The sequence below is a fragment of the Peromyscus maniculatus genome, chromosome 16 (genome assembly GCF_049852395.1).
Source record: "Peromyscus maniculatus bairdii isolate BWxNUB_F1_BW_parent chromosome 16, HU_Pman_BW_mat_3.1, whole genome shotgun sequence".
NCBI classification, from domain to species: domain Eukaryota; kingdom Metazoa; phylum Chordata; class Mammalia; order Rodentia; family Cricetidae; genus Peromyscus; species Peromyscus maniculatus.
Window position 1 is genome coordinate 62,489,422 of NC_134867.1, and position 72,089 is coordinate 62,561,510.

At 46.1% G+C, this 72,089-nt stretch overlaps 2 long non-coding RNA genes across 2 annotated transcripts; one reads left to right on the forward strand and one right to left on the reverse strand.

The window, feature by feature from the left end:
* Positions 1 to 20,156: 20,156 nt before the first annotated feature.
* LOC121823102 (uncharacterized) lies at positions 20,157 to 35,772 on the forward strand. The gene is made up of 4 exons (XR_006064417.2): positions 20,157 to 21,898; positions 25,607 to 25,747; positions 28,733 to 28,939; positions 34,304 to 35,772. It is a non-coding gene; the product is annotated as an uncharacterized LOC121823102 (long non-coding RNA).
* Positions 34,567 to 39,615, reverse strand: LOC143268926 (uncharacterized). The gene is made up of 3 exons (XR_013045153.1): positions 39,089 to 39,615; positions 37,161 to 37,320; positions 34,567 to 34,704 (listed from the first exon to the last, which is right to left on the reverse strand). It is a non-coding gene; the product is annotated as an uncharacterized LOC143268926 (long non-coding RNA).
* Between the last annotated feature and the right edge of the window lie 32,474 nt (positions 39,616 to 72,089).

Sequence of the window (72,089 nt, forward strand, 5' to 3'; positions counted from 1 at the left end):
AGCCACTGGTGAAGGGGGTCTTTAGAATCCGGTCTCTAACTAGTCATCCCTGCATGCCCCAGTCAGGGAACTCCTGAGCTGGTGGGGTTGCTTCCTACGTTGCTGAAAGCCTCCAACGTCTCTCTGTTCCCCCACAGTGTGAATCCTAAGCCAACTGTGTGTGTAAAGTGTTTCTCAGGTAACCAGGAGCTACCATTCCAGCCGTGTGTCTCCCACATCTCTTTCTGACGTACTGCCTCTGAGATGATGAGCTCATCAGCCAAAAGTGACGTCACAATGTCCTAAAGCAGAGCCTGTATCCGCTGCCGGGCTTGTCTGAATTGACTAGCCCCGAGGAGGCTTTGTGTCACTCATAGATTTTTTTAGGATCGATGTTGTGTATGTGAATAAGGAGGAAATTTTTAGTGATTTTTGTCCAGTCTTCTAGCTTTCCAGATGAAAGAGCTGACATCCACGGATGAAGTGTGGATTAGCCCAGACACCCAGACATCAGCTGTGGAAGCAGCTACCACACACTGACTGCTTTTATGTAGTCACGACACAGTGTGAAAAACATTTCAGTGAGAAAAACATTCTATCCAAACATCCTGGTGCTGTTAGCATCGACCTTTAAACGCAGAGCCACTGAGGGACCCACTGTAGCTTTTCTAGATGGTAGGAGCTGAGACAGGAGTCCCACTCTACCAGGCCATTGCCCGAGTCTCCACCCAGCCCTTCCTTGAATTACAGCTGACTTTCGACCTTTGCCAAATTTCTCGTCTGTTTGTGATGTTTTTTAGTTGCCTAACTATATTTATAAACATCTGGTTGGTGGAGACCGTACCTCACAAGCCCTTGACCCTGCAGGATGGACATTCAACTGTCTATGTTTGTGCTGCCTCTGTAGTTGGGATGCCCAGGAGCTAGATGATGCTGTAAAAGGCCGGGTCCATGCTTCCCCACATGCCTTCCCTAGTAGGCAGTGGGCACTCCGTTTCTTCCATACACACCACTGTAGCCCACTGCTATTCCGCCACATCTGAAACACTTGCCTGTTTCAGCGCCTTAAGCTTGCTCCACATAGAGATCTGCAGAATTCTGCCTTCATTAATACCAAGCTCAGATCTGGCCCTTTACTAACACCAAGTCCATGGTATTAAATATTGCAACCTGCTCCCCCTCCCCGGGTAGTTCACACTCCGTGGTTGAGATGAAGGAGCCCAGGGTACAGCAGGGAGGGTAAACTGGCCCTGCAGCCTCACCAGCACTGCCCTTTTGGTTAAACCTTAGGACTTAAGGTCGTTCCATAATGTGAGTAGATCTGTTGGAAAATGGTTAGTTTCAGAAATGTGGGTAGGTTCATGCACTCACAGAACCGATGAAGGCCATGGAAGTTAAGGGAGAAGGCCTGGGGTGTAAAATGACTTTTAAAATAGTAATACCCAAGACACTGAGAGCACTTATTCATGCAATCACTTTAATGCTAACCCAGAAAAACAGAAAAGCACACTCTAAGCCATGCAGGCCCATGAAGCTGGAGAACAGACAGAGCTTTGTCCTAAGCCAGGGATGTCTAATACCACGGGACTTGCTGGAGTCTATGATCTGGTTTAAAGGAAACCCATGGAGGGATTCATAAGGAGGAACATTCTGGGCAGCTACATCCAAGAGGAAAACAGGAAGCGGGTAGGTGACAGAAGCAGGGAATGTGGCAGGAACTGTGAGTTCAGAATTCTTCGTAAGGGCTGGATTCTGTTTAGTTAGAAGCCACAGTCCACTTGACAGAGCGGTGGGAGTTTCAGCTGAGATGGGACGCATGCCCAGGATGGAGAAGAGGCAAGCATTGCAGGAAAGCAGCTCTTCTGAGGAGTGCAGAGGACATGAGATTTTTTTTTTTTTTTTTTTTGGAATGAGTTTGTCAGGCAGACTGTCAGTCCTCTGCATAAGATGAAGAAGACACATTTGTGAATGTGATGTAGGACTCAACAGCATGAGGTGGGGCCTATTCAAAGTCTGCATTCAGCCTGGCCTGGGTCACAGATGCTGTATTAGTTACTTTTCTGTTCCTGTAATAAAAAAAAAAAAATACCATGCCCCAAAACACTTAAAGAAGAGAGGGTTTATTTCAGCTTATGTTTCCAGAGGGGCTGAGTCTTCACAGTAGAGAAGGCGTGCCATAGCAACAGTGACAGGAAGCTGGCTGATCACATTTCCATCCATGCAGAGGAAGCAGAGAGAGTGGTGGCAGGAAGTAGGGTGAGGTTGAAAACCCTCAAAACTGGCTCCTGTCAAGGCTCTACCCCCTAGAGATTCCGTCACCTCTCTAAACAGCATCACCAACTGGCACCAAGCGTTCAAATACATGAGCCTACGTAGGACGTTTTTGATTCAAGCTACAACACAGGATGCTCTCTTCAGGGCTCACTGAGTCTTTGGGGATAGACATTTGGAATTTATATAAGAATCATGATAGGCAGCCAGACCTTTGATGGTGAGAGATGATAGATTGATAGTTCATCATTCATCAGTCTATCATCTGATAGCTTGATGATAGATCGCTGATAGATGAATAGTAGTGGATAATAGAAAATAGATCGGCCGATTGATGATAGATAGCTGAGAGGGTGTGTGTTGCGGATTATTATTTTAAGGTGTGTTGTTTTGTTTATGCATTTGTTTAACTCTGTGAAGCTGTGTTACTTTGCCTGTCTAAAGCACCTGATGGTCTAATAAAGAACTGAATGGCCAATAGTGAGGCAGGAGAGAGAGCTAGGTGGGGCTGGCAGGCAGAGAGTATAAATGAAAGAAGGAAGGAGATGGGGGGAGAAGAGATCTAGGAGCTAGAGAAGGAGGAGGACTCCAGGGGCCAACCAGCTACACAGCAAGCCATGGAATAAAAGTAAGATTTACAGAAGTAAGAGAACGGGAAAAGCCCAGAGGAAAAAGGTAGATGGGATAATTTAAAGTTAAGAAAAGAAGGCAAGAAAAAAAAAGCTAAGTCTAGGCATTCATAATTAAGAATAAGCCTCCGTGTGTGATTTATTGGGGAGGTGGGTGGAGGGTCCCCCAAAAGAACAAACCCCCCCTCAAGAAAAGGTGTGCATACAGATATTTGTGTTCATGTAAATATAAAACAGGCCTTCAATTCATTGTTTAAGAAGGTGTGCATGGCTCCTACTTCATATTTTGGCTCAGCATTTTTCAGTTTTTGCATGTATTTTACAGAGAAATGTCTAACTTTGTTACTGAATTAGAATTCAAAGGTAAATTATTTCAATGTCTTGATCCTAACTAATCTGAGTGAGGCAGGCTGCAGCAAGACAGCCGCAGACCAATGGAAAACATGACAGTGGGCAGCAAATGGCATTTAAATAATTACAAAAAGCATAATGGAAGAAATATTTTTATTTTACAGATTCATTTTGAATTATAGATTTTTTTCTTTTTTCTTTTTTTGTTTTGTTTTCTTCAAGACAGGGTTTCTCTGTGTAGTTTTGGTGCCTGTCCTGGATCTTTCTCTGTGGACCAGGCTGGCCTGGAACTCACAGAGATCCACCTGGGTCTGCCTCTTGAGTGCTAGGATTAAAGGCATCTGCCGCCACTGCCGCCACCACCAGCGAATTATAGAATTTTATATTGTGAGATTTTGTTGTTATTTTTGAGGTATTTTTTATATTTTGAGACAGGATCTTTGTAGATAGCCCAGCCTGTCCTTGATCTCATGATCCTCCAGCCTTCGACCACTAAGTGCTGGGATTCCAGGTGCGCACAACCCATGGGCATCTTGAGTTTATTATTGTCTTAGTCAGTGTTTGATTGCTGTGAAGAGACACTGTGACCACAGCAACTCTTATAAAGGAAAACATTTAACGGAGGCTGGCTTACAGTTCCAGAGGTTTAGTCCACTTTCATCATGGTGGGGAGCATGGTAGTAAGCAGGCAGATGTGGTATCTGAGAGTTCTACATCTGGATCCACAGGCAGCAGGAAGACTGAAGTAGCTGAGCTTGGCATGGCCCTCCTGAAACCTCAAAGCCTGTTCTGAGTGACATACCTCTCCCCACAAGGCCAACCTCCTAATTCTTTCAGATAGTGCCACTTTCTAAGCATTCAAATATATGAACCTCAGGGGGCCATTTTTATTGAAACCATCACAAATATGAACTTTGTCTCTATGCTGTGCTATGCTGCAGTCATCCCCATGCATCCTGGGTTGGTAGCAACACTTTAACAATGAATGCCTGGCACCTTGTGTAAGAGAACGCACCTTCAGGAAGTATAGCACTTTATGCAGCTTTACAGTGAAAAGGATCAAGCAGCTCTCCGCTCTGTGCACTTGTAGGTTCAGCATGCACACGCACGTTCACAGGCTGAGTGGATGCATGCAGAGAAGAATGTCGCCCAAATCCATGGCTGGAAGACAGCTTCCCTCCAGCACTGATACAACGTCTGTTTCATCTGGTACAGGATGTCCACAGTCACCCTGATGGCCTCGGTCATCCCACCTGTCTCTTGATAACCATATTTGCCAGGGTCGGGAGGACACTGATTTTCATGTTTATTATTTAACCTTTCCTTTCCCCACATTACAACTCCACCAACATGAATTCCAGAACCATTCAATATTGGATAAAGTAAAAACAGCCCGGAGAGCGACTGAAGCTGACAGGAAATATTTGTTCTTTGCCTTCGTTATACATCCCAAGTTTCCCTGTGTTCACCACATGGTCTAGTTTTCCTTGAACTAAAAGAAATCCTGCTGCCTCTGCCTCTCTGGGATTATAGGTGTTCACTATCACACTTGGATGCTGAATGTAAAAACTTCCTTCTTTCATGATCTGTAGAAAGGTGCACTAATTCCAAAGAGGGACGGCAGTGAACTCTTGAAGTGGGTCTGCTTTTTCACAGCCCATACCTACAAATGAAACCCTCCTGGTGCCACAGAGAGTTCTTCCCTGTGTGGCTCTCAGTTGTTGTCACCACCCCATGGTGACGACCGTCCTCCTAAAACTGGGTTTGTTTCCCTGTGTGTGAACTTCACAGAAACAGAATCATACAGGACTTCGTGATTTCATCCATTGTCTTTTTCAAAGTTTTCTGAGACTCATTCACATCGCTGAGTACCCGTGTGTTTCATTTGCTTCGCTGTAACGTATCTCATGTGGAGGCCATACCACCAACTCAAGTACATGTTTGAGCCTTGAAGACAGATTCTTGGTTGCAGTCTAGTTTTGAGCTGTTGTCAAGTAATACGGATATGAAGATTCCTGTGTGGATCTCTGGATGCACAGAAGTGCACATTTGTACTCGTGTGTGGAAGTATCATTTCTGGGTGGCCGGCTAATCACATACTGCCAGACAGTTTTCCAAAGTTGAGTACATCCCCATGTCTGCTGTTTCAGGGTTAAGTTGTTCCACCTCTCTGCCAGTCCTTGATATAGTATTTTTAATTTTAGGTCTTGAGGTAGTTATACAGTGATGTCTTCTCTTTTCAATGCATTTCTTCAGAGACTTAATGCCTGTGTCTATTTTGTGTATTTGTGGGCCATTTAGAGGGCCTCCTCTGAGAAGTCTCTTGTTTAGTTTCTAGTCTGATGGTCTGCTTTTTTCAACTGATAAGAGGACTTTACATTATGTTTAAGCCTTGGTTTACAAGGATGAAGGGTTCAGGAAGCATCTTATGAGAACCCACCAAGTCTTTGGTGATCCTGAAGTCTCACTGGAAGCTTCGGCGATAGTGGTTTAAGCATTCCCCTGGTTGTGGTGTGCTTCCTGACAGTCCCAAGACAAGAATGAGATGAGAAAGGAGAGTCTCAGAGAGATGTTGCGTGTTGACATCTTGCCTCTTTCATAAGTGGGAGGGGTTTAGAGTGAATCTGTTTGTTTAATTAAGAATGTTTGTCCTGGACCTGGAGACATGATTAAGCAGCTTACATACAGCACGCGCTAATCTTGCAAAGGACCTGAGTTTGGCTCCTATCGCCCACATCAGGCTCCTCACAACCACCTGTAAACTCCAGCTCCACGGAAATCTGATACCTCTAGTCTGCTTGGACAGTCATGCTCATATACACACCCCTTTGCCCCACATATAAATAATTAAACGTTTTCTAATCTTAAAAAATGTAAAAAAGACTATTTATCCCCTGGGGATGGAGAGATTACTGCTGGACTGAAAGCATTTGCTGTCCTTGCAGAGAACTTGTGTTCGGTTCTTGTCACCGACATGGTGGCTTATAACCATCCGTAATTCCAGTGAAGGGGGTCTGATACCCTGCTCTGGCTTCCACAGGCTCCAAGCATGTGTGTAGTACACAGACATACATGCAGGCAAACGTTCATACACATAAAAAAATAAAAATAAAAAAGTTTGTTTCAGTGATAAGACAGGATCAGTGACTCCCTGAAACAGCATTCACCAAATGTCCTCTATTTGGGTAGCAAGACTGGAGTGTCGAAAATCCAGGGTCTGTCGGTAAAGAGACAGAGATAGCCAGAGGTTAGAGGGCATTTGGATGGACACTGGTCTAGATGAAAGTTTGCCCTCATCAACACCCGAGAGTTGGTTGGTCCTCTACTCACCCTCTTCCTGTCCCAGCCCAAACACTATCAGTGATGAGGACTCCAGCTCTGCCTTCCAGTTCTCGCTGTGGGAAGCTTCTCTCTGGTTGTAATGGCGAGCCCCTGTGTGACTTCCACTCACTGCTCTTAGATCCCTGTGGGGACACAAGGTACTTGGCCTCCTTTCCAACAAACGTTCTTTCGGATCTTTGGGGACAGCCACCATGCGGTGGTGTCTTCTCTCGCTGTTCCCTTTAGACTGGAAATGAAACGAGCTTCCTTGGGATAAGCATCTTCAAACAGAACGGGAGAGCGCACCACCGTCAAAGAACGCACTAACGTTGGAGATGAGTCATTTACCAAGGACATCTTCTGCTGCCGCCGCTTCCATCATCCCCAATCCTGTTTGTGTCTCCTCTTCTTAAATAGGGATTATCGAGTGGCTCCCAGCAGACTCACTGACACCCTCCTCCGCCTCACTTCAGGAAACACCGCCTCACTTGTGGACCCAGCTCCTGACTGCCATGCCAGCACCCACTGCCGCCCTTCTCTAGCATGTGGGTTAACAGGATCGTTTTGCAGTGAGAACTTTCACATGTGATCCCAGGGAGCAGCAAGGGTCTGCTCAGACTTCACCTGTGTGTTCATTGTTCAAGACAATTTCAGACCTCCGTAGTGTGTCGTTTATGAGAGATGTCATTGATGGGAGGGCCCCATTATGCATCATTTGGTTTCCTGGAATTCAAGAACTTTCTCGGTGTCTGAGCATAGATCGCAGGGTCCAGTTCTAAGTTTAAGGAAGTGGAAAGAACTAGAGAAGAGTTTGTTAATCCATGATTAGCACAGGGACAGTTCATTTTAGTCTTGTAGTTCCTGGAGCATAAGCATTTAGTCATTCAACAGGTGATAACTATTTATGGGTTGTTTCCTTGGTGCCAGGGACCCTGATAAGCAGAGCTGGGCATGGCTTCTGGGTGACAGCTTTGTTCTTAAATGCACACCAAGCACCAGGGTCCTAGTCCCATCCCGAGAACCTACATTTAAAAAGCCAGGTGTGATGGCGCCTTCTTGCAATCCCAGTGCCGGGGGTGGGGGTGGGGTGGGGGTGGGGTGGGGTAGGGTGGGGTGGGGTGGGGGGTTGGGGGTGTGTGCTGCCCATGCTGTCGCTGGTCAGGCAGTTTAGCAGAATGGGCAAGCTGCAGGCCAAAGTGAAAAACTGCCTCAAAAAACAAAACAAAACAACAACAGCAAAAACAAAAACAAAATGGAGAGCAACTGAGGACCACACTGAGGACTGACTTCTGGCCTACACACCCACCCACCGCCACCCCACTCTCACCCCGTCCTCACCCCCACCCCACAGAAGTCCTGAGGACACAGTGTTGAAATTGCCTCCGCTGAAGTCAGGGAGGCAATGTGGTTTTCGGATCTGTTAAAGCCAGCCTGGTGGGAAAGGCTCAACAGAGGGAGGTCATTGTCACTGTGACCGTGACCCCGGTGTGACTTTGACCCCTGGTGTGACCGTGACCCCTGGTGTGACCGTGACCCCTGTGGTGACTGCGGCCCCTGGTGTGACCGCGACCCCTGCTGTGACTGTGACCCTTATTGTGACTGTGACCCCTGTTGTGACTGTGACCCCTGCTGTGACCATGACCCCTGCTGTGACCGTGACCCCTGTTGTGACTGTGACCCCTGCTGTGACTGTGACCCTTATTGTGACTGTGACCCCTGTTGTGACTGTGACCCCTGTTGTGACTGTGACCCCTGTTGTGACTGTGACCACTGTTGTGACTGTGACCCCTGGTGTGACCGCGACCCCTGCTGTGACCGCGACCCCTGCTGTGACCGCGACCCCTGGTGTGACCGCGACCCCTGGTGTGACCTCGACCCCTGGTGTGACCGTGACCCCTGCTGTGACCGCGACCCCTGCTGTGACCGTGACCTCTGCTGTGACCGCGACCCCTGCTGTGACCGTGACCTCTGCTGTGACCGTGACCCCTGGTGTGCTGTGACCTCTGCTGTGACCGTGACCCCTGTTGTGACCGTGACCCCTGTTGTGACTGTGACCCCTGCTGTGACCGTGACCCCTGCTGTGACCGTGACCCCTGCTGTGACCGTGACCGCTGCTGTGACTGACCGTGACCCCTGCTGTGACTGTGACCCCTGGTGTGCTGTGACCCCTGGTGTGACTTCGACCCCTGGTGTGACTGTGACCCCTGTTGTGACTGTGACCCCTTTTGTGACCGCGACCCATGTTGTGACCGTGACCCCTGCTGTGACCGTGACCCCTGCTGTGACCATGACCCCTGTTGTGACCGTGACCCTGTTGTGACCGTGACCCTGCTGTGACCGTGACCTCTGCTGTGACCGTGACCTCTGCTGTGACTGTGACCCCTGTTGTGACCGTGACCCCTGCTGTGACCTGTCCCCATGGCACCACTGTTGAGGCTGCTATTGTCACCACCCTCAGAGCCGTCACTTGACTCTCCCGTCACTATTTTAGTCCTGCTTCCCGGAAAGCCTCAGACAGACAGATTGCCTCATCTACCCAGGTCTCCTTGGGCTCACAAAATTAGGACATGTCATTAGGTAACTGTTTCCGTCTGCAAGATGGTGGTGAGCATATTACCCTCAGCAACCAACAACTAAGTACAAGCGGTGGATGGCTCTACAGAGATTTGGAAATGTTAGCTAAAGCAGAGTTTACGTGCAGAATATTTGCTCTTAATGTATTAATATGCACCATGAACCCCTCAGAGTAATATGGCAACTTGGCGGGGTGGGGGGCGCTGGTATTTTTCATTATTAATAAAATTAATTCCTCAAAAGTGGTGCCTTTTATCTCAGGAAATGGAGTTCTCTTTGTTGATTTTCCAGGTCCCTTCCAACACAGCTCTTCTACTGTGTTGAAAGACCCCTGCCTCTAGTTGAGTGTGCATCTGTGTAAGAGGTAGATTAATAATAACCCAGTTCTGACTGTCTTTACAAGTTTTCCATTTTGAACTATAAGATACCTCCTCATCTTACCGGTGCAGTGATCTTAACTCATGGATATTACTCTGGTGACCTAGAGTGCCTCTACCCAAACATTACTCATTGAACATGGGTGACAAGAATATTCTCCCTTCCCTAACACCGTTCTTTCAACTGACCACCACCAATTTCTTTTATGTGAGTCTCGGCATAAACAGAAGATGACAAACAGGGTTAAATTTCTTTAGCCACATGCAGAGCAGTATTTACTGAGCACCTATGGGGCATCCAGAAAGTCCTGGGATAATGGTGCAGTATGCTATTAGCAAATGGTGTGAGGCATGCTATCTTTGTGTTCCCCAAAATATTGTGCACTCTAATAAACTTATCTGGAGTCAGAGAACAGAACAGCCACAATATTATACATAGAGGTTAGGCAGTGGTAGCACACGCCTTTAATCCTAGCATTCAGGAGGCAGAGATCCACCTGGATCTCTGTGAGTTCAAGGCCACACTGGAAACAGCCAAGCATGGTGACTCACGCCTTTAATCCCAGGAAGTGATGGCAGGAGGCAGAAAGGTATTTAAGGCGTTAGGATGAGGAACTATAGCCTGATTAAGCTTTTAGGCTTTTGAGCAACAGTTCAGCTGAGATCCATTTGGATGAGGACTCAGAGGCTTCCAGTCTGAGGAAACAGGATCAGCTGAGGAACTGGCGAGGTGAGGTAGCTGTGGCTTGTAGCTTCTGCTTCTCTGATCTTCCAGCTTTCACCCCAATACCTGGCTCCAGGTTTGTTTATATTAATAAGACCTTCTAACAATTCGTGCTACATCATGCTACACAGTAGCTTAATGTACAAAAATTTTTACAATGTCATAAATGTACACAATAGCAAACAATCCTCATAGTGCCTAGAAAGACAAGTTCATTTATCTTTGTCACCGCTGCTTTGAGAGCAACATTTTCTTTTCTTTTCCTCCTCCTCCTCCTCCTCCTCCTCCTCCTCGTCCTCGTCCTCCTCCTCCTTTTCCTCCTCCTCCTCCTCCTCCTCCTCCTCCTCCTCCTCCTCCTCTTGGCTGCACACATCAACAGCCCAGAGGAGAGCATGGGAGCTGCATGGTGACTCATTGGCTCCCAGATGCCCAGATTTAATTTGTGACGTTGATTTGATATCAAATTGTTAGTTTTTCCATCCTTTTCACCCCTTGTTTTAAGTGGCAATGGTGTGTGCTGGTCTCAGCGGGAGGGGAATGGAGAAAGAACAAGGAGGAAATCCAGTTCTGGGTGGGTTTCTTAAACAAGTGATCATGAGCAGTAGCCCGAGGAAGAGGAGGAAGGGTCCAGAGCAGAGGGAGGAGGGTTGGGCCGCTGGGAAGGAGTGAACACAGTAGAGGGCTGGGAGGCGCGCGTGTGTGTGTGTGTGTGTGTGTGTGTGTGTGTGTGTGTGTGTGTGTGTGTGTGTGTGTGAAAACATCACGGTAAACTCCACGTTTTCACACACATCTGCCCAGCGCCAGCTCTAGCCAGGCAACATCTGGAAATCTTTTCTAGAATCTTCTCTTCAAATCCATTGACCTCAGGAAATGACCTTTCTCTACTGTCAGGTTTTTAAGGAGCAGGAAGTGGGTTTCTCCTGAGTCTTTAGTTTTTTTGCTTTGGTCGGAAAAGCTCAGGGTCCTCCTAATACTGGGAAACATATCTCATCTCACTTCACCAGTCTCAGATGGGAACCACTACTGCTGTAATGTTACCGTCTGTACAGAGCGAGAACAAGACTCATCCAAGCTGGTCTGGGCTGTCTGTACGACACCCCCATCCTGAGTGCCCTGAGGTTCATGGTGCGGCTGGTACTTCTCCAGGGTTCTCCATGCTTCTTGATTTGGATCTGAATTAGGTGACAGGTCACAGACCTGGAGACTTGTGAGAAAGCCAGTGAAAGCTCAGTTGGAAATGTACCTTCCAATAAGCGCATTGTCCTATTGAGGGGTTTGAAATTTACCCATGTTTTCTTAGGGAGTCGGGAAAAGTGCTTGGTAGATGAAAGAAATGGCAGACACATTAGGGAATCAGAGTGCATTCTCCGTGTTTCTGTTTTTCTTCTTTCTTTCCTCCCCGGGGGCGGCATCCACAGGAGTTAGGTCCAGCCGGTCTTGCCTTCATTTACTGGAGCGACTTTTGTGATGCACCTTAGTTATTATCCGTAGAAGCTGGTGCAAACATCGCCTTGTACTTAGCCATTTTGGCCACAAGCCTTGATCTCACGACATCTAAGAGAAAAGCAAGCCAGGTGCTTAGAGAAAAGAGGCGCGCGCCTTAGCAAAGCAAGCCTGATTACTGTGGAGGAAACGAGAGAGAAGAGGGGCAAATGGAGACAGGGTAGAAATGATCCCTCATTTGAGGGGGGTGGGCTGGGAGGAAGGGGAGGAGGTGGGAGGGGGGAGAACAGGGGAACCTGTGGCTGATATGTAGAACTGAATGGTATTGTAAAATAAAATAAAAGGAAAAAAAATCAGTTTAGATGTTAAAAAAAAAAAAAAAAGAAATGATCCCTCATTTGGGAAGGAAATGAAGAAACATTCTTAGTCACCTGAGGTGTAAACTGAGGCAAAGGAACCAGGAGCACAGAGTTATCTCCGTTCATGTGCAAGGACCGGAAGGAGACAGGTCATAGGGTGCACTCGGTCAGGGTTGATTGTGTGGCCACTAGCTGGGAGTCCTCGGGACACCTGAGTCCCCAACCTAATTTGGGCACAGAGAGGCTCAGTCTTGTTTGGTGTTGCTATTCTGCTTTCAAATACTGCCTGCCTTGAAGCAAGGGAGTTTTCCCTTCCTATTCCTGTTTCCCTCACTTCCTCTCCACCTCCTTCTCCCTCTTCCTTCCCTTCCCCTCCTCCCCTTCCTGTTCTTTTCCTCTTCCCCCCTTTCTTTCTCTTCCTTCCCTCCCTCCCTTACATCTTTTTTTTCTTAAGACATGTCAGCACCATTATGCTGAGAAAGGACCCGGAGATCTGTCTTCTCTGTCACTCCATCTATCAGCTTTATCGATACATATTTAAATCTCGCTTTTATTGTATCCTAGGGTGGTAGGAGATACTAAATTATCCAGGTTGTATCTATGCAGCTGTTGCATAATTGTCCATGCCCCATCACTTTTTATTGCCAGACAATTGGCTGTGCGGGGAGAGCAGTACCTGGAAAGTGTCAAAGAAATGCAAACTAAGGGTAGTAATGGTTTGTGGGGTACGGGCTCAATATCATTTTTTTTTTCCAAACAAACTCTGTGCCTCTATTGTATTTGTTTGATGGGCTGAGGTTCTGTCTGGGTTTTGTACAGCTAGGTAACTGTGTGCAATGCCAGGAGAGTCTATGAAGCCTCATTACAGTGTTTCTCTCCCACTCGTGAGTGATGTGCATTTATGTGGCCATTAAAACCCTCAGATAGGCCCTTGGAGGCCTGGATCACAGGGAGTTCAGGCTGCCTGCAAATGCCTTTCAGGTGGCCTCAGCCATATTTGAATGAGATGCGTTTTTGTCCTTTTCCAGAGCAGAAAGGAAGGTACAAGGTACTGAATTATGCCACAGCTGAATGCAGATACCCGCTCCCCCCCCAAATTATTATGTTAAAATCCACACCTCCAAGACAATGGTACCAGAAGAGGGGCCTTGGGAGGAGGGGATGGGCTGTTAGGACAAATTTGCTTTATGGAGCTGACTGAGCAGAAACACCCAGATTCTTCCTCCCTGTGAGGCTAGTGTTCACAGACAGCCATCTGTGAGGAACACCGGACTTGATGGAGTCTTGATCTTGGCTGTTCGGCCTCCAGAATTTGGCAAGGAAAGTCTGCTGTTCACAAACTACCCAGGCCTGGATGAAGGGAGACAGCCAATAATTCCACGATCAAGCATTTTGCATCATAAAAGCTTTTTAAAAAAAGAATGCCTATGTCTGCTTTCATAGTACTTACATGAATTTAACAGAATCACTTTAGCGGTTTATTTAGAAATGGTCCTATCCTCACTCAGAGGGTTTTGTGAGTTCTTCGGTGATCTGTGAGTGGTTGGGAGTTGGACTAACAGCCTCAGGAGGCTCCAGACGACGCCTAGCTGGTCCACTGTGTAGCTGTGTGACTTTGAGCAAGTCATTAGCCTGACTGAGCCCCTGTCTTTTTCTGTGCAAGGCCAAGCTGGCCCTTGCTGTCCTTGTATGTGGCATGATGGGCTAATGGCTTTGAACTGTCCATCCTGGGACCAAAGTCAGGACTCCACTGTTCCTGCCTGAACTAAACTGGGTTAGATGCACAATATGATTATTTTTAATAGAGGCCATTAGCTGTCAACTGTTCCTAACAAAATATTGAAACTTAAATTGAAAGAAACATTGATGCATCTCATTTTTTAAAATGGTTCCTTTCTTCGTCCTGGGAGAGATTCCCCCATAAGCTGAGCTGGTTCTGCACGTTCAAGCCATAGTTTCTTCTGTAATAATTCTGTCTTTTAAAACTATTTCACGAGTTTTCTTTGAGCCTAAATATATCTGGTTTTGGCACCTCAGAAAGTGCAAGCAGGCAGTATTTTATTATTGATTCAGAGGCTGAAACCTCTCCTAAGAGAAAGTCAATGAATTTGTTGCAGGTAAAGGAGACATCCTGTGTGTGCCCCATCCATGAGGCAGAATTGTGGGGTGTGGTAGGGGCTCAGCTGGGAACTGTCTGAATGGACCTGGTGGGGTTCTCTTGTTCATGAGAGAAGCCTCCTTTTGGAAGTATGTACTCTCTTCTGGCCCCAGAGCTGTTTTTGCTGGGCTCTGTAGGTCATTGCTGGCTGGTAGGAGACTCGGCCCTGGAGTGCTCTCAGTTGGCAGCTGCCGTCTCATTGAGTCAGTTGGCACTCACCCCAGTTGCCTTTGCAGGAGAAAGCGCTGTCTCCACAGCACATTAAACATGGTGGTGGGGGCTGGAGAGATGGCTCAGAGGACCTGAGTTCAATTCCCAGCACCCACATGGTGGCTCACAACCATCCATAATGAGATCTGATGCCTTCCTCTGGGCTGCAGACATACATGCAGGCAGACCACTGTATACATAATGAATAAACAAATTAAAAACAAACAAACAAACAAACAAAAAAACATGGCATCAGAGCTTGGCTGGTCCCGAGACTGGCTCTACAGGGTCACAGTAAGTCTGCTAAACGACTATTTGCTCATAGCTCAGTACAGTCTATCTGTTGACCACCTGCATCCTGGATTCTCCACTGGGCGTTACTTTCAGATGGATCTTGTATTTGTCTGTACTCCAAGGCAGTGCTCAGTCCTCCGCAGTGGCACCCAGGTGGCGAGCCTCACCTCTGTGCTGTGGTTTAGACAGGAGCAGTTGGCTTCTTTGTTTATAAACTTGTCCACACAATCAGACCAAACAGTAAACATTAGGACTTCCAGATGCGAAGCCCTAATGCCTGATCCTTGCATTAGGGGCAGCTGCACACATCAGGATTGGCTATATGTGTTAAGGCCAGAGATGTCCTTCAGGATCCACCATGTGCCTTAGGGTCAGTCATATGTGTTAGGATCAGCCATGTACATTAGGGACAGGTACATACCTAGGACCAATTCCATACATTTAGGCCCCACGCTCACAAATCTTTTCTTCCTTTGTCTCCTCTTCTCCAGTCAATGATCTAGTAAACTTGAAAAGTAACATTCTCTCACGGAGGAACCGAAGTTTCTGCTACTCCTTCTATATTGTTTGAAACAGAGTTACATATATAGTTCATTTTTAAGAACATATAGTGCATATAAGCCCAATTTGGGAATTCTTCCCGTTGAAAGACCCGCAGTTCACTACTCTGGGTATACAATTAAATACCAAGTTTTATGTAGCGTTCAAGTTTATTCTTTTAAAGCTCCAGAAATACTTTCAAACAAGACACCAACAGAGACAAAAAGGGAAAAGAAAGTTTCATAATAAGTGGGGGAAAAACATAAAAGAAAACCATGAAAGAAAAAAAAATGGGTAAACAGCACATTGAAAAGACATGAACTCTTCCCGAAAAGCAAATCTGATTCCTTTATTCAATGATGTATCCTAAGTGAAAACAGCAGCATAAGAATTAACCAGACAAGAAGTCAATTTAGAAAGGAAACATTAAGAACAAAGTACAGCCAACCAGCCAACCACCACCAGCAAAACCCAGCAGGATATAAAGTTGCTCAGAGCTCACTCTGGGTGCAGAGTGGGGTGTCTGTGCTGAAGACAGTTCATTTGAATGGCGACCAAGTCAACATCAAGGCCTCCTGTGCCCCTAACATGTCAGGCCCTGGAGGTGTGGTTATGACATTGGAGTATAATGTTGAAAGGCTTCAGTGTTGATGTCTGATTTATTTGAAATATATGAACATAGCTGAGCAAAGAGAGAGACAGAGACAGAGAGAGACAGAGACACAGAGAGAGACAGAGAGAAAAAGATGGAGACAGAGACAGAGACAGGCAGAGAAACAAGAGACACAAAGAGACATAGACAGAGAGGCAGAGAGAATGAGAACGTTTTCCTTCTTTGCACACCGAGCTTTGGTGTAATCTCTCAGGACCTTTGAACTCCCAGGAGGGCCCAGCCATGATTTCCCGCCTCATTCAGAGCCATCTAGAGCTGCCTCTGAGGGGCTCTGGCTCCTTCGAAGCAAACCCACCGGTGCTCAGGGAGGCTGCGGAGGGCTTGGAGGACATGGCCTCCTGAGCCAGGTCCTAGAAGTTCCAGGTGTTCATTGGCATCTTACGGCTCCATTCATTCCTCCCATTGGTTCATATATATGGTGTTCCTGACCTGGACAAGAGCCCATACTACCAGGATGGCAGGGATGCTGCCTGAGGCTCCTGGGGACCCTCTAGCATGACCCCAGATTATAAAACGATGATGGCGATGAAGATGGAAGCTTGAGGCTGTGTCCTCTGTGTCCTCTGTCCTCTGATGCCTGTGTCCCTCTCTCCCAGGCAGTCCCTGTCAGCAGACCGGATTGGCTGAGTGCTGAGCACATGGAATCTCCCTTGATATTTATGGAGGGATGACCTGTGCCTGGATTTTTGTACTCTGGGTTTTTGACTTATTAGCAGATTTCAAGTGATGAATCTAAGGTCTGACTGTATGAACCTATGACGCCTGAGCAGTATTTGCTTTTCAAGCTTATTTGTTTAGTCAGCCAATGCTCCTTAAGCACCTGCTCACTCTCAGGAACTGGGGACAGAGCAGTCACTCAGACACAAGCACCCAGGGGTTCGTTGGCACAGCTTTTATTTTAGTTGGGGTGGGGGAGGAGTCAGCAATGAAGAAATAACCTGTACAGATAGTGCCATCAGAAGAGCTCCACAACACCAGCTGTCTGTAACACGACACACTATGGTGGTGGCAGGTGGGCGTCTGGTCTAGGGGCCTTAGAGAAATTGGTGATGTAAAGGAGGGGGCAGGCGAGAGAATGAGGCATTGGTGCTCAGCCTTCATATAGATTGAGTGTGTCAAGTGTGAAGAGAGGCAACAGGCCGCGGTGGCTGGGAGTGGGGTGAGAGAGAGGAACATAAGCAGTGAACCCCATGGGAAGTCTCCGAGGTCAGTTATAAAAATAGGTTTGCAGGCAGTCAATAACGGGAGCTGTAACAAAGCCCCTGAGAAGGATCGGCAGGCATTTTGCAGTGAGTGCCAGGGACAGTCCCAGGCCCTGGTACATTTATGTTCATGTTCCCCGGTATTCCAACCAGTCCTGGTCGGCGTTACAATCCTCACTCTGTGGAGGGAAGAATTGTTTCTTGGAGGTTTCATTGCTACGGTACCTCATCTAGATATTAATTACATGCCAGGATGGAATTCAGACTTGGACTTGACCCAGACGAAACCTTAGCTCAGAACCCTGCAGGGTCAGCTACCTGCACAATTGGTCATGACTGCCCCTGCTACGGGACTCTTCTTCCAGGCATTCTGATTTAGTAGGTCTGAGTGGGGCCTAGAGATAAAGGCATTTTCCAGAATGTCCCCTAATGCATGCAGACATCAGCTAGGGTTTGTAGAACTACAGCCTACCCTGCAGATAAAAAACAAACAAATAAACCAACAAGCAAAACATAAATAATCAGGAGATTGATTAAACACACAAACTGACAGCAATGGACAAAACACAGACATCTGAGAGGCCAGGTCTGGAGCTGAACACAGCATGGGGCCCATCTTCCCCATCTAGTCTGCCATGGCTGACAGATGCCCCATGCCATGATCCTTATCTGCTGCCTGTTTAAAACCCGTGTGTGTGTGTGTGTGTGTGTGTGTGTGTGTGTGTGTGTGTGTACACTGTGCATTCAGGCAGTAACAGATTTTCAGGACCTCGTAAAAACAATATCTAATTTTCATTAATGGAAGATTTTGTGCAAAAATACGTACATGGAACTATCACCATAAGATGGCAGTGGTCAGGGCTTCTGCGTGGGTTACCTGTTCTTCCTTGGACAGTCACATATACTATTAGCAAAGCCAGTCTTAGAGATCTGAAGGCACAGCTGTCGACATTGTTTTTAGCTTCTGCAGCTCACCTTCTGACCTGTAATCGCTCTGAAAATATGTCGTCTTCATCATCCAGCTGAAGACCCAGAGCTGCTATGACGGAGTCCTTAGCACTGAGGTCGAAAATGGATTGCTTCCCTGACAAAATCCATAACCACAGATTCTCACTGGAGATGAGAGATGGTGCTGAGCCTCAGAGAACTGTAAGAGGTACTAATACAGCTGCTGCTATGAGGAGACACATGGAGAGTAGAAGTTTGGGGCTGTCTTTTCACACCGGCTTGAAGAGTCTAGGAAGCAGCTCTCCTCTGTGGTCTCTGCTTCTGCTCCTGCCTGCAGGTTCCTGCTTGGGCTCCATCCTGCCTTGGCTTCTCTTGATGGTGGACTGTAACTTGTGAGATGAAAGAGACCCTTTCCTCCCCAAGTAGCTTTTAGACAATGCTTTTATTTATTTATTTAGTCATTCATTCATTCATTTACTTATCTATTCATCTATTTATTTGCTTACTTATTTATCTATCAATTTACTTATTTATTTGTTTATTTATTTACTTATTTATTCATAGCAACAGACAACACAGGAGGACACGGTTCTATCAACTTTTATTGTGCGAAGTAGTGTGCTCAGAGGCGAGCAGAGGTGTGTGCCGCGATGGAAGGCAGACTCCATGACAGAACCGAGAGGGGGTCATGTTGGAGCTGGGTCCTTGTCAAGGTTGTATAGGAAGCGTCTTCTCTCAAAAACTCATGGATTGAAGGCTTAGTTCCCAGTTGGTGGCACTACTGAGAGACGATTGGGTCACGAAGATGCTGACATCATCAGTGGGCTGATCTTTTGGGGAGTCTACAGCGGCGAGGCTGTAGGAGGAAGGGCCTTGTGGTGGGAAGTGGGACCTGGGGGCACGCGTTCGAAGGATGTCGCTTATCCCTAGTCCCTTGCCGCTTTTCCCTCTGCTTCCAGACCTTGGTGAGGTGAGTCGCTTCCCTGTGTCCTGGAATCTCTCCTTTCACCGTGGTCTTCTGTCTCACCGTGGGCAGGCCTCAAAGCAGAAGCCACAGGGCATGAACTGGTGCTTCTGAACCCAGGAGCCGCGGGGGACGCTTCTCTTGAGTTGTCTTAGCAGGTGTCCTGTCACAGCAACGAGAGTCCGACGAACATGGACCCGAAGGGGGTGCCTTCGTAGACCCAGCAGCCATGCGGCTTTCTCTTCCTGTTGCTGTGCGTTCTGCGTCCCAGGAAGAAGGAACTCCAGGGAGGAGGAGTTTGTTTGGGCTCACAGTTCAAGGGTCCGAGTCCACCGCGGCCCAGGAAGTCCCAGAAGCAGCAGCCTGGCCCTGCTGGTCACACGGCACCCACAGTCAGGAGGTAGACAAAGATGGATGCTGGTCTTTGGTGGCTGCTGCTCTGTTATGCAGTTCAGGATCCAAGTCCCAAGAATGGTGTTGCCCATTTTAGGGTGGGTCTTCCCAACTCAGTTAGCCAAACAAGAATAACCCCTCACAGGCACGGCCATGGGCTAACCAAATCTAGACAGTTCTCTCCGGTGTGCCTGTGGGCTTGCATTCTAAGTGGTTCTGGAACCTGTGCCGTTGACAGCGCCGGCCTTTGCACTGGATTTCCTGGTTTTCAGGCTCCTCCGAGAGGTGGGCTCCACCTTCAGGAGCGCCAGGCTGCTTCCGGGACTGTCCCTATCATGCTCATGATGAGCTGTTCCTAAGATTTAAGAACCTTCTGGAAAGGACTGCTTTCTGAGGTGGAGAAGAAAGACCCTAGGGCCGAGGCTCTGTTCTGCTCTTGACTGCAGCTGTTGTAGCCTGGACTGCTGGGGAAAGGCGCTGGGCCATTGTCTCCTGCTGACCATGCGGGAAGGGTTCCTCTGTCCTCTCTCCTAGCCCTGCCTGGTTAGCACCATGGTGGCCCTTGTCCTCTGTGTCTGTGCCCTGCATGGGGAAGCGACAGCTGCCTTATTATAGCCTCTGCTGTCCCAGCGGGAATTAGGGTTAACAACACTCACAGGGAAGACTTAGGCTGTGAAAGGAAGTAAGTGTAGGGAAGTTGGTGTGGAGGGGAGGGAAAAGGGGAGGGGAGGGAAGTGGAGGGAGGAAGGAGGGGAGCAGGTTATGAACTGGCCACCCAGGAAGGGACCACAGGAACAGAGTTTTCATTCTGATTTTGAGGGCTGGTGTTCTGAGTGACTGCAGGTGATGCTGTGGAAGAAGACAGAACCGACCGACAAGGTGGCACGGATGAGAAGATCCACAGAGACTGGCCACGTTTACCAACTCTGCGATCACGTGGCTTGATACTCATGAATAAACGAATGAGGGAAAGAGAGATTGAAAGATAGTTTCTGGCTTTTATGAACAGACCCCGTCTTTCTGACTCACCAATGCTAGAATTGGCTCTAAATCTTTAATAACTCCTTTCATGGCATATATCCCAAAACATCTTTTAAAGCTGAGATTGCAACTTGGTAACACATAAATGGGTTAAACTGTTTTTTTTTTTAAAGCAAGTTTGAATTTAAATGATGAAAATTGACATTTTTTTTATTCTGCAAAAGAAAATGAATTGTAGATCTCCTAAGAAAATACATATAAAATTGCAAAATGTCTTTAGATTTGGAAGTTTGCCCACAAACATCAGGGGCTTGGCCAGGGTTAGACCCTGAGGCCTTTATTAAGTTTTAGAAGAAAGGCATTGTTGAAATTTGAGAAATCTATAGCCCTAGATATTTGAGTTGTGATTTATGCACAGTATTAGGAATATGCATTTTCTTTTATAAAATGAAGTCCTGATAGTCAAGTGATGATAAGAATTAATGTGCTGAGATGTTTTTCATGGCAGCTTCCGAGTAATACATTCACAAATATTTCTGTTTTAAAATTTAAAAGTCAAAATAAATTAGTTTGTTGTTTTGTTTTGTTTTCTTTTTGTTCTTCTTCTTTTTTTTTAAGCACCAAATTAAAGATACCTTGCCAAACAGAGAAGTCGGACTTCACAGCTTGCTTGACCCCCCAGTCTTTGAACACTGAACTCCCTGATTCATCAAAGGTACCATAATGGCTTCTGGAACATTCTCTCTCCCATGTGTTCATGCGTATGCATGTGGGCATACGCATTTTAAACATTTAAAGTTTGAATTGACACTGACTGTTTATCATTTATTGTTACTTCTAAGTAACAATATCCGATGTGTCCATCGAGTTTTTATACACTTGGAAACGTAATTTAAAGCTGAGTATGATGTGTGCTAGGCATGAAAAGAGTTCGGGAATTGAAGTTCTGGGTGGCTTGGGGAAGGGAATAAGAAATGAGGCAAGAGAGAACAGAATGATGGGCATGGCTCTCCTGGGCAGTCCGCTGGCTCCCAGTTGCCTGGATACCTTTGTGTGGTGCCTTAATTCGGCCCAGAGGCTGTGAGTTCTCTTTTCTTTCCGTGTCTGTGGTGATGGGTGTTGTTGCTGGGGATAGTCAGGGGCAGGAGGAGTGAATAAGACCGAAGAAAAGTTGACCACACAAATACAATGCTGGGATGCTGGAACTGGTCCCGCCGAGGGCGGGGGAGTGGGAAGTCCCCGCACAAAGCCCATCTTGTTCCCATAGAAACCAGTGCTCAGCGCTGAATGACGAGCTTGACTCCGCACAGCCCCCTTCCTCTTCTTTTTAAAATCTCTGTTGGAGCTTCATTGTCTTCTTGCTATTCTTGTTTTAATAAAACGAAGGACCCGGGGGAGAGAAAACACGACCCCGCCCGCCCAACCTCAAGGCATCCTGTGAACAAACCCATGGCGTGGATTCTGGGCAGCCTGAGGTCTGGCTGGATGGCCCTGGATCAGAGATCCGGTACTTTCATTTTTCAAGTCATGGATGGATGGGCAGTCTACACAGAGAGCTGCCCACAGAGATTGGCAGCCTAATTTGAATACCAATGCTAGCCCCGGCTGGCTTCCAGAGACAAGGAGGAGCCACCAGGGCTCGAAGAGTGTTGGTGGCCAGACTCACTGGGGGTTTGGGGGTGGGGGTGAGATAGAGGGCGGTTTTTCCCGCCCACTCCTGTGGGTTTCCTTCCTCTCACTCCCATGCCCTCCTCTGCTGGGTTATTGGCAATCTGGCTTTCTATTCTTCAAGGATTAATGTCTCAGCGCAAGGGGTAAAATTGGCAATTAGAAAGCATAGTCTCAGAGCCTGGGATTTTTATCTCCTTATCATTTCCCAGTTAGATTTCATTAGGGTGCCGCGGGAGGGAAAGGTCTAGGGCTTTTGTTGTGTGGTCAGAGAGTTTAAAGATACTAACAGGACGTTTTATATTTACCTGGAAAAGACAAGCGGCCTTTTGTGCTAATAGAGCCCGGCTCACATGTATAATTGGGAGGGGGGGCGGGGGGCGGGTGTTTCTAAACTGAGTTTTCACAAGTCTCAAGCAGGATTACCCATCAAAACTAAGACCCATGCCTGTCACAACTATGAAGTTATTTGGTAATTTTTAAAAATCAGAAATGGTTTTTTCCAACTCCCCCCCTCCCTCCAATAACATGTTTTAAGTAAAAAGGATTCTAAGACTTGCCTCTTTGCACTGCAAAAGACCCTCTTTAAATAATTCCTTATCTTCTGAAAGTCTAATTAAATGCCCTAGCTGAGTGAAGCTGCAATTTGTCTGGTGTAAAAGCCCCTGAGACATCTTCCTCCAGCTCCTCCCTGGCAGGCTGCAGTAGCAGTAACTCAGGAAGGGCAGGGCCCTGCAGGATGCTTTTCCTGAGGTCCCACATGCTCCTTCTGATGCTCCCAGTACCCACCTGCTGCTTGCATTTGTGACTTGGGTGGCACCGTGCCAGTGACATCAGACAGGCAGGGTATTGTCCCAGGCAGAGAGAAGTTGTCACCATGAGTGAATGTTTCTTACGTGTTCATGGGCGTAGTGTGTTCTGCCAGGAAGATCAATAGGAGACCGTGAACACAGATGAGGGAAAGCCATTCTTGTGGGACAAGATGGCCCATGTTAGCTGTCACGAGCTTGTCAGTTTTATTTCTTTGTTAAGTGTGAAAAATGTGGCCTCAGATTTCCGTGCCATTATTCCATCAAGTCCCAGCCTTTGATACTGAGCCAAGATCTCTTCCGGGGTTCGTGTATGTATGTGAGGACTCTGGCCATTATTCATTATACCCAGGGCATTGTTACCTCCCCAAACACGGCCCTCAGCCAATGAGCGTTTACCACAGCACTAGTACAATAGCATAGACATGATTTAATTCCCAGCTAGTTATAGATGGTGACTTTACCTAGTGTTTGAAAACACACCGGGGAGTTGGGAAAGCCTAGAAGAAATTGCTCACTATTGGAGGCAACCTTTTCTGGGGCCATGACTGACTTTGCCTTGTCAGTATGCTTGGAACTCTTCATCTTTGCCCAGACAATCAATTAATTATTTAATAGAGAAGCAAAGGCTCAATCTTCAAATTTAAGTCTTTAGACTGATAGATGCACAAGGCCCTCCAGCAACTCACCTCTGGCCAGCAGCAAAGCGGACCCTACCGTCCCTGGGAAGGACCGTGACCACAGCGTGGCTGGCTGAGCGGCAAGGGTCCGAGTCAGACTAGTCTTTCCAGCTGCAGGCAGAGGCATTTCAGTGCTTAGGACCATGCAAAGAAGACAGGGGCAGTTTGCTTCCGGGCAGTGGTGGGAGTTCCAGTCTCTTGGAGGCACTATTTTAATTCATCCCCCTGTGGGCTGTGAAGGAGAATTTGACTCCCAGTCACCTCTAGCAGACAACCCACCTTGTACAAGTTCATCTGCAAAAGTTATACCATGCAAGTCTCTAGGGATGAGGCCAATACGGACTGTTTTGCATAGATTTATTTCCCTCAAGTTGTCATCCTGTCTGATACACGGGGGTTGATAAAGTCTGGAAAGTGAAGAAAAGAACAAAGACCTTTATAGGGTTTAGTTGCAGGGATAAGAAGGGGATCCACACTTACTTTCATTTTTTAAATTTTGACTTTAAGCCTTGTTCTTGAAGGCTGCCTTATATTTCTAGTGGCGGGAGAGCTGAGGGGACCCAGGTCCTTTCTCATCATGGTACACGCTGCTGGATTGGAGCGGCGTCCCTGCAAAGTCCACACCATGCTGGATGTACTGCTTTATTTCTCAACTTTTTGAGGTCCTGGGATTGTGCAAAACCTTGGATCAGTGATGCTCATTCCTCAGCGTGACTTGGAGCTGCTCCTCGGAGATGGGAGCCTTCCCTAGGGCTTTGTTAATGAATATAATTTTACAGCAACAAAAGAGGCTATGAGAACTGAAGTTCCTAGAGGAGAAAACAGCACTTTCTTTTTTTTTTCCTTCCAAATCAAATTTTCTGAAGTCACTGCTGTTTTTTTTTTTTTTTTCCAACAGACACACAGTTATGAGGGCCCTGATATACTGAATGTCCAGCTCTCTCCTTGGAGCTCTGGAATTACCTGCCTATTAGGATGTTTGTGTAGGTTCAACGGCTCAGCATCCCCATTTAGGATTCTTTCCAGTCATGATCTCTCTCTCTCTCTCCATTACATGTGAGACTTCTAAATTGTATCCCACTACAATAATGAGTAACTAAAAATGACCACCATGATCTCAGAAAACAGGACTCCAGAAAAGTTGGCAGGTTGAGAGAAATACAGTTCCAGGAGCCCGACTCTGCTCTTGTCCTCTCTTCATTGTTAACAGTCCCTCCTTCTGACCATGAGCCTCCAGTGCATCAGAGCACCAAGACCCTGAGAGGGCAAGCAAGCAGCAGCTGGCCTCTCTCTTCGGTTGTTTATGTGTTCCGCTGTCCACGAGTTCCAGCAAACGAGGCAGCTCACTGGCTGGGACACACTGGACACTAACTTGTATGAACTCACTATTGTGACACTTTCTGTATTTTCAAACAGGCTGTTAAGGATGAGCAGACTTAGTAGTGTCCCTTGAATTGTCCCCTTCCTATCCGTATGGGGCAAGTTTGGTAACTTCGCTATCTATCCGATCAGGATTTTTCATGGATGGGTCATCCATCCCCAAGGACTTCTGCTGAAGTGTGGCTTGTGAGTGTGTGGAGGAACAGCTGTAAACTCTCAGGAGTCTGTGTTCAATCCGTTACTGGTCCAGGTGCTCACTAGTCTGTGTATGAAACACAGACAGATCTAAAAGGTAAAGCCTATGAGCTCAGGCTCCAAGGATGCTCACGGCCCTGTGAAGGCAATGGGGAGCTGGTGGTGTCAGCAGAGTAATGGTTGCAGTTGTGCTATGGGGACAGAGAAAGGTGAGGTCTTGATTGTGCGGTTGATAACTCTGAAGAAAGGAAGTCATATCGTTCATTTTAAAGAGTAGAGAAAAGCAGAGGTGTCGCCAGGTCTTAGAAGAGAGGAAAATGGGATTTCATCACAACCTCTGGGGTCCTGTAAAGTCCTTTTGTAAATACAAAGGATCCACCTACAGTTACATTTTATAGTTCTGTGACTTAAATTAAAAATTCCATTTGGCCTAAGGTTTTGTTTTTGTTTTTATAATGTTAAAAAAATTGAAATATTTTGCAGGCCTTTAAATGTATTCTGGATCCTCAAACTGCCCCTGTGGTTGCCGGAGACGGCACAGAATGAATGGGACAAGAAGGTGAAAGACAAAATCCTGAAAGATGACAATGGAAGAGGCTCCGGGGGAGAGAAAACAAGTGTGAGGTGAAGAGAGATCACAAAAAAGTTCACAAACAAAAGATAACAATGAGATTAAGAAATGGGCAGGTGGTATAAGTTAGACAGTGGTCATTGAGAACAAGATGTCAGCCTGGTTTGAAAGCCCTTCCTTGAGTCCTTTCCACAGATGAAGACGGTATTTTGTCCCTCCGAGGACTGTTCAGTAGTATCAGGGAAGCAGAGCAGGTAGGGAGGTGAGCACCTTAGGGCAGGTAGAACTCAGGCTGAGAGCCTTAGGGGAGCTTGTCAGGTTGGACAGCCTGCAGCAGACTGTGTGTAACAGAATGATGGGGAGTCCCAGTCCCAGTCAGAAAGTGGAAACATGTTCAGAAGCATCAACTGAGGTGGGCCATTCACACCTGCGTGAGGTGGGCCATTCATACCCGTGTGCCCTCTGCCTTTTCTACACTTCAGAGACTTGTGTTCTGCTTCATTTTATTGCCTGTCTCCAAGGAAAGCTTTTCTTAGAGATAGCAGATTTTCATGAATTTATTTGGGTATGCGTATGTATGCAGTTGGCTGTATACAGTTGTATACATGTGTGTTTGTAGAGGGCAGAGGACAGCCTCTGTGTCATTCCTCAGGTGCTATCTACCTTAATTTTGCCTGGAGCTTGTCACATTGTCTGAGTGTCCATAGAGCCCAGGAACCATCTCTCTGCCTTCCCAAGCACTTGATTAAAAGTCTCCACCATGGTACCTCACTTCTGTATGGGTCCTGGGGAGCAAACCCAGCTCATGCTTGGAAGGCAGACACTTTACCAACTGAGCAATCCCCCCAGCCCTGTTCTTACTGATTTTAATACTCATCATCCTTATGCGGGGGTGGGGGGGTGTAATTTTGAGAATAGAAATCTCTATTCTCAAAATTAATCAAGTCAGGCTCAGAGCATACAAGTGGCCTAAAGTCAGTTATGTTTCCTTTCATTCCTTCCTTCTCTCCTCCCTCCGCCCCTCCCTGTTTTTGTTTGTTTGTTTTGTTTTAATGTTTTTAAGTTTTATTATTTTGTTTTATGTGTATGAGTATTTTACCTACATGCATATCTATGCACCACATCCACGCCTGGTGCCCTGAGAGGCCAGAAGAAAGCACTGGGTCACTTGGAACTGGAGTTACAGATGGTTGTGAGCCACCATGAGGGTGCTGAGAATCAAACCTGGGTCCTCTGGAAGAGAAGCCAGTGCCCTTAACTGCTGAGCCATCTCTCCTGCCCCTTGTTTTAATGTTTTGAATCGGGTCTTGCTTATGTAGCTCAGGCTACCTTGGAATTGAGAGCAAAGCTTCAGTTTTCCTTCCCCAGCTTCCCTAGAACTATAGGCATGCCGCCATGCCTAGTTAGTTATGTCATATCTGAGGAAGACATTAACACAAGGGACATCTGTATATATGCATTTGTTCACACATGTGTAGGTATGTTTGATTAATAATACTTCCTATTTATGTTGTATTAAGCTTAAAAGAGAACCGATTTCCCACTGATTAGGGCGTTCTGACACAGTTCCACCATCTCCCCACTTCATTTGGTTATTTATGCATTCCAAAATGTACCTGACATCATGACTCTTCTTCACAAAGTCACCTGTGCTGACCTGGCCCAGATGATGCCTGAAACACAGAGCCTCGACAGAGCTGCTCCTCTGATGCCCTGAATAGGATCTGACACACCAAATGCTTATAATGTCTTTTGAACACGGTTTAAGATTTTCATGTATCCATTGATGACATACAATTTTTTTCCTGAGTATGCAGAAAGCCAAATATAACTTAGGAGGCCTCTCTTAGGTGCATGGAAATATCCCGAGGACTGTCCCGTTCAGTGCATAACTTGGCAGGTTTTATTTATTTTATTTACCCTGGAAAATGTAACTTTTAAGGGATCTAGATCTCAGGAAAGATCCAGATGTGCTCGGGCTAAGCAGTTTTACAGAGTTCAGCCCTTGGCAACTTTAACCCTACAACTACTGTCTTCACCCTGTTTCATGGCCCAAAGTCTCTCCAGATGTGAAACAAGCACACGACCAACTGCCGTGTGCTTGTTTCACATCTGGAGAGACGCTTGTTGCTGTCACTCTCTTGCTCGTGTAGGAAAACAGCTGGTTCAGACCCTGCCCTACGCTAGCCACTGGGATGGAGGGTGCTGCCCCATCCCTACTCTGCCTCATGGGGCTGAGTTAGCAGAGATCACAGTTGAGTCGACGGACGAAGGTGAACATGAGGATCCTGTAAACCTGGGCTCCTGGCTGTGGCTCTGTTGTCAGTTTACCAAGAAAGCCCGGTGTGCCGCTGAGGCTTTGGCCAACTTGACACCGGCAATAATCGCCTGAAAGGAGGGAACCTCCCGGAATTGCCTCCACTAGACTGGCCTCTAGGCATGTCTGTGGGGCTTTTCACGTGAAAGGACCCAGCCCACTGTGGTGGTGAGGCCACACCCTGGAGGTGGGCCTGGGTTACATACACAAACTGAGCAAGCCATGGGGGGGGGCAAGCCCACAAGTGGTCCTAACTATGGTTCCTGCTTCTGTTCCTGCGTGAGTTCCTGCCATGCCTTCCCTTGGCGATGGACTGGAAGCCAAGAAGCCCATTTCCTCTGCAAGTTGGTTTAGGTCTGTGTTTCTCACAGGAATAGAGCAGCCGACTGTAACAGCGGCTAAATGAGCGCTGCTTTTAACGTGGGGTTTTTGTTTGTTCGTCTCGTGTAAAGAAGTGAGTCTAAGAATAATGACGAGCTGTGAATCTTGAGCAGCCATCTCCAGAGCTCTCCTTGTTGATGCACTTACCCAGGGTGCAGAAAGGAAGCTGCTCCCTCGGGCCTTTTGAAAGGATTGGTAGTGTCTTTGCATCTACCATGGATGGGCCCGCAAACTCCCTGAAAGACATGGGGTGAGGTCCGCCCTGGGTGCTGTGAAGTGGAGCAGCCCTGGCCTTAATCACCCTTGCAAACCCGTGAGCATCATTCTGTTCTGTTCACAGGCGCCACTAAGGACTTTCTGTGCAGGAGGTTTGGAGAACAGGAGAAAACAAGCACCTGTCTCTACCTATTGAAGAGCACGGTCCACCTGCAGACAGACATGCCGTGACGGATATCACCGCGGTGTGCTCTAGACCTCCGCACGGAAAGGGAGCTCCTCTATTCACAGCGTCTCCACAGCATTAAAAGGCTTCAAGGAGCACAGAAGGGTGAGATTAATTGTACCTAATGAATAAATGCCAAGGTAAAAGGAGGTGACATTTAGAAGGAGGAAAAGGTGAGGGCTTAAGACAGAGGGTCAGAAGTGCCTGGTGGCCCAGAACTTTATGAGGTGGGTACACACTGGGTTTGTGGCACTGCAGGGCCCGAGGTTTTAGGGCCCAGGAGTAAGTGGGGTGCAGCAACCCATGAGGTTGAAGAGCATGTGTCCATAGATGAGCCCAAGCTTCATTATGGTTAGTTACATTTCCCTCTAGACGAAGCACTGAAGCCTCCTGAGGGTTTTCTCTAGGAAGGTGGCATGGTCAGGATGGTTGATGGAGGTGAAGGCCAGGAATGGAGCAATGATGTCAGGATGGCCAGTTGAGAGGTACCTATGGACCTAACTCATTATCGTGCCAACAGCGGCAGCATCGTATTGGTGGGGTGTTATTTTATCTGTGTACCCCAATAAAGCTTATCTGAGGATCAGAGGGAAAAGCCAGCCACTATAGTAAACATAGAAGTTAGGCAATGGTAGAACACACCTTTAATCCTAGCATTTGGGAGGCAGAGATCCATCCGAATCTCTGTGAGTTCAAGGCCACACTGGGAACAGAGTCAGGCGTGGTGGCACATGCCTTTAATTCCAACACTAGTTAACCATAAAGGTCTGGAGGTCTGTGTAGACAGAGAGGAAGTGACAGAGCTGGGCAGAAAGAGGAAATGATGTAGCTGGGCAGAGAGAGGAAGTGAGATGGCAGGGACAGAAAGGTATATAGGCGTGGGTATACAGGAAGTAGGTCTCTTTGGAGGCTGAGGAGTTGGTGAGGTGAGGTTGGCTGTGGCTTGTCCTGTTCCTCTGATTTCTCAGTTTTTAACCCCAATATCTGGCTCCGGGTTTTTGTTTTTGTTTTTTCAATTAATAAGACCGTTTAGCAATTCGTCTTACCTATAGGGACCATTTTGACTTTATGAGATCAGGTTCCAAGCTGAGCCACACACTACCAGACTGTATGCTCTGGGCTGGAGAGACGGCTCAGGGGCTAGGAGCGTGGGCTGTTCTTCCAGAGGACCCGAGTTTGAATCCCAGCATCCACACGGCAGCTCACATCCATCTGTAACTACAGTTCCAGGGGGAACCAACACCCTCTTTTGGCCTTCAGGGACACTGTACACACATGGTCCACAGACATTACCTACAGGAAAAACACCCTTGGAAAAAAATTTTAAAAAAGCCACTCACATGCTCTCTTGCTAGAGCATAAATAGCAATCTCCATGATCCTTAGCCCTAGACAGAGGGAACAATTAATTATTGGGTATTATCTGAGGCCAGGTACACTAACCTTTACATCAGTTCATCCAGAACCTTCTGCCTTTGCGGTGAGTCCAATCCACCCTGGCCAAGGGTTTCACCTGGATTAAGTAAACCCCAGGCTAAAGCAGGCCACAGCCTCAGAACAATCAAACCTCCTTTTCTAGCACTTCCCCCCACACACCCAGGACTGCCTTTTAGGTACTAGAATTTTCTAGATCTGTGACTGATTTACAGAGGCAAAGCACAACCAGAGAACAACATTAGCCACTCACTAGTTGATAATGTGGTCTTTCCCCCCATTCCTTGGGAACTGTGTTTAACAGACTGCATTTGCATGAAACTACCAAGCATTGGGGAAATGTATCACAGAAGAGAACCAGAGACCACTGGCTCCCATCTTCATTCTCAACATAGCCAGAAAGGCCCCTCTGTTCGGAGTTTTTGAAGGTGCAATGTCTGCGGTGTGTGCAGTGAGAAGCCAAAGAGTCGTGTGGGGGTGCCTTCCTCGTGGTGGAGTCCACATTTAGATGCTCAAAGTCTTAAGAGTGAGCCCATCTTAGTGTGTCTCCTCAGAGGTAACAACAGCCTGTCCACTGCCGGTCACTTGGAGGTGAAGCAACGTGCCGAACATTTGTCCGCCAGTGCTTGTAGTTTTGTTTTTTTCCCCTTAAGATCTTCTCAGGCTACTGGGAAGTTCTATATTCATTTATGACAGGCAGGTCCTTGCCTGGAATGGCATAGTTTCACTAGTGATTTAAATTGTAGCTAAAATTAAGGAAAAGCGCAGTAAGATGGTTTTCCATCCATCTAATTATCTAATTTTGACTTTCTTCTTTCCCAAGCGCATGCTTAGATGTTTTGGTTCTTGGCTTGTTCCCTTTGACCGTGTTTTTGATATTTTATTAGCCTTATTAATTCTATGGTACTTAGCTGGCTAATTGCCTTTTCCCTAGAGTTTATTTTAGTCTTTTTTGTAGCCACCTTCTCTTTCCTTGGAGCACATAGACCACTGCAACACTTTCTAAGCTTTTTCGTCATATTTGTATTTTGTTCTTAAATTGTTGAAATTCACGAAATTGTTGACCCTGTGTTTGCCGAGTTCTCAGATCGAAAGGGAATGCGTGGTTCGGGTGTGTTCAGAATGGGAATGCGTGGTTCGGGCGTGTTCAGAATGGGAATGCGTGGTTCGGGCGTGTTCAGGATGTTTGCGACGTACGGCCCTTTCCCCCAGCACACAGTGTGTTTAAGAGCATGGGGCAGCCTCAGAGGCACAAAGAGAAGAGATCAGCTGAATTATTTCCCTTCACCCTTTTGTCTAAAATGACAAAATAGACCCAGGAACACTCATAATAAATAACGAATTGGGAAGTTACAGGTTTTCAGGTTAGCATAACTAAAATGCTCATAATTTGGAGATAGATTATTATGCATTTTTTTCTGTCAGTGGTGACTATAATCCTGATTATATAAACTAAAAAATTTAAAAGTATAATAGCAAGGGTTTGCTGCCCTAACCAATCACTCAGTATTGTACCCCAAAGCCATTATGGATGCCTTTCTCAGTGGTATGTCTTTCTGTACCCTCATATGCAATATTCAGTAGGCCACACATTTAATCGTGTAAAATCCATAAGAAATTTAAATGCTTTGAAGTTCATGTGGCCACATGGGAGATTTATGGCTTTGGGCCTTGAGAAGAAATTCCACTTTTCCACGGCAATGAGAGAGAAGATGGCAGCTGCCGAGACATGGCGCTTACTCGGGCTGAGGGTCGCTTTTGGAAATGGAATGACTCTGGGCCAGAAGGCGGGCGCTGGGGTCTCTTACGGTCCCTTCTGTCCTTCCCTCCCTGATCCAGATAATATTTCTCCTGCCGTGGGTCCCAGGCGCTCACTGTGGAGGTTTTGAGCCAGAGATGGTAAAGCGGTGAGGACAATGTGGGGAGTGAGGTTACAAACAGGAGGACTCCAGGGCCCGTGAAAGAGGGAGTGAAGGGGATTGAAATTTCACAGACCACACATCATCTCGGTTACACCAAACAGCTAGGACTCATGGCCTCTGCACCCCTGCAGAGTGGCCCCAGAAGGCTAGAAATGATTGCAGGAGCCTTTATGTGTGTGTGTGTGGGTGCGTGTGCGCGCACGTGCGTTGAGTAACCATAGGAAGGTTATTTCTAAGAATCCTAAAATTTAAATACACAATTACTTTGCTTGTGGGGGCAGTTAACCACCCCCAAATGCATGGCCATGCTGTTTAAACAAATCCTAATGCATGCTGAGAGATGGCTGAACTCAAGCCCCTTAGTCAGGTTGCTCTGGGTTCTGACAAAGTGCCCTGCACCCGAAGTGTGCAAACCTGTCTAGTCATGGAGATCTGCCTCTCTCAGGCCTCTCTGGCTTCACCAGCTAGCTACGTGTGGATCTCATTCCAAGAGCCATTTGCTTAAACAACACAGCAGCTCCGTCACCGTCCAGGGGCCTCATACTGGGTGACTCCGCCACAGTGGAGCCAGGATTTGTGGATCCTACACATCAGGACTGTAGTTCCCCAAAGTCTGTTGTTAAATTTTGTCAGCTTGTTTCTCTCCTGGGCTGACATTTAGGGCACTTTCTACTGGAAATGTCTGTGCTGCAGAGTCTCTGGAACAGTTGTTTGCTTTGAGTTCCTGGGGAGGGGTGGGGGGTTCCTACAAGTGAGCTGTAAACTTTAGAGAGGCAGGCTTGGTCTCCCCTCCTCCAGCCTCCCCAGCTGGGTTTGGTCAGCTAGGGGCTGGCAAGTGGCAAGCATGCTCTTTGCATGAGCTCTGTGGCTATCTCAACTCTTCCCTTTATCGAGGGTTGTTATTCCAGTACCTCATAATTAGCTGCTAGAAATAGCTCCCATGTGGCCTTGCTTGGGTGAGGTATGCCTTGGAGGAGTGGACATTCCTCGGCGGCGTGCCTCTGTTGAAATCACATTCCCGGTGAAAAGGCAGGGCCGAGAAGGAGGCCCTGTGAATGCCGCCCTTGTAGCATACCGTGTGCTTACATTACATAGTGTTCTCTCCACACTTGCCCTCAGCGGGCAGTTCACAGGGAGCACCTGGGGCTCATTCCGCCGCCGGCCGCATTCCCGGGGAAAGTGAAAAGTTAATACAAATACAACCTAAGAGACGACAACCACCTCTTCACACAATGTTGATTTTTTTTTTTTTAAAGTGCGCCCTCACAATGTGAGATAAAATAATTCGCATTCTTAGAATCCTCAGCACATGATGGTGTGGAAACTTGAGCCTAGACTATTTGTTTTATTTATAGAGGCAGTTCTGGTGTTTCAATAAAGGAATGGCCCTGGCTTGACAGTAGCCCTCATGGCATGCTTCATGTGCCTGTATTTCTGTGTGTCACACATAAAGCCTCTTAGGGCTTGGAAGGGAATACGTTGTTCCACTCTCTTACAAATGCCATCCTTCACAGGCCACTTGCCCCTGTCAGCCAACACACTGCTTTCCCAGTGGGAATCCGAGCCCTTCTAGAAGCCACTGTCCCCTACGATAAAGCAAGAGCAAGAAGCGAGTGGCCTGTGTCAACTTTCTGTTGCTCAGCCCGTCTGGCACGGCTTCTCGCTCATCTTTCTGATCATTCTTGCTTAGAGTGGTGCTGCTTAAACTTTGAACCAAATATTTGTATTTAGTTACAGTTCAGATCGTAAGCATTTAAAGGGCTTTTTGGTTTGGTCCCTTTCCAGGGAGATAGGGTGGGGAATGAAAATGAAAGAGTTCAAGGGAAAATAATCTAGATTGTAGGTTTCGCCAAAACACTGCTCCCTCCAAACACCACCACTCCCCTAATTGTAGAAATTGCTTTTGCAAAATTCAGTCCGTCATCTCAGGAGAGGTAATTCATTTCCATTTACCTTCACATTTTCTTTTTTCCACACTATTTTCTTTAATGGAACATTGACAGTTGTGAGTTGTCAACCATTTAGGGAACCCATCAAATCTTTCAGTATTTTTAATGTGAGCTCTATAATTTGATAATTATTTTATAAAAACACTCTTTTTTTTCTCTTTGCAGATTCCTCCCCACCCCCGAATAATAAGATTTCAGCACAGATTTTCCTCAGGACAACATTCCTGAACTATGATTACACTTTTTTTTTTTTTTTTTTTTTTTTTTTTTGCTGCCTCGTCCTAGTGGCCGGATGTGTAATGTCCCTGACTTGTTTGTGCAGCCATCTTAACCTTGAACTGTCAAGTGTGTCAGAGTCTGTGCTGGGGGACAGAGCCCCCTGCTGGAGGTGCTGGGGGCTTGACTTCCCACTGGAGACAAAGGCCCTTCCCAAAGACTGGAGTCCAGCAGGCCGCAGCCCAACCAGCACCGGGAACAGTGGATGGCAGTCTTCAGGTGACAGCGGGAATCGATATAATCTCAGATTATTTTTTCCAAAGAACACATCCTTTCCCTTCGGAAGCTTACTGAGAAAGAAAAAACATTAGCCATTTAAATCACCACTGGCTTGGCTAGTTAGTGATTCCTAGGAACATATTTTTTATGTGGATAATAGTCATGTATAAAGCGGCTTTCGCTCTGGTAAATGTCAGAAATGGTGGATTCAGTACAATGAAATGCAACTTCTGAATGTCATTGAACCTTTCAGGGTTGGCCAAGAGAAACATTTTCAAATAATTCCTCTTTCTCAATCGGTTTGACTATGGACTTTTTTTTTCCATTTAAAAAAATGTTTATTTTTCAAAGAAAAATGGCACTAGCCAATTAGAAACCTACTTATTCTTCAACTCCAGTTTTGTTTTCTTTAAATTTGGAAGTGACTTACTGATTTACTATTTTAAACACCTCCCCTACCACACACACCTTTTCCCTTTAAGCGTTTACTATTTGCTCGTGCTGAATCCTTCCAAGGAGATCGCTCCAGCGTATATCTCCAGGTCCTTACTTTACTCCTCTTGCCAAAAGATGCAAACTATATAATTCCATAATTCCATCGTGCATCTTAAGGGCTCCAATCATCAAAAATTAAAAAAAAAAAAAACCTCTTTGGAATAGCCAATTAAGTTGAAAGAAAAAAAAATCCGCACGAATGTGGTTTGGTTGGGGCAGAAGGAATCCACTCGTGTGTTCCCGGTAATCTGATCCCGCTTCATGAATCCTGGTAACTCATCCTCCCTGTGCTACCCATGTCCTGAGTTGAATCCAGTGATCCAGCTCCAAGGATTGGGATCCAGTGAGCCCTCTCCAATCCAAACCTTTATAACCAGCAAAACCAAAAAAGAGGAGGCAAAATGTTAGATACTGTAATCAAAAAAGGTTTCTGGGGATGATGAATTATGTCTGTCATCAGTTTAACAGATTTGACTATGGACTTTTACCATTTTCCAGTTTTTTGTTTGTGTCTTCTGGTTATTATTTTTTGATTACTCATTGGTGTCTTTGTTTATTTTTTATATTTTGTAAGTTTTTTGTTTTATCAGTGCTTTCCATCAGACCTGGATTCATTCATATTTTATAAAGATCATTTCTCCTTAGTGTTCAAGCACATTCTTTAACAACTTGCAGTTTTGGGAAACATGACTTAAGAATTGCCCAGATTTTCAACTTGTGGGTGAATCAAGTTCCTGTTCTGTGTAGAGGAGAAATCCTCATCCAGGTGTTAGGTCCAGCTACTCCCAGAAAACCAAAAAGGCATCCTTGTGTTTACTATTATGATGGTTTCTTGCTTAAAATGTCTTCAGGAGGGGTTGTGGTTAGGTGCATAATCATGAGGGTTGTGGTTAGCTGCATAACTGCTTCACAAGCGTGATAAGATAATGGGGAATTTCACTAGAAAACACACGAACTTTCATGGGAAAGGTATTCATTTTTATTTAAAATATCTACATGGCTTGAACTGTTTGGATTACATTTTAGTCACTAGCCTCCCTTGCCTGATTCAATCTTGCCATTTCTCTGTTGTGGGTTCTTAATTCTTGTATCAATGAAAATGCTTCAATGTAAGAAGCAGTTTTTAGTCTAGAAAACAAGTATTGACCTGTTCCCTAGTAGCTTTTAGAAGAGAGTGTCCAAGATTGTCCCTTAGGGGACATGGTTCAACGAGTCTGTCCCCAGCTTTGTTCTTGAGGGAGCCACACTGCTGGCATTCTCTATCGTTTAATTCTGTGAAATGTGGTGTGAATGACTGCTGTGGGATGGTCTGTATGTCAAATTGCTCTGATTGGTCAATAAATAAAACCTGATTGGCCAGTGGCTAGGCAGGAAGTATAGGCGGGACTAACAGAGAGGAGAAAAGAAAGAACAGGAAGGCAGAAGGAGTCACTGCCAGCCGCCTCCATGACCAGCAGCATGTGAAGACGTCGGTAAGCCACCAGCCACGTGGCAAGGTGTAGATTTATGGAGATAGATTAATTTAAGCTATAAGAACAGTTAGCAAGAAGCCTGCCATGGCCATACAGTTTGTAAGCAATATAAGTCTCTGTGTTTACTTGGTTGGGTCTGAGCGGCTGTGGGACTGGCAGGTGACAAAGATTTGTCCTGACTGTGGGCCAGGCAGGAAAACTCTGGCTACAAATGACCAGTATTATTAGGGCCACACAGAATCCACCAGATGGTTTCTCTTGCTCCATTGTTTTATAAAGATTCTGGGCGTCAGGAAATACGAGGCTTCTCCCTGAAGATAATTAACCAACTCAAGCCAAAGCCTTCCATCTCTACCTGATGTCCCTGAGGCCCATGTGCAACTCCTCTCCGCTAACCCTGGATCCCGGAAGATAGTTACAGCGAGGTTCCCCCTGCAAACCACAGGAGAGGAGAAGGACATACCATCCTCCTGGAGGGATTCCAGCAGAACTTCCAGACCAGACCGGTAGGATCCCAGATTCCAGACAGACAGCTAGCATGGAATCCATGCTTGTCTCACCTGACTTCCGTCCTGACTTCTCAACCTCCCCACTCAAAATGCTTGAGGTCTGCATGCTGTCCCTTTACCACAGTGTGATGTGCAGGTACTGATGAGAAAATCCACAGACATTACGGTAGAGTAGATAATTGTTTCTTCCAAGATGGAAACACACCCCACTCTGAAAACAGAAAGCTTTCTGTACCTTTTTATATGACACACACTGAACAGAGCTGCAGTTACTGTCCCCTCAGGCACTTGTGGCTTCCCAGGCTCTGGAGTGCTGTTGACCAGAATTCTGGCTGGCTAGCTGTGTAACTCTGGTATCCTGGCAATGTGTGGGACCCGCTGCAATGTACCCGGTGCTTTGGTAGGCCTCACTGGGCACCCCAACTTCTCCTTCTGACTCTGGCTATCTGAATTGCATCTCACCAGGACCCTGGAAAGACTTCACTGAACTTAAAATTAAGAGTCTGTGCACAGGCCTGTCAGTTTCATCGCAAACACACCCAATTCTCCCTACTTTAACCCCGAGGGTGATGCGGGTCTTACCTTGGCACATTTGTGAGACTTTTTTGGAAAATCATATGGAAGTTTCTAGAGCAGTGGTTCTCAACCTCCCTAATGCTTTGCAACCCTTTAATACAGTTCCTCATGTTGTGGTGACCCCCAATCGTAAAATTATTTTCATTGCTACTTCATAACTGTAATTTTACTACTTTTCTGAATCATAATGTAAACAACTGTGTCTGCCAATGGTCTTAGGAGACCCCTACAAAAGGGTTGTTTGACCCCCCAGGGGTCGTGACCCATAGGTTGAGAACCACTGTTCTAGCAGGTCAGGTCTTGTGGTGGCTCCCCCAATGGCATATCGATACTTCTCCAGGAAACTCCTAGTTCTCAGCTATCGATGAGGGGCTTCTCCCCTCAGTTACTCTATCCCCTTCTCCTGGAACACAAAGTGTTCTCTCCTTGTCTCCCACCGTTGCCCCAGCAGCTCTCAGGCCACTTTCTTGAGGATGCCCTGCCCTCCCCCCCCCATGTGGTCTCCTGGACTCCACCCTCACATTCCCATCTCCTGTCACTGGACCACAATCCCAGCTCCTTTCCCTTTCTTTCAGTGAAACACACTCTTTCCTAGGCTTAATAAACACTTCCTGAATGAACATCATTCCGATGGAAGTTAGAATCCCCCAGGCACCGGAAGAGCATGTTCAAAGCCCGTTCATCCAAAGAGAGACCTCCCTGGCGCCCCTTACAATAGTGCTTAGGACAGGGAGATTTCTCAGCTTCTTTCAATACTGAAAAGACACTCTGTAGGGCCTCAGCCTCCCCTCCTGTCATTCCCAGCCACACTCTGGTTCCCTAAATTATCTCTCAATGCCCGCTGCAAAATGGGCCCTGTTGTGGGAGAGCACCCCAATTCTCTCTGCCTCTGTGTGTCTGTCTCTCTTCTCTCCAACTTCCCCCACCACCATGATTTCGCCCTATCGGTCGATCTTGATTTACCGCCCCCCTTTGTTCCGCTTAGTCTGTGGCACTCTGCTGACTGGCTTAGAGAGCAGGAAGCCCTCTGATGTAGGCGTCAGGAAGGCTGCATTCTCTCCAGCTCATACTCATTCCTCGGCTACACATGGCGAGGTGCCCGTTGGGTTTGTTTTCTCTCTTTCTCTTGTTTTCTATCCGCTAGATAGTTCTCTGTGGTTCGAGCCTCACTGGTGGAGTAGAGTGGAGGGTCTGTGGCAGGTGGGGAGGAACCGTCTGAGAATCTCACCATCCAGATGTGCTATCCTCAGACAGCCACTGCTGTCTCACCCTTGATTTAAGTTGTAGATTATGGCAGGTTCCTTCTAGTTCCCCCCAGTGCTGTTCACAAAGCATCCTACAGGTATTTCAGTTGGTTGGGCCTGTAGTGCATTTTGTTGGAAAACCATGGGTCACACACTTACCAATTTTCCCGACCTGTGTGGAGTGGGTGTGTGGAACTGCGCCTGCGTGCTGCTGCCCACAGCCTCCTGGTCTGTGGTTTTGTAGACGCACAGGAGGCCTGGGTACCCAGCTCTCCTACGGATGATGTCAGCCTCCCTTGCCATCCATGTTCAGAGCTGGAGCATAGGAAATGTGCCAGATGTGCCCATCAATAGTCCTTCATCACCCTGGTTTCAGCGGGCTTGAGAGGATGGGAGGATGATGTTAGAGGGTCTCTTGGTCGTTGTTTGTATTTGGTCTGACCACACTGTAAATGTTGAAGCTTGTATTTCTTATGTGTTGAACACTTGTATGTACAACTCGGAAACTTAGAAGTGCTGGTCACCGTTGCTTTAAGCCGTGGTGTAATTTATTTAATTTTGTTTCTGAGGGACAGGATCTCAGGTAGCCCAAGATGGTTTTGAATTTACTATGAAGCAGAAGATGGTCCATACTTCTGAGCTTCTGCCCCTTCCTGCCTCTCTGTCCTGGGTTCTAGAATGACAGGTATGCACTGTCTTGCATGGTTTGTGAGGTGCTATGGAGCAAACCCAGGGCCTTATGCATGCCAGGCAAGCCCTCTATCACAATACATATCATAGCCTACATTCGACAACGCCAAGGATCTGCCCTACCCAGCATGCCAAGAATGGCCTCCCTTCACCTTACAGCCACCCTCCTAGGAAACACATTCAGTGCCTCAGTTGTGTGACCAGAGGAGCCGAGACTTAGGGAGTTTGTCTCAATTGCTGTTAACACCCCAACCCCAAAGTGGAATGGCTGAAAACATCCCCGGTTGACCTAGCTCAAGGTTTGGTAGTCCTTTAGGAAGAGACTGAGCTGATTTAGGTTTTGCAGTCTGGCCAGAATGACTTCACACAGCAGTGGAGAGCTTGGATAGATGATGGGGACAGCGGTTCTGCTGGTTACTCTAGGGGATCCCCACGATGGCAAGGAGGGTACAGAATGGCAAGGGTGGTACCTTTTGGATATAGGTCTTAATCTCAGCCGAGCGGCTTGTCAGGGCCCCAGAGGTTAAAGTGATGTACAGCCTCGCCCAGAGTTGGTGGGGGGGGGGGGTCCAGCCAGGAGGGGTGGAAAAGTGTCCCTGTCCCCGGTAACTTTAGTATGAGTGTGTCAGGGGACATGAAGTGCCTGTGGTGTCCAGTCTGTGTGTGTGTGGTGGGGACATGGTCTGACTGTGGTGCCCAGTCTGTGTGTGTGTGTGTGTGTGTGTGTGTGTGTGTGTGTGTGTATGTGTGTGTGTGTGTGTTAGGGACATGGTCTGACTGTGGTGTCCAGTCTGTGTGTGTGTGGTGGGGACATGGTCTGACTGTAGTGCCCAGAATATGTGTGTGTGTGTGTGTGTGTGTGTGTGTGTGTGTGTGTGTGTGTGGTGGGGACATGGTCTGACTGTGGTGCCTGTGTGTGGGGGGGGGGCGGGGGTGGGTGGTGGGGACATGAAATGACAGCACTACCACAGTTCACGTGAGGAGATCTGGAGCTGGCACCCACAAGTTGGTCTTGTCTTCACTCTGGAGGTCTGGGGACTCAAGTCTTTGGGGAGCAGAGCTCGGGCCTGGGGGTCTTACTTGGCCAGCAGAGCTGGGTTTCCTGTGAGCTTCTTCAAGCCTCTTCCCCTTCCTCTTAGAAATGGGCGTGGAAAGCCAGTGTCTTGAGGTGAAAGGCCATTCTTGGGTGGAAGGTGATGAAAACCTTGAAGAGCTCTGCTCTGTGCCCATTCACCCGGTCCTCATCTGCTTCAGGGGGTCCTGTGCGCTTGGTCTGACAGTTTACACCCTCCTTTATCTGAGCGTCACACAGCTCCCCATTTGTGACCAAGTATAAATGCAGAGTTAGTCAAAGGCCTGATGTGGTTGTCCCCAGACATGTACCCTGGGCTCACTACTCCAGTGGGTTGATTTCAAGGCGGAAAATAGGCTCTGGCATCTCTGCCCTTGAAGGGCAGTGTGAAGAATTGGCTAGGGTGTACATTTGAGTTCCTTTCTGAAGGATGTGGTTGGGCATCTGATAGCTTACTTTAATTATACCACTTCCTTCTTGAACATATTTCCAAAATCTAATTATAGCGCCTGTGACACCCTGTGACCACGCAGAGGCCAGAGATTAATATAAAGTCACAGCAGGACAGTGTGCGCCCCTGAGCAGTTTACACACCACTGCAAACATCCTCCCCCAGGATCTGCTGCTAATATCTGGATGCCTGCATCGCATGCGGGGAAGGTGTGCCCTGTGGCATCTGGGTTAGCTGCGAACAGCTCGGGCTTTTTCCACGGACACACACACACACACACACACAAGGCTTTTCTGCTGAAATCTGACATTTGTGTTCTAGGGGCCATGTATCTATTCTGAGGGGTTTCCCCTTTAAGAACACATCCTTTTGACTTTGCAATCCCTAGTTTCCAGAGTCCCAGGTAGGGGGCTTGCTCTTCTTCTTGCTCGGAGAGGAAGCCTTGTTGAGGCTGCTATCTCTCTAGGGCTTAATTTAGCTTCATTTGGCCAGGAGCTCTAGCTAGGGTCAGCACAGGATAGACTGAGGTACTGTCCTGGAGCAGGAGCACCAAGCAGCTCTAAGCGCTGGCCAAGTTGTGGAACCCGTTTCCTCCTCACATCTGGAGACCTTGAGATACATGCGGGGACTTTTGGAGACCACCCTGGCAACTCTTGGCTGACTGAAACGTCGTTATGAGATGACGGTCCTCTGCTTGGCAGCATAGGTCTGACCAGGGGAGAAGCAAGGGAGGGTTGGGGCGAGAATGGTAGAGGAAGGACAAGGCTGCCCAGCACAGAGCCCCAATCCCAGAGGCAGGAGCACACAGCAGGGCGTCGTCCTGGGAATAAAGCCTTGGGAGCCCTCGGCAGAGAGCTGAGCAAACCCGGTAATCAATTCAAGGAGGAGGGGCAGGCCAGCCTTCAGAGGGTCCAGTGCTCTTCAGTCTAGATGTCTCCAGAGGTTCTGGCAGTTAAGTTGGATTACCCAGAGGATAAGGCTCAGGCGCTCACAGCTTTCTGAGATCTACTGTACAGCATTATGGGGATAATTAATTGGAATGTATTACATATTTCAAATTAGATAAGAAAGTAAGTTTCCGATGTTTTACGATGTAAAATTAAGTGGCAGATGTGCTCCTTAGCTTGCTCAAATCACCCAGCGTTGTGTGTGCCATCCCAGCCTCGTGATGTCCCCTTGTGGGTACGCAACTGCCCTTATCACTTGAGACTAAGAACAAACAAACGTCTGTGCAGGCCTTTTTCGGAAGGTCATCTGTGTGGAGTCTGGAATGTGAACCTCAAAGGGACACTGGACTCAAGGCCATTGGAGGCCTGCCGAGGGTCTTGCACCGTGGTGGGCACAGTGGGCAGGGTCTGTGCAATCCTCCGCTGAGCTGCACCTCGGCCCCTGGACAGGGATGGGCTGAAGGTTCCCCTCTCAGCACGTGATGCTTCTGTTCACACCGGAGCACACGGTGAGATCAGAGATGCTCCCATGCAAAGGTGACGGCCCCAGCCACACACTGAGACTGCGCGCGCGCGTGTGTGCGCGCGCGCACGCGCGCATACACACACACACACACACACACAGCTGGTGCACTGGGAAGAACTCTGGGGTGTGTGGGAGCAACGTGTAGGAGAAGGCAAAGGTGGCCTCATAGGACCCTCTGCTAGGACTCAAATGACCACAAGAACAGTTGAGAACTGGCTGCCCCGGCACCCCGCCGCGCTCTGGAGAAGCGAGGAAGAGAGTTCTGGGGTGTCGGGGTGGGGAGTGGTTCTTCTCTCCCCATGCCCTGCTCCTTCATAGGTATAGAGGAGCTGCACAACCCACTAAGAGACTGGAAAACAGCGGCTCCCGGGAATCATTAACCTGCAGGAGCTCTGTGTGGCTGCTGCAGACCAGGTGAGCGACACGATGACACTGAGCAGAGAATGGCCAGGCCTCCCTCCTCCCCTGGGAATGTCAGGATGTTGGGGCATCCGTGCCTGGGGACAGTGCAAGAAGCAGAACAAAAACAGCTGTGGGGCTGGCAGTGAGTTCCATCTCATGGTCAAAGGGAGTAAGTTTGAGTCCAAAGTCAGTGCCGGAGGAAAAATCCCGGATCCTCTGTCAGCTTTGATATTATGACACTTCAATGACCATCATTTTCTTTGTATTATCTCAAATATCAAAGACTCACTTTGATTTAGGGAATAAATGTTTGGGCCTTCCTTTGGAAGCTTGTTAAGAGTGGATATTTAGCGCTTGTGGGAGGACTGTGTTGTGTGTATGTGGGGTGTACAATATGTGGATTTGCACATATGGGTGGTGTTTTCTGTTCTGGGTTGGAGACTTTATAATAGATGTTTCTGGGGGTGGGGGAGTGTTTCGTTTTAAACACTATACATGCCAGGAGCAGTTAATGTTTTTCCATGTAAAGTGGAGAGTTCTCTCCCTGGGTCTCAGTATGGATGCAGATAATTCTTATTACTGACCCAAGGGAGAGGGTCCACATTATTCTCAACTGAAAGGGCACCCAAGACTTCAAGCTCCATGCTAGTCCTCGGAAGGCGTGACATGCAGACGGCAAGGACAAGGCTGCCCAGCTCTGTTGCCTGGAGATGTCTAGGAAGGGTGAACAGAATAAACATCTTTTGAATCTCCAGATGCCGGAGGGGCCTATGTGACATCTCTGGGTGCCTTCACTGCCATGCGTGGCTGATTAGATATTAAGGTCAGGTGCTAAGAAATCAAGGTCATGACATGCTGCATTCTCCTCGGGCAGCTGGGTTCCGATAAGCTCAGTGGTGGGTGATGCCACCGAAGAGATAAGATGGTAGTTTTTAACAGTCTTAAAATATTGTTACAGCGAGGAAGGTCTTGATAAGATCACAACATTTCCAATGACTTCACCAAGATTTCTTTTGTCCTCCCCATCTCTGTCACTCATATTCACCACACACCACACACACACACACACACACACACACACACACACACACACACACACACACACACACACACACGGTAGCTGACACTTCCTGGAATAGGCTGTTACAGACTGGCTTTTGAATATGAATGCAAGAAATGGCTGTGATTCACCACCCCCCCCCCCCCTTCACGTCTCTGAGCGGCTTGATTTATGGCCTGGATTACTGGAAGCAGTAATTCTTCGCTCTTTATGATGTTTTGGTGGTAGGTACAGTAGCCCGCAGTCAGAACTGCATGATTTCAACTAGGTTTTTACAAAAAGGTCCCTGCAGAAAGGGTGGCTGGGAATTGGACGGCTTCTGTAACAGAGCAGTTAATAAGACACAAGCACATTAATCATGTGACAGCTATTGGCTTTAGCAGGGAAAGGCTCCGGCTTTTAAAAACAGCAATTTAGGTGGAGACTGTGCTGAAAGAGGCCAGCTGAGTCTGCTGTTTTTAGCACACAGCCGACTTTGCACTGGGGGTGGGGTGGGGTGGGGGCGGGGGGCATCTGCGGGCTTCTTGTCATGTATCTGGAATTCTCAATAAACACAATAAAAGAATCGATCTCTGATTTTTTTCATCCTTCTATACATGGCCAGAGCCTGAACTGGTTACCTAATAATTCTTGAAAAACTATCAAGAAGTGATTTTTTAGTCATCTGGGCAGTACAGAAACCCTCCCACTTTATCTGGACATACCTAAAGAGGGGTTTGCAGAGGCCATAGAGAAAGAGCCAGACAAATTTGTCCAGAGCAAAGGATGACTCCCATCACTGAGTTGAAGGAGATTGTCCAGTGTAGAAAGTGTCATTTCAAAATAGATCAGGATTTCTGCCCTTTAGACCAGCAGAGGCTTATAGTATAAAACATTTTACATAAACTTAAAGGAATTTCTTGAATTTATCTATAGAAGTGAACCAACGGTGAGTTTGGCAAGAAACAGACTCAAGAAGCCTATCCATCTGGCAGTGACCAGCTTTGGTGCCTCTCCACAGAACTACATTTTATTGGTGAAATGAAAGATACATAAAGTTTCATCTATCAGACAATGGTCATCTCTAAGATCATAAAGAAGCAAGTCGTGGGACTAAATCAACCTTTTGTTTTTTAGAAGAGGAAACTGTGATCACTAGTGATGGTGGTCACTTTTTGAAGGTGTTGAAACCATGGCTGCTGGGACCAGAGCCAGAGCCCAGGACAACTTTAGGTTCTGACCCTTTATGGCTACTTAGTCTCTAGCAACTTACTGTACCTTCCTGTGCCCCAGTCTCCTTGTTGGTAAGGGTGCACAACCACAGGTCCTAACTCAAATGACTGACATAAAGGTCAAGGGACATCATGACATGCACATTTATAAAGAAATCTTCATGTTCTTCACACAGTGAAATATCTGAAGGTCAATTTTGGAATACTGACTTTATCTCCTATGGTGTGTTGATGAAGAATTATGTCATTGTTGTGGATTTAGAATCCAAAGAAAGTGTTCATGATAAATAACGCTCTCGTATTTTATGCATTTGCACAAATTCTTAACGAAGTATATATTTTAAAGGACTAGAAAACAATGTGTTTTATAGTTTCTCGGGTCGGCAAAGATTAATTGATGAAGTCTACAGTAGCTAGAGGCCATGCGTGAGGGTTAGGCTCATTGCTATAGAACAGGGAAAGAGTGAGTGTGTTTGCTTTGGAGAGCAACTGGAAATACCCTTCCCTGCCTTGTAGTCTGGCCCTTGGCACGCCAATTCTTCTTCTTCAAATTTATGCTACGAAAATAACCATTGACATATAAAAGGTTTGTCTGGGTGTTAGAATCCATACTGCAATAAAAGTGAGCAAATTGTAGCTACAAGCCACAGCAGATCGATTTGAGAATCATAAAATCTGGCAAGAGGAACCAAGAAGAGGAATACATATTTTATAATGCAGATCAGTGGGTAATTTCATAGAGTCCAGAAACAGTCCCGGTGAAACCCACACGTGTGAGCAGAAGTGGAGTGGTCGCCTGTGACGGGACAGCTGATGAGGAAGGAAGAGAGGAACGGGGGTCGGGGAGGGGTGTCGAAACAGGCCGTATTCTACGTCTTTAGATTTGTTTCTTTTCTTTGCAGTGTAGGCTGTGGAACCCAGGACCTTGCGCATGCTGGGCAGGCACTCTATCATTGAGCTGCATCCCCAGCATGTCTGTGTTTTTTGGTCTCTGTAGTAATTAGCAGGCATGTCTCTCTGCCAGCTCTTTGAATTGTGCATCCAGGATGAGTGCACAGCCTGTGTTCTGTGTACATTCTACAGTCCTTTCTTAGATTCACTGTTACATGTTGTTTAATCTTAAGGAACATTATTCTAATCAAGGACCATTATAAATGAAAACATAGGTGTATTCCAACACATTTATTTTTATTAGCATATATTAATGAACAGGGTAATGGGTTTCATTATGATATTCTCAGACATGCATATGATGGACATTGATTACAGCCAATGCCTTTATAGCTGTTTTTATTTTCCTTTTCTCCTCCTTTCTCCCTTTCCCATCCCACACTCTGGGTTCCCTGGTACTTTCATGTCCTTCTCCACGTTCCACTTAGCTGAGGAAACATGCCAGGCTTGTTTGTAGGAGGTGGTTACTTCACTTGGCTGTGGTGATCTGGCCAATCTCAAATGGAGGAAAGGGGAAAAAAATCGTAATGATCAAAGCCAAAGTTGATGAAACAGAAGCAAAAAGAACAGGACCAAGGCCCAGAGAAACAAAGAGGGGATTCTTTGCGAGAATAATCAAGGCTGACAGACTCTTAGCCAAACTAACCAAAAGAGAGAAAAGACCCAGTTTAATACAATTAGAGATGAAAAAAGTGATATCACAGAAGACGCTACTGAAATCCCGAGAATGGTTAGTCCACAGTTGGGAAGCTGCTATTCCAGTAAACTGGAGAACTAGGGGAGGTGGGTGTGTTTCTGGGAACACAAGAGTTATCAAAATTGAACCAAGAAGATACGAATCCCTGAAGAGATCAATAACGAGCAATGTGTTGGAAGCAGAAAGAAAGCCCAGGACACAATGGGTTCACACTTAATTCACCCAGACATTTGAAGACGCCGTTACATGGACGCTCCTCGGTATTAACTGTTTATGCGGAACGGGACACCAGTCCCTGAGCCTCCTATGCCCAAATCAAAGTTACAACCATGTGGTTTTTTTTTTTTTAATCACTTTGTGGTAATTGTTAAAATCAGCTACACAGAGACTTCTAAATTAGTTGTATCTATAAACAAGGGCAACTATTATCAAAATAATGAACAGAAAAAGTGCCCATGATAGCCTATGACCTCATTTTCTTATAAGAAATAATAACATGTTTATATTTAAACATAGACACTCAAAAATCTCTGACAAGATAAAATGGCCCCACTCTCTGCAGTTTTCCTTTCCATGGTTTTTATAGAAGCGAAATGGAAAATTCCAGAAGTAATCAATTCATTCATTAAGTGGTATTAGTGTCTATACCATTTTGATGAGACTGGTGCCATTATCCTGGGACACGAATGTCCTTGACTCAGTGTTTTCACACTGTGTGCCCTTGGTATCCATATTGGCCATTCCATCTACTGTGAGGAAGCACGCTGCTTGTGTTTTAGCGGCAGCCTTCCCTATTAACATCAGTGCCTCTCGGCTGTGCAGTGGGTGTCGATGAGACACATCCCCACACAGACACTGTTTACTTCGGTTACCTCCCCATGGCTGTGACTTGTCTTCTCTCCCCTCCCTCTTTCTGAGAGTCCTTTTCTTCCTCTTCTCAAGTGGTTCCTCTTGTACTCTCTTGTTTTTTTTTCCTTAAATCTGGGAGAAAAAGGTATGTTATCTATCTTTCTGGGTCTTGCATTGTTTTACTTCACATGATGATGGCTAGTTCCATCTATTGTCCTGGAACTAAAGCCATTTAGGTCTGCTCCCCAAAGCACAAGAATGGAGAGGCAGGTGAGGCACCAGGGTACAGGACATGGAAGGATAGATGAACTCAGCCCTCTGTGGCCACATGCAGGGACAAAGGAGCCAACGTAAGACACAAGGCTGCAATGCCATCTCCTATGCCTCTTGGAATGTAACCATGGTGATAAGGCAGGGTACTGTACCAACAGAGACAATCTTCACATGGTAGAAACATGGGTGACTTCCTTTCCCATGTTATCCAAAAGTGGGGTCAATTCTGTTCTCCAGTAGTAAGTTGATTACCACTAAACATTGAGAACAAACAAATCCCTGAAATGCATTTGCAAAAATAATCAATTTTTTTAATGAAATGAAAAACTAAAGATGGGGCTAGAAAAAACTCTAAAATCAATTAAAATGTCATAAACGATGGTTAGAAATGATTGTGCAGAAACAAAGATTATGGTGTGGAAAAATTGGTCTAGGACTGTGATTGAGAGAGAAGAGAATGTGGTGTGTGTGTGTGTGTGTGTGTGTGTGTGTGTTGTATTAGTTACTGAACAAGCAGCTGAGTTAATGGGGAAAGACCAACCAGAGGTTCCCACAGAGTGGTCATGGCACTGTCCCACAGAACTGCAGGATAATGGGGGACATTTTGATTCTTTTCTGATAATTATTTTATCTGTACTCTCTCAAATATGCATTGGTGTAGCAATAAAATGCAATAGATACTATTTTTCATTGAAAATTACTAAAGCAAACTAGCTTATTATATGTCTAACTGGTAAAACTCTACACTTCGTGTAGAGAGGGTTATGCTGTTTTTCACTGCCCATTTGGTGAAGGTGGGTAAGACAACTTGGAATTCAGTAAACACAGAGTTATGACACACAGGACACGTCCCCAGTGCTCTGTCTGGCTCCTGCAGGCTTGACTTGAGACACAGTCCTTGCACGGGTCAGCTTCCCAGTGTTCTCTGCCCTATTCTGTGGCCTGACTTGAGACAGGGTACTGGCTCCACAGGGTCGGGGCTTCTTATTTGGTTTCCCAGGGCTGAGAAGATGCTGTACCTCGCCCTGTGTTCTGGGTGCTTCAAGAGTGGCCTGAGGCCCCAAGGAGTGCAAGCGCTCATATGCTCTGCTGAGGAGAAAGCAGAAGTTACATACCCAGCAGTTGGCACTATACTCACCCCTCCCTTCTAGTCACGCTAGAGTGGGTGTCTTACAGACCCTCCTGCCCTTGCTCTGTCCCTACTCTGTCTTTAGTTTGTTACTGGGGTTTCACTAAACATAACCCAGCGTGCACGCTTCCTGAGGCTCTCACAGTCCAGGAATCCAGCAGCCGGGAAGGTGGGCTGTGTTTGCTTTCAGATTCCAGAGCTCGGGAGAAAGTATGTTCTCAAAGGGTGGTCCTGTGTGCTTGTATTGCCCCGCATGCCATCTAAGCAGTCTTGCCCAAGGGTCAATGCTGACCAGCGGGGGAAGGTTCAGGAGGGAAGCCCATCGAAGTCCCCACCAGCTTGGGAGGCTCAGTCTGTCCCACCTCCAGGGTGCAGATGATATTTGGGTATTCTCTTGGCTTGCTTACAAGCAGCTGGGCAGTGGATGTGCTAAAGGACGTGGAGAGAGAATGGTCACCCTCAGGTTTCCATGGTGTCTGCTTTTGGGGACAGGGGTCAGGTTCCTCTTCTGCTCACCCTACAGTGTCTGTCAGTTCACCCCACACTGCCACTTCATCCCACAAATCTGGTTCCCTATCTCCCGGGAGCCTAAAAAGTCACATTCCGTGCAGAGAACCTTGGCCCTGCTGAAGAATCTGTGCCTTTTCTCCCACCCCACCCCACCCCCACCCCCCCACCCCCCCACCCCCCCACCCCCCCCACCCCCGCCCCGAGTACATTGTGGTGACAGGGTTCTGAGACACTTGTCTTCTTGTCACGTTCATAACCATGACATCATCTAAGCACAAAGCAGCCTTGTCCGTGTGCTGAGGCAGAGCTGCAGATGCCTACAGTGGCCGGGCTGCGTGGTAGATTTGGAATGAGAGGGCAAAGGGCAGCTACTGGCATAACCACTAACTACCCAGCAGTGGGAGACTAAGACCTTGGAAGAGGCTGCAGCAGAGGCAAACAGCTCAGAAGTTATCCCATGAAAGATAATGCAGGGAGAGAGAAAGCAAAAACCAGGATCCATTCTGGCTACCACTAACAAATGCCCAAATTCTGAGCTAAAAAGTAACAGCTAATATCCGGCCACATCTCCTTCACATCACATATTTTCTAAGCAGCAAAGTTTAGAAACATGTCAACAGAATTCACCATACTATGGAGAAAAATTTAAGGAGAAAAATATACCATGTTAACACATCTTTTAAAGGACATTTGATAAAATTTAGGAAACCTTCCAAATAACACATCTAAGCAAATCAGAATTAGGAAGAAATCATTTGAATTTGTAAGGGACAATTCATTACAAAACAGCAAACCCAGAAGACATTATTGTAAATGGTAAAAGGCTAAACTCATTCCCACTAAAACTGTGAACAAGACAAAGGTAATTACTGTCACAATTATCTGATATTTCAGAGGATAAGAAAAGGAAATAATAATTAAAATGCTGGCAAAGAAGAGACAGAATTATTCTTTTTTGCTGATGATTTGAGTGTATATCTATAAAATTCAAAATACTCTAATTTTAAAAGTTATTGTAATTAGTAAGTGAATTTGGCAGAGTAATTAGCTGTGACACATGTACCAATCAATAGCCTTTTTTCTAGCTAGTGGTAACTAGCTAGAAATTAAAATAAGAAAAATTATTCCACTAAACAGTAAAGGCAATTAACATAAGGTACTTACAAATTCAGTTCATCAGAAAACAAACTGAGTCTCTGTGAAAGATAACAAAAACTTACGGCTATGAGACAAGATCTTCACAAAATGGAAAAATTATTTTTATATAAAGTTTAATGCCATTAACTGCCTCTGCCTCCCGAGTGCTGGGATTAAAGGCGTGTGCCACCACCGCCCGGCTTGGGTTGATGATTTTAAAGTAGGAGCTGTAACAGAAAACTAGAGAAGTAATGGTATAAATCTTATGGATGTGGTTTTCGTTAAGTGTCTTGATGAGTCCAGAAGGCACAAGAGAAATGATAAGCCTGTTTGACTATTTAAAAACAAGATGCAGCCGGGTGGTGGTGGCACACGCCTTTAATCCCAGCACTCGGGAGGCAGAGGCAGGCGGATCTCTATGAGTTCGAGGCCAGCCTGGGCTACAGAGTGAGTTCCAGGACAGGTTACAAAGCTACACAGAGAAACCCTGTCTCGAAAAAACAAAAACAAACAAACAAACAAATAAATAAAACCAAGATGCATTTTGTAAAGCAAATGCCGTCAATTAACAGGTAATGATTGAGAAAAATCATTTCATCCTAGGGAACTCAGAGATTAAGTTAAAAAAAAAGATAAGAGCTAAATTGTGCAAATATTATGCAAGGGACATTTACAGCTGGATGGTGTGTAGACTAGCCAGGAGAAGCCATGCAAAGAACACCCATGGACACAGATCAGCCAAACCCTCACTGTCCATAAGATACTGCATGGCTGCTGGAGCCTTTCCACAGGTGGGGGACGAACAGCTCTTGGTATACCCAGTGCCCTGGGAATCAGAAAAGCCATCTGGGATGTGGGAAGTCTGCACAGACTTTCAATGGCAATGGATACATTCTTTTTCTTCAAAACATCCATAAACTTCTAATAACATGTGTTTGTGTGAGTTTATGTGTGTGTGTGTGGTGTATTTTCATGAATGTGTGTGTGTGTGTGTGTGTGTGTGTGTGTGTGTGTGTGTGTGTGTGTGTGTGTAGGGTGTATATGTGTCCACATGTAGAGGCCATAGAACAAAAGTCTCTCATGGGCTTTTTCAAAATACCCAACATGAAGGGATAAAGGACAGACATCTGTGAGAGATGGCAAGAGATGATCTAAGCCCTGTGATTTACTTCCAGAAGATACACTGTAGGAGAAAAAAGAGACAAGCCACACTTGTATGGAAACTACCTGTGAGGCTCGTACCTGATAAAAGATTCTTACCTAGAATTATATTCAGAATGCTCCAAATTCAATGATGAGAAAGCAGCCCAGTTTAAAAGTGAGCAAGAATGTGAGGAGATGCTCCACTGCAAAAGAAAGAGAGCTGGAAGGTGAGCATCAACTCATCATCAGTGAAATGCATTCAGCACTCTCACTGGGTAGAGCAAATCAGATGAACACCATGCTTCTTGGGGACAGAGCCAAAGCACAACCATGAAATCCTATGTTGTCCTAGAGTCTGTGCTTGGACAGTGACCTGTCACATGAAGTCAGGGTGGAGTTTTTTGACTGTGGTATGATGGGGCATCGTGGACTTCAGATTTTCAGATTAAGGATGTTAACCCTTAATGCACAATACACCGGGCGTGGTGTCTGGCCACTCTCATGTCACAAGGGGTTTCTGGGAATCCTTTCCCTGGCCCCATGACAGCATTTGGAGGCAGCCTTTATGTATTAGCTGAAGGTGTCTCAGCATGGAGCCGTGTGTGAGCCAGCTCCAGACTCTACTACTGTCCAGCTGTGCAAGCTGGGAACGTCTCCTAATTCCTGCTGCCTCAGTTTCCTCACCTGAAATCAACCATTACCATGGTTCTTTTGAGCGAGAAATGAGACCATCTATGCAAACACCTGGGACAGAGGCAGATGCACAGTCCACGATAAACTTATTTTACCATTTGTGAGTGGTCCCTGGCTGCACTCCACTCCCTGACTGTTGGGTTTTTAGCAGAATTTCTGAGATGAATGGATGAATGAAGGGTTGAGTGAATGAGATCAGTAGATTCAGTGGATTGCCCCTTTTCATGATGTTTCATTTTTTATACATTCATTCTAAAAAAGAATCGGATCAAGTTATCTAAATAACATGATGTTTTACTCACTTGAACTCCTATGGAAACAATGGGGGACTTGATAAGTAGGCAAACATGTTGTTTGATGCTTAATTAATAACACAGTTTTTGTAGGATGTGGGCCAATTCTATGATCAACTGAAGTTTAACTTTTTTCCCCCTGAAGGATATATAGGTGTAAAACCTACCAGACTTTTAATGCTTAAAAATTTTTTTTTGTTTATTTGTCACAGTTTCTGTAATTCTGATAAAATTCCTTTTTAAACACTTGTTTGGAAATCTCTTGAACAAACTGGGAGTTCTAAATGCCCTAATAATTTTTGCTACGTTCATATTTAAAAATAATATGCCCTCTAAACATTTACATTCAAGATTTGTTTTTCTTCAGATGTGTAAATAACACATAGTAATTTGCATCTCATGTATAAATCTCACTCTGCCGCAAACACACATTCAGAAAAGGTCCTTGTTTCTCTCTCTTCCTCGATTCTGGTGGTGGGGTTGACTAGTATTTCCAGGAGAAGAGGGCATGGAAAGTGAGAAAAAATCATAATGACTGCTTTTCGTGGTGGGAACTGACAATAGAATTCCCAGCTCAGCCTTTCATAAGGCCATCAAAGGTAGTTCAAACTGTCTTCTGTAGGTGACATATGTAGATGTTGCCCCAGAATGAACTGCTCCTTGATTTCTTATATAATGATATCAACATGACTTACAGTGGTTCTCATTCCTTGGTGTCCCAGAGATGAGGAGTTCATGTGGGACACCCTGGCTGGCTGAGCTAGCCTCCCCCAGGCACAGCCTGGGTTCTCGCGTCACCCTGGCTTCATGCTGGAACAGAGTTGCAAGAAGTTCCCTTCATTGTTGCATTGATTGTGTTGTCCGGCTAAACTCTGCAGCTTGTTTTATACTGTGAATTTCCCGCACCACTGGTTTCTTATCTACTGCTCATTTGCTGGGTCTCTGTCTGGGAAGAAGACATCTCGGGAGAGCCTCCCCTCCCTTATAAGATGTGACTACAGCACCTCACTGAGCCATATGCCCTTGGTACAGCTAACTCTTTGCAGCAAACGTCTCCTAGGCTTTGAATAAAAGATGCTACATGGAAATAACAACCACCACGCTCTTCTTGTGGTTTCACCTATATGCCTTTCTCCTTCGTCCACAAGGGACACGCCTGATTTACCTGGCTGTGTTTTCTCTTGTAAAATGTGCAAGATCTGTGTCTATAAAGTTATTTATTTATTCTGTCTCCTTTCCTCCCTCTAAACAACTTAATAGATGTTCTTGGAGAACCAGGTTTGTCAGTGAGGAGGTAAGATGCTCACACAGGATCGTTAGGGGAATGCAGCCTTCCCGGAAGATGCAAGCCGAGTTGCAGAGCGGCCTGGTGGCAATGCCAGGCAGGAGCCAATAGAGTCACACATTCAAGCAGGAAGACTCCAAGAAATAGAAAAGGGGATGAATAGGAAACATGGTCCTAAGAGAGAAAAGCTATGTTTGATTACTGGATGGATTGGAGTAGCCATCATTGATTTTCTGTAGTTGGATGTTTCTCCGGTCCTACCAGGCCCCCACATTCCCATGGCCTGCTTATAAAATAATCACTCAGAAGCTTATATGAATTATAACTGCTCAGTCATTAGCGCAGGCTTATTACTGGCTAGCTCTTCCACTTAAATTAACCCATAATTCTTATCTATGTTTAGCCATGTGGCTTGGTACCTTTTCTCAGTTCTGCCTTGTCATCCTGCTTCCTCTGTGTCTGGCTGGCAACTCCTGACTCAGCCCTTCCTCTTCCCAGAATTCTCCTCGTCTGCTTATCCTGCCTGGCTATTGGCCAATCAGCATTTTATTTATCAACCAGTCAGAGCAACACATTTTCACAGTGCACAGAAAGACATGCGACAGCAATTTTCACCATCAAGAGCATTGCTTGGTACCCGTTACCTTGACATAGTGGAGGGCCTGTGTGGAGTGGGACATTGCATCTGTCCACCACGGGTCGGGGGCATGTCAGTCACTTCCTGTCTCTGTCACAAAAGTGACTGAGATAAGCAAAGAAGAGAAGATTTATATGATTATAAGAAGGGGAGGTCTTTTACTCAAAGTTCTGGAGGGTTCAAGCCTATGGTTGCTTAGCCTGGTTCTTTTTAGGCCCGTGGTAAGCACCGTATGGTGGAAGCCTGAGGTGTGTGTGTGTGTCAGGGGCAGGGTCTGGGATGCTGCTCACCTCATATCATGAAAGGGGTTAAAAAGAAAGGGACCCAGGTCCCATAATACGAGTCTAGGACATCCCCTAGTGACCCAACTTCTTCTCACTTGTCCCCACCTTCTCTAGGTCCATCATCTCCCATTGGTATCACCTTTGGCCTCCAATACTTAGGCCTTGGGGACATTCAAGATCCAAGCTGTATCAAAGGTATACATCATTAATAGTCACTTTCTTGACACCGTGACAAAATCAAATGAAGGAAGGTTCATTTTGGATCATAGTCTGAGAGGTCAGCATCCATCATGGAGGGGCTGACACGGCAGTAAGGACATGTTGCTGTCAGTCACATCGTATCTGTGGTCAGGATGTAAAGGCCAAGGAGTGCTCAGCTTTCCCTTCTCATGTTTTCTGTTTTTGTTGAGTCCAGGACCCCAGTCCACAGGATGAGTCAATGGCTTGAAAACTAACCTTGAATGACTGCTTGCCTAGAATCTATGGCTGGGAGCAAAGAACACAGTCCTTAAGTCAGCCTTCCACAAGGCCAGGAAAAATTATTCAAACTTTAGTATTTGAACACTCTAGATGCTTTGCCACCAACACATACATCCATTGTCTGGGAGGGGCTTAACTAGAGTGTGCTGCCCCCTCAGGTTCTTTGCAGAACATCATCAGCCCAACCTAAATCCGTTCTAGTTACTGGGTGGGTTTCCCCACTCAGTTAAATGACTATGAAAAACCTCAGTGTATCTCCTAAATGACTCTGAATGCAGTCAGATTGACAAGGAACACTAGCTGTTAGAGGGTCTTTGTGGAAGAGACACTAGAGAATCTGAGGATGGGGTGAAGGAGATCTTTGGGGATGGCAAATGACTCAAGGCAAACCCTTGGCACCAGATGCACCTGGAGGAAGTCAGGCCAGGCAGGCCAAACAGAAAATCTGAACATGAGACAAGAAGCAATGAAACCAGTTAGGCAGGATCAGGGGCTGCAAGGGAGGCTGCATCCAGCAGATTTGGGATGGGGCTTTACCATCAGTGTGGACATCTTTAAGTGGTAGCAACGTGAGCAATGACCACACAGCAGCTAACATGATCGTCACACGCCACAGTGCTGTGATAACTGAGCTCAGACCTTGTCCCCATCATCGGATTAATTCTAACTAGACTCCCTTCAAAAACTGTGTTTGTTTGTTTGTTTTGATTTGTCACATAGACATGAACTTATCTGTTGTTGCTCTGTTTGAGCCCTAGGCTTGGAGCAGGCACCAGAGGTCTGCTGTTTGGGGCTTTGAAGCGCAATAGTCCAGCCAATCAGAGGACAGCCACCCAGACTCCGGGCCCAGTGGATTCTGCAGCATCTTAGCTTTGGGCCTTCCTGTGGACTTTAGAAACGCCGAACCTATCTTATTTCTGTGTCAATGGCAGTCAAAGCATGAGCCAGATCACCGTCCCTGCTGTCTCGATCCCCTGTCTCTGTCCAAGCCTTGGATGGGGTGGGCTTCCTTGTTGGCTTCTACCCAAAGTCCAGCAGGTCCCGCTCACAGTTGGGCCATTTCCTCTGGTTTCTTCACTCGTCTGTCTTCCTGTGTGGTGGTCATCAGTAATCTTGTCTCTGTCCTCTATAGCCCAGGGGGTTGTAACCCTGCCTCCTTTCCATAGTTATCACCAAACTCATAGGCTGATAGGCAGGCAGGCGACAAGGCTGGAAGCAGATGGCGGGATTGTGTTTTCTTTCCCAGGAGTGTCTGACCTTTACCCTCAGAAATCAGGGTTACTATTCCCATGGCTTCCACTGGAGGAGGATTCAACATGGCCTTTAGCTTTTATGTGTTTGTTTCTCAGACTAAAATTCTGCACATGAAGAGGGGCATGGAAGCACGTGGCTGTTCCGTTCATTGGATTTCTGTAAAGTCTGACTACTGGTTTGCTGAAATCCAGTTAGTGTTGTACGTAGAAGGGAAAATTCATGTTTTAGAAGGAATAGCCATTCCTTTCATAGAAATTTTGATATATATTAATTTGTGATTGGAGATCAGTTCTCGGGGAAGATAGTCTTTGCAAAGTAAGCTGGTCGCCAATGGCTCTGGTTCCGCCAGGGTTCTAGAATTTTCTTGCTGAAGCGCTCACATTGCCATGGGGCAAGAAGAGGTGTTTTTAGTTATGAAAACAATTTGGTCTTTCTTTTTTTTGTGTGTGTGTTGTTGTTGTTCTTTTTGAGACAGATTCTCATTCTGTAGCTCAGGCTGGCCTCAAACTCACTCTTTAGCTCAGGCTAGCCTCAAATGTGTCTTTTTTTTTGTTTTGTTTTGTTTTTGGTTTTTTCGAGACAGGGTTTCTCTATGTAGCTTTGCACCTTTCCTGGAACTCACTTGGTAGCCCAGGCTGGCCTCGAACTCACAGAGATCCGCCTGGCTCTGCCTCTGGAGTGCTGGGATTAAAGGTGTGCGCCACCACCGCCCGGCCAAATGTGTCATTTTTCTGCCTCAGCTTCCAGAATGTTTGGATTCAGGATGCTTATCATTATGTTCAAGCCATTTTTTATTTCTTTACATTTAGGAATAGAGTCATTCACAGCTTCAGGAGATGATTCCATTCTAGGACATAGCCAGCAGTTCCCGTAACTATATAGATGGGCAGGTTGGCTCACATGACAAATTCCAGCGGTGGACTTATAGATGAGGATTTTAAAGGTTAAAATGTGCAAAGTATTTTTTTTTAATGGGTAACATTGTTTGCTGGAACTCATTCATTAACTTTCAGTGCTAATTATGGAACTGCGGTCTTGCAAATGACAGGCAAGGACTCATATCACTGAGTGAATGAAAGGTATTCATTTGAATTGTTCTTATAAAACAGTCTTGTTTCATTTTAAACACAATATTTATACATTGAAATATGTGTGAAGTACTTTTTGAAAATTCTCAGCTTTTCAAACAAAATGCTACCGACATGCTGTCTGTTAACAGACTGCCTGGAGACGTAGTCTCAACACAGGTTAAAGGTAAGGGAACCTGACAGACTGAACTTGGGGCTGGACTCCGGAGCTGAGGTAGAAGCTGTGAAGCTCCATTGAGCAAACACCATCCAGCAGCTGCCCTCCTGTCTCCCAGGGCACTCAGAGAGCAGCCTTCCTGGCCGCTGACTCACTCAGTCCCCTTTGTTCCATCGACCACCGCAGACTTCAAGGCTGGTGACGAATCCAGGTTCCATCTCCATGCAATTTAGCTGTGCGTTATACTTGTGAGCTTGGGGTGAAGTTGGGATTCTACAGGTCTGCAGACAAAGCCTCCTTGAGAGGATCTGGCTGTGAGCGGGAGGTGCAAAGGCGTCCCCTGACCTGCTTGGTGTCACTTTCCTGTCTTCCTCCACACCCGCCCTGTCTCGAAGCCTTTCACTAGCACTGAACCAAGTGTTCTCAGGAACACACTGTTACCCATGCTTGTGTGACAGGGTTAAATATGCCTCCCAACGCCAGAGGAACCTAAATTCCTTCATCATGATTCCTCGGGGATGTTTGCAGACATCCGTGAGCCCCCCCCCAACCCTTCTCACACGCTGACGGGTGGTAATTACTTTTGTGTGGGGTGCTGAGAGCTAGCTCGTGAGGGTGAGGGTTAATTATTTTTTTTCTGCAAACTTCTTATGTGAGAGGTCCCTTGATACTCCCGACTGGCAACAATAAAATAACCTACTTGCCTTCAGCAGTAATTGAGGAGATGATTCTACAAGAAAGAAGAGGCATAAAGAGCATCCTGGGAACCCTGTGCCCCGTCCACCACCTGCGTGTCCCCAGTCTCCACCTAGGTGCTCACATTCCGTCCCCTTCTCTGTGATAATCTGGAAGGCTTGTGTGCACCAAGCCAAGCCTAATGGATCACGAAAGAGCTGCAATAATGACATTTTATTCCATTATTGTAATTTGTTTTCAGGAGGCATATTTTTAATTATTTGCATGAATAATGTCATTATGTATTCGTGCCAATACAATTCTTATAATTAATTTACATGATGGAAACTTCTTAATGATTTTGATGTCAATGTTAATAGCAACATCTGATAGTTGATCTGTGGGTGTTGACATAAATCTGACTTTTAATATAGTGTTGCCAGCACCAAGAGCAATATAAAATTACCCTGTTGGGAAGAAAATAATTCATGGGTGCAGAAATTCAATGAAGGCAAAAGTGAGCCTTGCTAGGACCAAACACATGCACCTAGATGTCACAGGAGTGTCTTCTGTAGACATAGATTGGTGGAGAAGAGCCAATCCCTACCCTGGGGCTTTCTCTAGGACAGCGGTTCTCAACCTTCGTAATGCTGCTGGACATTGTTAATATATATAATGGAGTTTTTATCTGAATCTGCCAAATGTTAATGGACTAGACATCATTAATGCAATTTTTGGCTGTATATATTGTATATACTTTGGATAGTTTTTCTTGTATTAGTTATAAGCTTTCTTTAATTTTAGACAAAAAGAAAGGAAATGTGGTGGTATTGTGTTCCCCAAAATATTGGGTACCTTAATAAACTTAAAGGTTGCTTAATAAACTTAAAGGTTGCTGTCCCTTTAATATAGTTCCTCATGCTGTGGTGACCCACAACGATAAAGTTATATTTGTTCCTACTTTATAACTGTAATTTTGCTACTGTTATGAATCATAATGTAAATATCTGATATGCAGGATATCTGAAATGTGATCCCTGTGAAAAGGTTTTTCAATCCCCAAAGAGGTCGCAACCCAAAGATTGAGAACCACTGCCCTAGGGCATTCTCATTGTGAAGGTCCTGTTCAGGATGAAGTAGTGGCTCCTGCTACTGGTTTATGTTTCTACAACAATAACCATAGTAGCATCTTCTCAGAGGTGTTAAAGACTCTTGCATGCTACATTTTATTTTTGGTAGTTTAAGCTTTTCTGTTTAACAGAGAAGATGGTATAGTTTTGTTATTTTAAGGTATAGAGCAAAGACTTACTGCTTGTTAAAAGACAATGGCTACTGTGTATCTAAGTCAGAGTTTCTCAACCTGTGACTCCCTGCTCTTTTGGAGGTCAAATGACCCTCTCACAGGGGTGGCCTAAGACCATCAGAAAACACAGATATTTACATTATGATTCATGACAGTAGCAAAATTGCAGTTACAAAGTAGCAGCAAAAATAATTTTATGATTGTGGGTCACCACAATGAGGAACTGTATCAAGGGTTGAGGATCACTGCTTTACAGGAAGAATGTGAGAAACTGTCATCTGTTAATGGTCGCTTTCCCAGATGGCTTACCCGGGAATCCATTCTACACAGGGGGAGGTTCATGAGCCCCAGCCTGTAACTGAGGAACCATGACAGCTGATGGCTTCTCAGGGTGAGACTGTCCGTCAGTTTTAGTTAAGGTCATGGCACTGCTAGGTTGACCGTGCTTCCATGGATGGCCCCACATCCAGAAGTAAATGGACAGCACAAATTGGGCTATTAAATTAAAGAAGGAAAAAAAAAGGACACAAAGTTTCTGAAGTTGGGAGATGAGGTTGATCTGGGAGGAGTTCAAAGGAGAAGTTTGTTGTGAATATGATTAAAACAGATTGTATAAAATTTTAAAGAATTAGCCGGGCAGTGGTGATGTACGCCTTTAATCCCAGCACTTGGGAGGCAAAGCCAGGCGGATCTCTGTGTGTTCGAGGCCAGCCTGGTCTCCAAAGCGAGTTCCAGGAAAGGCGCAAAGCTACACAGAGAAACCCTGTCTCAAAAAACCAAAAAAAAAAAACAAAAATTTAAAGAATTAATACAAAGAAAAATGGAAAATCTTTAGTATATACATAAGTATGTGTGCGTAGTGTATAATTGTGTTTGTGTCTATCTATGGATGTTTTTGTATATAGATCTATTACTTATGGTTTTGAAATATAGGAAGTTTGTGAGTCTGCTGGCTTAAGTGTCTAACCCTGTTAGATCCTGCTGAACATGCCTTCCTTCTCTAGGTTGTCTAGCTGCTTTGTGGGTTTGTCCTTTGAGCACAGCAAAGGCAGCTTCTTCCTCAGTCTCCAGCTCCTTATGGACTTCCTAGGAAATGTTGCACTGTTCTTTACTCCTCGACATCATAATTCCCACTTAAGATCTACACAGACAACCACTTTCAGGGCGTCCAAGCTCTTGAACAAAGCAAACCTGAGAAGTGATGAGGAATTAACGTTATCATGTTAGCTCTCTTTTGGTATTTAGGGATGTCATGTTATGGTGGCCTGAGTAGATGGACAAAGCTGTCTGCTGATTTCTGTATAGAGCTGTGGTTACTTAGGGTATTGAATCAGGAAAGAGATATGGAGCGGGGTGCTGTATCAGTGAACGCCAATGTTTCCTCTTCTCGTGTATGGCAACAGCTATCATCCCTACAGCGATGGAGCCTGTGGTTGGTTGAGAGCTTATTGATCTCAGCTCTGTGTTGTTTGAAGGACTTTCTCCACAGCAGCAATGGCCAAGGAACAGAGAGGAAACAGCTTATTGCATTTCTTTCCTTGTTGGGGAAAGTTTTACTTCTGATCAAAGACAAGAACACTCACTCTATCCTTGCCTCTCTGTAATTTTCCTGTTTCTGCCCCCTAGAAAACAATTAGGAATTGCAAGAGGGGAATTCAGGCCTGACTGGCAGCTCTGCCGACCTGGTTTTATAAACCTGGTTTTAAGAAATAGTAAAGGAGCACACAGGAGCTAGGGAGATGGCTCAGTGTGCAAAATTAGTTTGGGTCTTCAGACAACATGGCAGCGTTTGCGTGTAACCCCAGAACTGAGGGACAGGGGTAGATCTCGGAGGCCCATCTAGCCAAAATGGCAAGTCCCAGGTTCAGTGAGGGACCCTGTCTCAAAACATGGTGGAGAAGCAGATAAGGAAGATACCTTGATGTCAACACCTGGCCCTCAACATATGCCTGTATGGGTGAGGACACTACATACAGGTGTAACACATGTGTACAGGGAGAGGGAGGGGGGCAAAGGCAGAGAGCAAGCTTATATCTTGTATCTTGCCTGGTTGGTTACAATTTCACAACTATCAAATACTGGAGTGTGCTTTTGAAAGTTTCTGAGCAAATGTGCTGTTCCTACAGTTACTCAGTTGAGGTGGCCCCTCTGGCTCTCTAATTACCTGGGTGATTTTAAAGTGTATTGTTCCACTCAATAATACACACTGTCTCATTCAAGGAAAAATTCATAAATGGCATTTGATAACTCCCCAACACTGTCATACTGCTTCATGTTGGGGTTTCAAATTTCCCAGTGAGATGTGTCATGCATATGAGTGCCACATGCTGCTTTTGGAAACTTGCTGTGTTGTGTTTGAATCATCGGCCACAGATTAGGATCATGTCGACATTTCGGGCCTTTGATTCCCATTCTCATATTGCTGACAATTTCTTGTATGTATCAGAATCCCCGAATTTAAATAGTTCAGCATGTGTGATGGCTGTTCTTCATTGTAAGCGTGACAAAGTCAGAAAGAGAGAAACTTAATTTATAAGTTACCTTCACCAGATTGCCTGCACACACATCCATAGGGCATTGCTTTGATTAATGATTGATGTAGGAGGACCTAGCTTACTGTGTGTGGTACCACCCCTAGGCAGGTGGTCCTGGGTTGTATAGAACGTAAGCTGAGATAGCCATGGGAACAAGCCAGTAAGCAGCACTCCTCTGGGGTCTCTCTTCAGCTCCTGCCTCTAGGTTCCTGCCTTGAGCTCCTTCCTGCCCTGCTTTTCTCAATGAAGGACTGTGATCTGTAAGCTGAAGTCAACTGTTTTCTTCCCACGTTGTTCATGGTCAGTGTTTTCTCACAGCAACAAAGCATAGGCTAAGGCATCATGTAATTGCTTAAGAAACATAAAGATACTTACTTTCATGGGAACTCCTGACACATCTCTAAACTGAGATAACAAGATAATGCTGATCACTAGGTTTTATGTTTGACTAAATAAACATGAACAGTCAGACTAGATCAATCATAGCTAACTTTGGAAAACGAAATGTCTAGTGCTCACACTTTGAATAGATCTAATTAGCATAAACTATTGGATACCAGGAAGTGTTATGGTAGGATCCCTCCATTACCAGTTACCAGCCTTGACTTAGCTCATCTTCTGGCTGGACAAGCTCCAGCTTTAATGTTGTGTTTATCGCCACACATACACTACATTTACTGCTGATTCTGGGTCTTGTTTTTTTTGGTGGGCTGAGCTGAGGTTCTGAAAGCCAGTAACCAAGCTGGTAAACCAAGCCTAATAGTTTGACTTTCAGCTAGCTTTGAATTCCACATTTAGGCAAGTAGGGATTGTTCAAGCGCATTGTTCAGTCTTTGAGAATTTCCCTTTGTTTGCGTCTGCTGATGTGTGAGCCCTGCCACCAAGTGACCTCAGCTTCAGGAAGTCCATCCACTGACTCAGACTCAGAGGGTGCCCAGGCACCTGGCCTATCCAGTGTATGTGAGAGATGCTATGGAGGAAAGATAAAAACCCTCATGTGTTGAATGCTGAAGTTAAATAAGGGAAACCACACCTCTTTTCAAGATCTTCACACCCTCTCAAACCCAGGTTCCCCTAACCACCGAACAGGGAATCGGAGCATAGAAGGACTCCTGCATTGTAACGTCACACACAAATCTGTCCTCTCAGGAGCAGTGAGGATGGAAACATTCCACCCTGTGTCAACTTTAGAAATGATACATTGAAAAGAAAAGAACAGAGGAGGGTAAGGATCTGTACACATGTGCTAGTATCCAAAGGAGAAGGACATGATCTCCCAGGGACTTGAAATATGAACAGACCAAGGAGATGTCTGGCAAGCATGAGGATCAGAGTTCAGTCCCCAAAACCCATGTAAAAAGGCCAGACATTGTCCACGCACTTGAAATCCCAGTGCTAGAGGGCAGAGACAGGGGGACCCTTGAGGCTCTTTGGCCAAACCAGCCTAAGCCTGCTCAGCAAGTTCCAGGCCTGGTTCCAAAAGCAAGGTAGATGACATCTGAGGAACAACACCCTAGATTGCCCTCTGGCTTAGAAACATGCACATACATGTGCAAATTGTGGGAGTGGGTCTGTGGAAATCATGACAGAGCAAGGGTTCCACAATGGCAGCATTGTGGCTCTGTTTGCCATGACCACTGTGGGGGAAGGTGGACTCTAACCTCCCCATGAGACAGCAGCTTTCAGCTTTCCTCGGTTGCTTATAGATTTTTATCTAGGCTTGAGGGCTGGTGGTATTTCCCTGTCAACTTTAGCATGTCTACCATGGTCCTTATTTAGCTCATATTTAAGTGGTCATTTTGGTGAGACTTTATGGGTGTAGCTTGTAGCTGAAAGTTTTCCTGTGTCCTGCCAGTCTTCAGTCAGGACAAATCTCTTTCACCCGCCAGTCCTGCAGCTGCTCAGACCCAAATAAACACACAGAGGGCTTATATTATTTACAAATGATATGGCCTAATGGCTCAGGCTTCTCACTAGTTAGCTCTTACATCTTCAATGAACCCATTTCTATAAATCTATACTTTGCCACATGGCTTGTGTTTTACTGGTACTTTTATAGCTTGCTTCTCCTGGTGGCAGCTAGGAGCATCTCCTCTCCTCTCTTCTCCTCCTCCTCCTCCTCCTCCTCCTCCTCCTCCTCTTCTTCTTCTTCTTCTTCTTCTTCTTCTTCTTCTTCTTTTTCTTCTTCTTCTTCTTCTTCTTCTTCTTCTTCTTCTTTTCTTCTTCTTCTTCCTCCTCCTCCTTCTCTAGTTATAATGTCCTGCCTAACCTTATTCTGCCTCACCATTGGCCAAACCGCTCTATTTATCAACCAATCAGAGCAACACATATTCACAGCATACAGAACAATATCACCTTCAGTAGCTTTTGAGATTCTGAGGAGACTCAATCTCCCAGCAAATTCTGCCTTTTCCCACAGTGATCCCTGAGTTTTAGGCATGGGAGCATTTTGTTGATATATCCATTGGGACTGGGCTTCACAGCTCTGTGCTCTGATTGGTTGTGGTTTCCTGTGATGGTCTCTGTCTTTTACAGAGAGAAGTTTCCTTGATGAGGGGTGGAGATGACACTTATCTGTGGGTAGAAGGAAGCATATTTAGAACGTAGGGGTTATGCTGGCTCAGTAAAGTGGTGACTGTAGGTTAACCCAAGTCCCATGACTTTCCTAGCACTGAGTAGTTAGCTGGTTTTCCAGTACCAGGCATGATTTCTCTCTGATTGAATGGCTCTCAAGTCCAGTTAGAGAGCTGTTGGTTACTGCCAAGGTATGTGTGCCACTACTTCATCATTAGGATAATATTGTGCCATGGTTGGTCATTGATGATGGTTCATCATGTGATGGAGCATCCTCAGTGGGTGAGATTGTTGGCTGCTTCCCTCCTTTGGAAGTTTGCATGGCACTTTCTGGTACCATGAAAGCTGGTCCTCAGGGAGGAGGCTTTCAGGTCAGTTCCGGTTCAGGGGACGCTGGGTCCACTCTGTTCTTCTTTCCTCTCTTCCTGAGTTACTTCTTGGCTTCCTCTCGAGTTTCTGGGCAGTGTGAGCCACAGCTTTCCTGCACCCCCACCTCCGCCTTAGCTCCTTTTCACTTGGCCTTTGTCTCCATCATTTACTGAGTCTCTCTCCAGACACTCACGAGTTCTGTGCCACACCCATGTCTTTTCTACAGACTCTTGGGTCCCTCACCGCACCTGACGGGTGGAATCCTTTCACCTGTAAGTTTTCTTTTCCCACCACAGGAGTCATCATCCACTTCCTCCTTTTCATCCTCTCTGGTTCAGTACAGACTATATTATACTGAATAAGAAATATCTCCTACAGGCTCATGTGTTAATGTCTTGGGCCCCAGATGGTGGCGCGACCTTGGAAGTCAGTGGAAAGTGAGCAAAGCATGGTTGGAGGAAATAGGCCACTGAAGGGTTGGCCTGAGAGGGATACACTTTGTTCCCAGCCTCTTCCTGCCTTTGATTCCTCTCTGCCTTCTGGTGCTGTGCAGCAGCAAGCAGCCTTTTTTTTTTTTTTGACCACATGTTGTGCCCCTCTATGTCATTCTGGTGCTTCACAGCTTAGGGGCAATGATGTCAACATCCAAGACCATGAGTCAAAGTAAAGCCTTTGTTGATGAAGCATTTTCTCAGGTGTATGGTGATATTTTATTTGTACTAAAATGTCATTTGTATGTTAATAAATAAAGTTGCCCGGGGGGGTCAGAGCTATTAGCAAACCATAGCAGAAACTGGGCGGTGGTGGTGCACGCCTTTAATCCCAGCTCTTAGGAGGCAGAGCTAAGCGGGATCTCTGTGTGTTCAAGGATACAGCCAGCATGGAGACACACACCTTTAATCTCAATACCAACCATAGAAGACCTGGAGGTCTGTACAGATGGGCAGTGATGAAGAGGTCAATGTGGTTGGGTTTACAACCAATGAGAAGGCAGAACAGAAAGTCAATAAAAAGCACAAACACACAGGAAGTAGGTGTCTTTCGGAGAGGTAGGACAACAGCAACAGTGAAGGGTAAGGTTTTTAGCTCTTAGCTGTTTCTCTGACCTCTTGGCTTTCACCTCTGTATTGGCTCTGTGTTCCTTGTTTGATAAGACGGTTGGTTACATCTACACAGGTGTTAATCACAGCAACAAAAAAGCTAACAGACGCGGGCTCCTCGTCTGGCTCCCTTCCTCTGCAGAGCTCTGAGATGCGAAGACCCACGTAACTCTGCTTCTCCTGCTAATGCTCCACCACTGATGCAGTTTTCGGGGGTCTCAGCAAAACTCCGTGACTCTGACCCTTTCGATCTCTGCATGGCACCTGTATCTCTCCCCCCACACTTGTTCTTTCAGCAGAAAGCAACTTCGTATTTTAAACCTATGGGACATTTGGTGCATTCCTGTCATATCAAACTTAAGGTGTCCATAGAAAGGAAAATTTGAGGGAAAATGTGATCATCACAGTGAAAATAGACTTAGCATTTTACAGCTGGCAGTGTGGCGCTGAGTGGGGTCGTCTTGTGTGTAGCGTCTGAATGACGGGGGTCACCACAAGCTCTCCTCTGGATCTTTCCTCTGGTTTCTAAGATTTCTTTCTTTCTGGAAGGTCTGACCCACTTTAGGGTTTCAGTCTCTATGCAGTTGGCTCCCAGGACTCTCTCTGGACATGGCTCTGCTTGTCTGTGGGGACAGATTTCTTGGAACACAGCTGTATACATTTGCCTGGTCATCTCCCCCTCCCCCCCCCCCCGCCCCCAATTTTAGAGTCTTCTTCCTCAAGTTTGAGATGATGGCCTTATAATAATCACAATTGCTTAGGTTTGGTCTCAGAACTTCCTTGTTAATCTCTCTTGTGTGTTCCCTCTGCTCACAGTAGGGAGTCGCTGCTGGTTGCCTTGCTCTTGGGTTCTCTCTGATTCCAAGGCTGTCTTTCCTTTTTCACCCTCTAAATGCCACCCCAGTTTGAGGCCCTCGTGAGGACTTCGCCATTGCCCAGACTCCCCGCTTTCTCTCCCGTTCTCATGGGAAGAGTGGACATCCCAACTCTATTAATGTTATGCTTGACCAGGTGACATTAATGGGGTTGTGATAGGGCAGACTTCACAGAGCCTTCGAAATGAGCTCTCACTATAGGGGTTGCACTTATATCAGGACTCTCACCCTCATTCTGGGAGAGAAAGTGAAGCTGTGTAGAGGCTGGCTCAGCTGACCCCAGTGAACTACCGGTCCATGTCTGAACAAAGTTTTACCATTGCCGTGGCTGTCGATCCATTCTTACGAGTGGTTGTAATCCTGCCTTCTGGCCTCCCCCCTGAACCAAGTGGTTCATTCTGTTTTCAAGGTTGGCTCATTCTCTTTTTCTGCCTTGGTACCACAATCAAGCCTCCTCCCTGGCACTCCCTGAACACACCCAGGCTTTCTGCATCCCCGCATCATTCCACATGTAACTTCACAGGCTGAACATGTCTGACCCATGTTGCTTCTTCCGACTTTAAATGCCAAGTCAAACAAGTCATTGGCGCCATCTTTCTGTGTCCTGCTCGTCAGCACCACAGTGATCTCTGCTTCTTTGCAATTCCATCCAAACCCACTTTCGATTTGTAACACTGTTTTTGTGTGCCCGCCTTCCATTTCTTCCCATCACACCATACCACCCTGCTCTAGCACTCAGTGAATTTGATTGTAAGCTATCTGTTTTCATCTTTTTTTTTTCCCTTTGGTCAGAAGAATGTCTTCCTCATTTTTCTAGTTTGAAAAAGTCAATGTATTATGAAGTAGACTATAACTTTTATTTGAATTGACTTGAGAAAAACAGGCTGCATTTCTCCCAATACCTGAAAACATTACCTACAGCAATGGGTTCAGATTTAAATGGCTTTGTGTCCTGGAGAAGTCAGAGGTTCTGGGAAGAGTTCTCTCGTGAGTACTCCACTGGAGGAGGAGCACATGGCTTAGTGTAGTCCCAGCTCTGGGTGGAATCCCAGAGCTCTGTTCTCTGGGGAACCAGCTTTGCTGAGACAAATGTTGACCCAGACACAGGGGCAGCAGCTACTGCCAAGCCAGGACACATCACAGACAGATTAGAAACCCTAAGCAGTTGTGATCGTGAGTTCCATTAGCCGCTTTTTATTATTTGCATCTTACCACCTTTGGTTTGTACTGCAGGTTATGTTACATTTGGCGGCTTATGTGTATGCACCAGTGAATGTTCCAAGGCATGAACATGGTAGACAGGGATATATGGAGAAAATAGCCCTTTTCTTCAACCATGGGGATCCCTGGTTTGGAACTCAGGTCCGCGGGCTTGGCAGCCAGCTCCTTTACCCACAGATTCATCGTATTAGCCTTGTGGTGTAGTTTTGATCCACATATCCAAAAGCAGCTCAGGGAGATTTCATACTCATGGCTTGTTTTGCAGTGAGAGCTCCATCACACCTTACCTCTGCTACGGTTTTTGAAGGGAAAGTTTCCACCTAGAAGAAGAGGCTCCCAGTACCTATATCAGAGCGCTCCCCGCCAACCCCTCTTCCAATGGTCAGGCATGTGCGCATGCATGCATGCACACACACACACACACACACACACACACACACACACACACACACCCCTGATGGTTACCATGCCAAGATGTGTTACCTGAGCACACACCTCTGGAGTGTTTGAACAGCTTACCTCTTCTGTCTTTAGTGGCCAGAAACTGTCTCTTACAGGCCCTGGCAGCATCATTTGGGCTGTAACAAACATCTGGACCTGTCAGTCAGTGTGTGGTGTATTTCCTTCCCAATGAGTCACCTGACACAGTCTTACACATTTTACTTAGTATTTCTTTATGAGACGGTGTGAGTCTTAGAAATAGCTGCTTTTCTAGAAGAGGACACAGGGATCTGCTGGGCACCAAGGTGGATAAAACTCTGGACAGGTGGCACCCCCAGTCCCATGCCTCACTGTGCTCCACACAGCCGACAAGGTGCCATGCTGACCCACACAGGAGTTTCCTCCCTGGAGAGTCACTAAAGGCACAGCCTGATTCAGACCCTGGGGCTCCGAGATCTACAGAGGACTAACCAGGTGACTGTGACTTACTCTCTCAAGCTAAGGGAAAAGACATGTTTATAAATAAGCAGCTTCTTAGCTGTTCATTGAGTATTCTGCCCATCATATCAGATTATATTATTGTACAAAAAGTAAAAAAATAAATGTCAGCTTCTATATTGTAGGTTCACCAGCTAAAGCCAGAAAATTGTCAAGTAGTTGGAGATGTGTGTTTCTGTATAGCTTATTAAATTGTGTCTTTCTGTAATGTATAGTGGCTTCAAGTGGCCCTATAAAACACACACACATACACACACACACACACACACACACACACACACACACATATGCACATGCATACACACCAACACACAAGAGTTGATAAATATACAACTTTATATTTTTATCATTATTATTTGTAAATAGGAAATGAAGTTGCCGTCCTTGAAATTATAATGGCAAGCACACAAAGACACAGTTGCCAGCACAGAATTCAATTAAGAGATAACAATCGCCCCTTGGTGACTGCATGAGGTAGAAATATACAGGCATGCTAATAAGTCATATCTTAAAGCCACCACATTTATCAGCCGGCAGCCAGACATGGGCACAAGTGTGGGAAGACGGTGATGCTCTGGGATATTTAATAAAAAAACCAGCTCTCTCCATTTAAGGATTTGTGTTTAATCATTCAGCAACATTTTAAAACGTCTTGGCTGGTGAGCTTCTCCATTGGAACTGCTTACAGTAGGTGTTTGCTCCACCTGGCTGGGGAGGAGTGGGAAGGAGACTAAGTTTAGCGATAAGCAACCTGCGTTTGTATTTTCCGATGCTCTCTTTTCCATCTTCTGACCTTTGAGCTGTGTTTGTGTGCATCTGCCGGCTGGACCAGTGCTCTAGCCAGCAGAGTCTGCAGAAGGCATTCATTAGCACGCTAGCCAGACGACCGACTCCATAAACTAACCTTTCCCTAGTAGATGCTCGGTATTGCTCATAGCCAGATTGTTCTAAGTGTGGATTTTAAAAATACTTAGAGATGAACAGGGGAAGAGTGCAGACACAGAGAGCATTTTCTGTTTCCCTTTTATCATATAAGTGGAGATATTTGTATACCAGGCCAAAGAGATTCTGTACGTGCCTGTCCAGATGGATGGTACTGAGTAGCAGTAAAGGACAAAGGAAGGCAGCCTTGCACTGTGGGCATGGAATAATCTTCCCAGAAGGACAGGGCGGGTCTTTATCAGAGGAAGGGCGCCCCTTGTATTTGACAAATAGGAAAATGGTTTTATATTGAAGCAATCCAGGAGCTGTATTTTTTGGCTGCCAAGATTAAAACCTTCATCTCGCAGAAATGGTTCAAGAACAGCAAGTCTACTGGCATCTAGGTCATGTAATTTGCCTGGAGGTGTTAGGTCGCATTTGCTATGAGCAGCTGCCTGGGGGAATCAGCCGGCTTAGCAGATGGTTATGCCGGGAGAGTACCCTCCGTTTGGTGCCTTGAATCAATCAAACCCTCCGCCAAGCCCTCAGTTCTTCAAAGTGCACAGGGAGCTGGAAGAGAAAAGATGAGCATAAAAGAACGAGTGTGGCTGTAGACACGGCTGAGGGGACCATCTATCTACTCTAGCTCTTTTCCCAAACCCTTGGATCTTTCTGACTAGTTCTCCTTTCAGAGACAAGTCCTTTTTCAAAGTAAGAGGAAGAAAAGGTGCTGCAGACTTCAGACACTGAATGGATTTTAAGCTATTGAGAGCGGCTGAGGCAGCTGACTTAGAGATAGGTTGAGACTCAACAATCCTTTGTAGTTTTCTGCCTGGCCCAACCAAGTTGGAAGAGCCAACTTCCAAAAATTAAGGTCTTGTTCTTGGCCTGCACATCTCAGTGGCCCTCCTCCCTGGAAGGCCTGAACTGCTGTCCTAGGAGATGCCTGTCTCTGCAGTGCCTCAGAGTGATCACCGGATGAAGGAGATAGGTCCTATCCACGGGGCAACGAAGGTATAGGGCCAGCATTTGACCTCAGCATCTGTGGCATCCTTTCCATCAGTCAAACATGGCTGTGTGAGCCCAAGATACACTCTATTGAAGTCTGGAAGGTTCTGTTCTGGTCAAATTAATACACAATAGTCTGTGCTTTATCCCAAGCATTTACAGAATCTTTCAACTTTGCCTTTGCAGCTCAACATAGGATGGTGTGGTCAGTGCAGAGGAAAGCCTCAAATGGACCATGGGGAGCTTTCCTCTGACATTATAATTACATTTCCCCCTTTCCTTTCCTCTCTCCAAACCCTCCCCTATACCTCTACCCACTCTCCTTCAAATTCATGGCCTATTTTTTTATTAATTGTTACTGCATGCATATATGTATATGCACATACATATATATTCCAAAATATAACCTGCTTACTCTGTAT